General features: G+C 27.1%; 10 protein-coding genes and 1 pseudogene across 11 annotated transcripts; 4 read left to right on the forward strand and 7 right to left on the reverse strand.

Annotated features, from left to right (window-relative positions):
• The first annotated feature begins 999 nt into the window (after nucleotides 1-999).
• Nucleotides 1,000-7,772, forward strand: LOC112688367 (MATH and LRR domain-containing protein PFE0570w-like). Its single transcript, XM_025561533.1, has 4 exons — nucleotides 1,000-1,054; nucleotides 3,364-3,523; nucleotides 3,767-5,351; nucleotides 5,433-7,772. Exons 1-4 carry the CDS (start codon nucleotides 1,030-1,032, stop codon nucleotides 7,770-7,772), a joined length of 4,110 nt encoding a protein of 1,369 aa, XP_025417318.1. The 5' UTR covers nucleotides 1,000-1,029.
• A 407-nt stretch (nucleotides 7,773-8,179) lies between these two features.
• On the reverse strand, nucleotides 8,180-10,118 carry LOC112688462 (the record flags this gene model as incomplete). Its single annotated transcript, XM_025561649.1, has 4 exons — nucleotides 9,204-10,118; nucleotides 8,861-8,929; nucleotides 8,708-8,797; nucleotides 8,180-8,212 (listed from the first exon to the last, which is right to left on the reverse strand). Coding segments are annotated over exons 1-4 (1,107 nt in total), but the record flags the coding sequence as incomplete, so codon positions are not given.
• Nucleotides 10,119-13,470: 3,352 nt separating this feature from the next.
• On the reverse strand, nucleotides 13,471-14,543 carry LOC112688369. Its single transcript, XM_025561534.1, has 4 exons — nucleotides 14,313-14,543; nucleotides 14,050-14,118; nucleotides 13,896-13,985; nucleotides 13,471-13,606 (listed from the first exon to the last, which is right to left on the reverse strand). Exons 1-4 carry the CDS (start codon nucleotides 14,541-14,543, stop codon nucleotides 13,556-13,558), a joined length of 441 nt encoding a protein of 146 aa, XP_025417319.1. The 3' UTR covers nucleotides 13,471-13,555.
• A 4,231-nt stretch (nucleotides 14,544-18,774) lies between these two features.
• Nucleotides 18,775-21,842, reverse strand: LOC112688438. The gene is made up of 4 exons (XM_025561610.1): nucleotides 20,745-21,842; nucleotides 20,016-20,084; nucleotides 19,851-19,940; nucleotides 18,775-18,858 (listed from the first exon to the last, which is right to left on the reverse strand). Exons 1-4 carry the CDS (start codon nucleotides 21,702-21,704, stop codon nucleotides 18,796-18,798), a joined length of 1,182 nt encoding a protein of 393 aa, XP_025417395.1. The 5' UTR covers nucleotides 21,705-21,842; the 3' UTR covers nucleotides 18,775-18,795.
• Nucleotides 21,843-24,293: 2,451 nt separating this feature from the next.
• Nucleotides 24,294-30,599, reverse strand: LOC112688431 (putative gustatory receptor 28b). The gene is made up of 5 exons (XM_025561601.1): nucleotides 29,696-30,599; nucleotides 25,117-25,185; nucleotides 24,954-25,043; nucleotides 24,732-24,832; nucleotides 24,294-24,329 (listed from the first exon to the last, which is right to left on the reverse strand). Exons 1-4 carry the CDS (start codon nucleotides 30,593-30,595, stop codon nucleotides 24,779-24,781), a joined length of 1,113 nt encoding a protein of 370 aa, XP_025417386.1. The 5' UTR covers nucleotides 30,596-30,599; the 3' UTR covers nucleotides 24,294-24,329; nucleotides 24,732-24,778.
• A 2,585-nt stretch (nucleotides 30,600-33,184) lies between these two features.
• Nucleotides 33,185-37,400, reverse strand: LOC112688415. Of its 2 annotated transcripts, XM_025561581.1 has the most exons (4): nucleotides 36,163-37,400; nucleotides 34,669-34,737; nucleotides 34,491-34,580; nucleotides 33,185-33,433 (listed from the first exon to the last, which is right to left on the reverse strand). In XM_025561581.1, the coding sequence occupies exons 1-4, from the start codon at nucleotides 37,363-37,365 to the stop codon at nucleotides 33,371-33,373; spliced, it is 1,425 nt and encodes a 474-aa protein (XP_025417366.1). In that variant the 5' UTR covers nucleotides 37,366-37,400; the 3' UTR covers nucleotides 33,185-33,370. The 2 variants fall into 2 exon arrangements, with proteins under 2 accessions (XP_025417366.1, XP_025417367.1); XM_025561582.1 differs by lacking the exon at nucleotides 33,185-33,433 and having other exon boundaries at nucleotides 36,206-37,400.
• A 1,917-nt stretch (nucleotides 37,401-39,317) lies between these two features.
• LOC112688310 (coatomer subunit gamma-2) lies at nucleotides 39,318-46,930 on the reverse strand. The gene is made up of 17 exons (XM_025561449.1): nucleotides 46,710-46,930; nucleotides 46,223-46,350; nucleotides 46,050-46,157; nucleotides 45,865-45,984; nucleotides 45,628-45,800; nucleotides 45,432-45,561; nucleotides 45,112-45,357; nucleotides 44,849-45,052; nucleotides 44,624-44,783; nucleotides 42,608-42,716; nucleotides 42,302-42,545; nucleotides 42,064-42,226; nucleotides 40,575-40,741; nucleotides 40,338-40,512; nucleotides 40,165-40,256; nucleotides 39,563-39,809; nucleotides 39,318-39,502 (listed from the first exon to the last, which is right to left on the reverse strand). The coding sequence occupies exons 1-17, from the start codon at nucleotides 46,744-46,746 to the stop codon at nucleotides 39,369-39,371; spliced, it is 2,637 nt and encodes an 878-aa protein (XP_025417234.1). The 5' UTR covers nucleotides 46,747-46,930; the 3' UTR covers nucleotides 39,318-39,368.
• A 135-nt stretch (nucleotides 46,931-47,065) lies between these two features.
• On the forward strand, nucleotides 47,066-49,443 carry LOC112688311 (high mobility group protein B1-like). The gene is made up of 4 exons (XM_025561450.1): nucleotides 47,066-47,274; nucleotides 48,878-48,940; nucleotides 49,055-49,204; nucleotides 49,263-49,443. Exons 2-4 carry the CDS (start codon nucleotides 48,878-48,880, stop codon nucleotides 49,371-49,373), a joined length of 324 nt encoding a protein of 107 aa, XP_025417235.1. The 5' UTR covers nucleotides 47,066-47,274; the 3' UTR covers nucleotides 49,374-49,443.
• A 4,273-nt stretch (nucleotides 49,444-53,716) lies between these two features.
• On the reverse strand, nucleotides 53,717-56,551 carry LOC112688327 (protein BCCIP homolog). Its single transcript, XM_025561481.1, has 6 exons — nucleotides 56,310-56,551; nucleotides 55,789-55,944; nucleotides 55,533-55,634; nucleotides 55,263-55,450; nucleotides 53,980-54,142; nucleotides 53,717-53,917 (listed from the first exon to the last, which is right to left on the reverse strand). The coding sequence occupies exons 1-6, from the start codon at nucleotides 56,397-56,399 to the stop codon at nucleotides 53,744-53,746; spliced, it is 873 nt and encodes a 290-aa protein (XP_025417266.1). The 5' UTR covers nucleotides 56,400-56,551; the 3' UTR covers nucleotides 53,717-53,743.
• A 4,576-nt stretch (nucleotides 56,552-61,127) lies between these two features.
• The window catches only part of LOC112688370, a 27,572-nt pseudogene continuing 16,784 nt past the window's right edge, over nucleotides 61,128-71,915 (forward strand).
• Nucleotides 65,949-68,616, forward strand: LOC112688289. The gene is made up of 4 exons (XM_025561412.1): nucleotides 65,949-66,963; nucleotides 67,308-67,376; nucleotides 67,457-67,546; nucleotides 68,321-68,616. Exons 1-4 carry the CDS (start codon nucleotides 65,974-65,976, stop codon nucleotides 68,390-68,392), a joined length of 1,221 nt encoding a protein of 406 aa, XP_025417197.1. The 5' UTR covers nucleotides 65,949-65,973; the 3' UTR covers nucleotides 68,393-68,616.

Below are 71,915 nucleotides of genomic sequence, written 5' to 3' on the forward strand. Positions count from 1 at the left end.
ACTATAAATTGCAAAACCCCATGGAAAATAATTCAAATAACATTTTATGCTACTTTGGGAACGGATTTACACTTTTGGAGGTTCATGGGCAAACAATAATTCAAGGCTAATGTTTTATATAATATTCAGATTATACTTTTTGAACAAGTCTTTCAGCATCTATAGAAAATACATTTAATTTATCTACATTTTTTTATGATACTCTTTTAAAATAATAATAAAGTAGGTAAAGCATTACCTTTTTTTAACTTTCCCTTTTTTATTTTTATTTAATTTAAAATATATTATGTATATTTATAATACAAATCAAAATAATATGATAGCCACAACGATATTTAAAATTAAAATAAAGATATTATACATTTATTATTTAAATTGTTTTTTTCTGAATTTCTTCTTAGCAAAGTAATTTATTATATTTTTAAATGATATATCATCTAAAACATTGCATACAGTGTTTAAAATTGACAAGTGATTCAGACGATTTTTATTAATTTTAGTCCTCAATCTATTTTTTATAATTTGCAATCGTGAATATTTTCGTCCATCGCTACAATTCATTATCATTAAGACTAAATACATTCTTAAAGCAATTTTTTAAGTGTCCTTAATGTTTCACGCTTAAATTCGGTTTTGATACTACTGCTTATTTAGTAAAAAAGCCATTTTCAGTTCATGTGATGGTAAATTTGGCTTAATTGTCTACAACACATAAATATAATAAGTATATATATATATATATATATATTCAACTTCTATCTGAATACGCACGAAATGATTATCTTTACTGGCAACAATAAAATGTTTATTAAACAATAAAACATTATGTGAAAATGGTGTCAGAAGATGAAAGAAAATACTATGTACTTTAATATTATGTTTACATTATCTCAATCAGATGTCACATCGTAACTTCTTGTTGTGTACACCATGAACAATCGTTATGATATCACAATAACAAGTAGTCGATGGAATTCAGTTACACGTTTTTTCAGCAGTTAAACGTCTCGGCTGAACTGCGTTGTGTGAATGTTTCGAGGATTTATAACACGTGGTAAGATTATATTTTATAAATTATAAATAATGTAAGACAAATGTTCAGAATTTTTCGCATTTGTTAGTTATGCGTAAGACAGTCATAATTTTTTAATTATATAGGCATATTAAGAGTAGGTAGTTGTATTTGTTTAGTTCTTTAACTATATGTATTTTAAAAATGCGAATCGAAAAATATTATTATTTAAAATGTATTTAAAATTCATAGATTATTATTATAATGACACACTCAATTTTGTTTCATAATGCATTTTATTTTTTACTTGTTTGGTAATTATAATACCCTAAATACAAAAGTTTTATTAATAAATATAAATATAATAATATATAGATTGACGTATGCAAAAAATGTTATTATTAAGCAATATTACTGAATAATGTTTCTTGCTATTATGGTTTTTTTAAAACAATTATTCAAAATGTTAAATTTTTAAACATATGTACGGAATTTCATTGGATTGGTCATTAAACTTAGAAAGTATGTAAGATCCTTTTTCGATCTTCTTAACAGTTTATGTTAGTATAAAAGCAAATTTATAAATAAATTCAAAATAAAATAAATACGAATTTGTATATTACTTTTAAGTCAAGAAATTATAGATTGTATAATTTTAAAGAAACGTACACATAAAATGTAGTAAAACATATTAGGTTTTGTTCTAAATTATTTAAAAATTCTGTCCAAGAAGGAAAATGGAGGACGAGATATAAGGGTCGGATAATTTTCAGTAGCTGGATGAGATATAAGAAGAGTGACTGATATAAATAAATTGTTCTCATGAATTTGAAATCGATATACAATAAATGTTTCTGAGTGAATGAGAACGGGTGAATCAGCCTTTTATTAAAAATATTTATACCATATATACTTATGAAACACATTGGGGTACCTAATAATTTTGTTATCAAGTTGGTTAAACAAATGTTTATAAAGTTATATAGGAATAATCATTAGACTGATTTTATCAAATAAGTTAATAATAACAGTTAACATTATTGTTATGTAATTATAATATAAGTTTAGGTAAATAAGTTCTTGTTTAATTCCCTATGGACTAGGGCAAATATTTTTAAATAATACAATTATAATTTTATCTCATATAATTGAAATTTATATATATCGATAGTTAAAAGCATTTTTTCCTTTCATTTTGTTCTTTTTTATTTCTCATTTATAATTAAAATAATGGCATTATGCAAGATAAAAAAATAATAACAATAAATCCACTGTTTATATATTTATTGCTTAGAGCTAATATAGCTTCAAGTTTTAGTAAAACTAAGTAAACTAACTAACTAGTAAATTAAAAATATTTTTATATTAAGTATAACATTATCTTTTGTAAAAATTCACTTTTTAGAATACGTGATATTAAATATTTATTGTGCTCAATCAGAATAATTAAGGGTTTAGATATTAGTGTTTGTTATATTTTTTGTATTGTCTAATGTGTGTTTTTGTTTGTATTTAATAAAAACTTCCTTAATTCATTGTTTTGTTATTTAGTTATTAAGTAACACATGCTCTGTCCGGTTGTCACGAACAAGTTTAATGACACAAGAATGTATGCAATCATCATAATATTGTTATTTTTTTGTATTTGTACATGTATTTTTAAATTCAACATCGAAAGATTGTTTTGATTATTTTTAAGAATCATACTATTCATAATAGGTCGCTGCTTATGTACAAAATTATAAATTGAATTATTCTCGAAGAATTCCAAGAATACCTATCGCTTCTAATATTAGTAAATTATTTATTAATGCCCTTAGTTATTTTTTCTGTAAATTAAATTTTAGTAGTCACTTATTTAAATATATGTATATTTTAAATTTAAGTATTCATTTATTATTTAAAATGATTCACGAGTTCTGGGTTTTAGGCCGTATCCCGAACAACACTCCCACTTTTTTTAAATGTGTGGCGCTATTTAATGGGAGTCTTGAAAATGATTTAGTTACCTATCTTATATAGAAAATTAATAATAAATTAAGTATTTAATTGATTTTTAGAACCAACATTTTTTTCTAAAAATAAGAAATAGTTTTGGTTTATTTTAATTTTAAAAGTGTAAATTATGATTATATATTAAAATGGTGTGATAATTTACAATTTTAATGAAATAAGTCTTGACTATATTTTTTAACTATAGAGTTTTGCTTTTTTTTTAGCTTTATATAGCATTTTACGTAAATATATATTCGAATAAACTATAATATTTTGTCCATGACTAATAAAAAGCTATATTTTGAGTGAAAGTAAATTAAAAATGTAATTTAATTACTTTGTTTTAATTTATTTAGGTGAAACAATGCATCAGCGATTTTCAGTTCTAGGATTAATTTTTTTCATTTTAGTGTCGGCTGAAAATCAATTAACATTATTGAACAATGTACATTATAAATTGATTGATACGAATAGCAATAAATCGACTGTAAGATTGAAAGAAATATTTCTGAATAAGTAAGCATGCATATTTATTTTTAATACATATTTTATTTTACTATGATATGTTAATACTAAAATAAAATTTTAAGTATGTTATAAATTGTATGTATATATGTCCCGAATACTGTTCTGTGTTAAGCTGAATAATTCAGTTGGTTACTTATAATGCCCAATAATATAAATAAATATTTTATTTATTTCATACTTATATACATTTCATTATTTTTAATCATGAAAAAATACAATTTTTTTCCCCAGGAAATTTGTTGACAATGATTCAATCCTTTACAACTACAACATGACGAAAGTTGAGCGTAATGATTCACGGATGATCCATTATCCACGTATTGCTAGACCGTTAAAAGATTCAGCATCAGTAATTTGTACGCAAAAAAATCGAATCCAAAGACATATTCCAAGAAAACATAATGAAAAAGATACTCCCAAACAGTATATTAAAGTTATATTAGATTTAAAATCTGGAAACGAACAAGATACGATGTTTAACAATGATAGTGTAAATTATTATAATTATAAAGAAAAAAACACTAATGGCTTAATAGATAATTGTAATATAAATACTGAAATAGAAAGTAATTCTAATCCAGTAACCAATAATGTAAGCAAATCACATGAAAGAAAAAGATGCATACAGAAAAAATTAGGTTCAATAAAGCGTCAACAATCAGAAGAACTATTGACAGAAAGTATAGAGGATGAGAAAATATCGGAACACAGATGTAGAGATTGTAAATTTTTAAAACAAAATACAAATCCTGAAGAACCTAATAATATTCATAATAATTGTAGTTCACAATTGAAACAAACTTATGACGATTATTTCATTGATATTTTAAAACAATTAATTGAAAAATTAGATAAAGCAAAACAATCAAAATCTCTCTCCCGCAAAGATTTTTTAGTACAGAAAAGTAATGAACTACTTTCATTAAAAAATAAATCAGCTGAAAAGACAAACAGTTCTTCCGAAGGAGAATTAAAACTTACATTTGAAAAAATGAAAGGAAATTGTATTATGGATAAACTTGATTTCAGTCCTGAAAATATATCTGTAAATGGAAAGTGGGTAAAAAATAAAATTAAAGGAAACAAAACTCATGAATTTTATCCTGTGATAATTAATCTCACAAATGAATTAATATATAAAAATAAAACTACTTCAAGAGGTGATATGAACACATTTGATGATTTAATAAATTCAAACGATCAAATAATAGAAACTAATCAAGATATTTCTGATAACTTAAATAATTTGAAAGTAACTGGAACACAAGAAAATAAAGAAATTTCAATATCTCCAATTTTAGAAAATAATGAACATTTTTTAGTTACTAGAGAAACCCCAAGACCTCTTTATTTGTCATTCGAATCAAAAGATAAATTAGGTTCTACTATAATAGATGATAGTAATAATTGTAAATTTACAACTGCAGATCTTACAGACCCATTTGAAAAAAAAAAAAATTCAAATCACAAAGCGCATAGAAATCAAGATAAGTCATTAGAATCAATCACAGGTAACTTTAAAACTACGTCAAATGTTGAGTTAATCAAAGATCAAAAATTTGATATAAATGATAAATTAAAAACTAAAACTTCAGATGAAATTGTTGAGTCTAGTCTTGATGAAAACGATAACCCAGAGGAATTAAATTCAATTTCAGTTAAGATAGATAATTTAAATTGTAGCTGCAATAAGAAAACTATTAAGAATATGAGTTCAACAATAATGAAAAATATCACAGAAATAAAAACTGATACATACACATCACCAAAGAATTTTAAAGTTAAAGGTCAAAAACGATCAAATAAATCACAAAAAACAAACGATGAAAATATTAAGGAAAATAATAGAAATGAAACAATTTTAATAAAAAATAAAAATGGACTGAATTTTAATTTATTTGAAAAAAATCAAATACCTTTTATTGCGAGCATTAAAGTTGATGTACCGAAAAATAAAAAAATTCAAAAGTCAGTGCTCACTGTTAAAGATAACAATTCACAGATTAAAAGGGGTCATAAAGTAAATACAAACTTACAAAATATTTTATCTGAAAATTCCGATTTGAAATTTGAGGACCAAAAAAAAATAAATAACAATGAAAAAACCTATAATGTCGATGAAATAAAAAATAAAAGAATACCATCCATTCACAAGATTTTATCTCAGAAGTATCCTAGAAATTATATTATACAACTTAAACAAAATGTTTTAAGAAAACCTCAGACTGACATGAAAAATAGTTTTGAAACATTTAATAATAAAAACAAAACTAACACAAATACAGATATGACGAATAGTACTTCCAAGATATTAGACCGACCACAAAATAAAATTTCTAGTCAAATTTTACCACAAAGTATAGAAAAAAAATCAAGAAAAAGCGAAAATCTTGATAAAAATAATGCAGATATATCTTTAAAAAACGTTGTAACAAAATTTAAATTTGATGCTCCAATTAGTTCAAAAATACACACAGAAAGAAACTATGGTAGATATAATGCTTTTTCTATACCGGTGGACAAAAAAAAAAATTCTATGATTGTATCACCTGTATCAATGCAAAGTATAACTAAGCCTTTATTTAAAACTATGTCAAAAAAATCAAATATTGGATTGGATTATAATGACGTTAATATTACTGAAAATAATACAAGAAAACTCATTACAGGATCTTACATGGATAAAACTATCAAAGAGAATATCGATAATATGAAAAAAACAGTAAATTCTCGAAATTCCCAATTAGGTTTAGTAAAAAAAATTGATAACACTAAAATATATACAGGACCAAAAAATACATCGAGAATTATTGAAAATGATCCAACAGATGAAAAACGTATTATTGTAAATAAAACTGCTTTACAATTAAACAAATCTAAGCCTATTCAGCTTATTCAAACATTAAATCCTTTAAGCATAACATCACAAAAAAAAAATAATAATATAATATCAAAACGTAAATTAAAAAACTCTCTAAATGATAGGAATATAACAGATATTTTAGTGTCTTCAATTTCAAACCAAAAATTACCGATAGAAAAATATGATATCTTCGATAAATCAGGGTTAGTTTTAAGAAATAAAAATACTTTAAACGATGATAAAACAACAGACTCGTTAGTTTTTACTAAAAAAAATGGATCAAGTCCAAACTTAAAAAAATTGAAATATGAATCTAATTTGAATAAATTACCACAAGCTAAACTTCTAAAAGTACCCCCAACAGGAGATCATTTTGATCATGAACATGCACCTTATAAATATGATGATTTGAAGCCAATAATATTTAATGAAGCAACGGAAAAGCCTAAATTGTCAAACCGAAATTCTAGATTATTTTTCCAACATCCAAGTCAGCAACCTTTGTATGGAAACAAATTCCATAATACACCAGATTTTAATTTTTTACAGTCAGTACCAATCATTCGACCTGAGAATGATGATTATTCTATGTGGACGAAGAACAACGGCGAAGAAATAAACATTGAAAAACAACAATATTTACCAGAGTCAAATTTATCTAGTTATGATTTGAATGAAGATAATATAAGTACTTCGGATTTTATAAAATACGATATAAAGATTCTCGATAGAAAATATTTTAATCAGAGTAGATTTGAAAAACTTCTTCAATTGAAAGTGAATAATAGTATATTTAAAATACCACTTTTAGGTTATACCGATTATGATAATAATAATGGCTCTGAGTATATTTCTGATATTCTTATACCGATTAAGAAATCAAATGGACAGCACATGACAATATCGTTAACAAATTTATTAACTGGCAATTTTCATCTGCTTAATAGAGATAATGAAAATTCTTTAGCTATAAATCATTCTTCAGATATGGATTCACAACTGAGTGCATCACAAACATCAATAAAAAACGACGGCAGCAATTCTGATAAAACTGGAAAACTTTGTGATTTAGTTACTTTAAAGACTTTTCATGCAAACGAAGAAGATAATAAACAGATGGTTCCTATACATATAATACAAATAATTAATAATGGAATATGTTCAAATAACGACACTAAAATTGAAAAAAAATATAATCGTAATAAGAATTTACAAAATTTTCGGAATCAAGGTAAAAGGGTTTCGTCTGTAAGACCTAAAAATTTATCTAATAACCTTCGTAAAACTAATAAAAAGCTTGAAAATGCGTATAATCATTTTGATTCGGAAATTCTAGATAGGTTTCTACAAGTGTATACTCCATTCACACTTTGATATAACATGTTTAAATATTGTAATTTTTTAATTATAATTAATTTTAATTGTCATATAATCTACTTTGAAATGACTGATTCCCAGAAACATATATTTCTTTTTGATAGTTGCTATACTTATTAGTATAACAGTGATGTACATAATACCTATAAAAAGACAATAAATGTTAATTGTCATAAAAACAAACTCTTAGATACTCAATACAATTTATTATATTTTTTTGTACAAACATTTATATTTTTATACCAACAGTAAAATTATTATTTATTTTTATTTAAAATGTTTACATACCTTGTTTAATTTATATGAGCACATAAATATAATTATTTATTCTACCACTTAATTTGTCATATCATTATTAATGATAATTATGTGATTTTTTCCTTATTTGTAGATATATGTAATAAAATAATTAAATAAGTTGTTCCTGCAACAATTGCCTGAAAAATAAAAAATGAGTAGATAAGTATAGTAGAAAAAAAAATTATAATGTGTTTTTAGTTATTTTAGTTATGTATAGTTAATTTTTTTTAAATTCCCATATTTAAAAATACATAATAAATATACAATTTACTTAAAACTAAATTTATAATGTCTGGAGGTGTTTTGAAAAATTTGAATTTAGCATAAATCGATTAATTATTTGCCATTTTTGGTAGCAATAAAATAAAAGATAATATAATACGAGTATATTGAAAAGTATTGCCAATCTACATAAACTAGAATAAAATATATGTCTAATCCCATAAAAAAAATACTTAAAAATACTTAAAATGTATAATTAATATTAAGTACTTATATCTTATCATTATATAGTTGTAGTCCTTTAATTATTTAAATTATAATATAATACAAATACAAGCAATCAACAAAAATTATATTATAAATTGTATTTAAAAATTAAAAAGTATTCATATATATTAATATTAACTTACAGAAGTAATAAGATGAGTATTTAGAGTAAAAAAATCACAAGGAGTAAATTCAACTGAACGACCAGACAATTGGTTTAAAAATAACTGTAGCTAGAACATTTTTACATAATTTATAACTTAATATAATAATTAGGAGTATCAATTTATACTTACTTCTTCTTTTGAGTTATTATCTATGTAACGATTATTTATGTCAGTTATTATCACTTTTGGTTTATTTGCCTGTTATCAAATAAAAAATTATAAATGTAAAATACATATTGAACTAAGCATTTAATATATCTTAAGTATTCAATTATTCAAATATTCATTAGAAAAATAAATAACAAAACCGTTTTACGGCTGCTACATTCACCATTTAAATCAGTATTAGGTAAACCGTATTATACACAATTTTATAAAAATAAATTGAAAAATTGACTAACTTTGAATGCAAGTTAGACATATCTAATTTGAACTTAATATTAGACAACTATATAAGACTATATATAGGTACCTGTTTGGTGGTTACGTGTGTGGTCAGAATTATTATACAAAATCTGAATGAGTATTGAAACAGCCATCCGTAGAAGAGTATTTGTGTTTTGGTTATTTTGTCCTTATTGGTCACTTGTGCATAGATATCGAATAATGTCATTACAAATAAGACGCATACGGACAATACTATTTGAATGCTATATAAATTACTAAGTTCAATAACAGCACATCTGACGAACTGATGTCTCATTCTGAGTTGTTCAATAGAGTTAGCCAAATGATGAACACTGGAATTCGACGAAATAAACCCATCAGTAGATCCCGGATCAGTTAAACGATTGCTACGTCTTTCGGTTTGTAACACGACCGGAAATTTATTTGCTTTTATACTTTCTGCCTTTAACTCAGCCATTTCGTAATTGATTGTTTGAAATTTCAGGTATAACCCCATACAATTTACAATAAAGCATATTTCTGTCCAACAAATACTGATGTTCTGCAAGTACATCATCATATAAAACAGCACCAATATCATATTCCGATAGTTATGATAAATTAAATAAATTCTATATATATTTAAAGGGAATATAATAGCTATGTATGCCAACAAAATACTTGTATTGAAGATACGTTGAATTTTTTTTTTCAGCAATTCCATTGGATAATATAATTCATAATATTCGATTTTTTTCTTGTACACAAAAAAATCACTTGTGCTTTTATATAAAATTGTAATCCTAGATATGAGACATACTATTGCAACAGATCGTGAAAACATAGATAATATATCTAATACCGCTGAATTAGAGCCTGAAGAAAGTAAGTAAATAACAACGGGAGCTTTTAAATACGTATAGACACACGAAATCACCAATAATACAGAATACATTATTTCTACGAAAATTTTTAGCTTATTTAAATAGAACTTATACATTTTACGAAATTATGTTTTATAATATTTCAAAATATTGTAATGTAAACCAGAAAAAATGGAATTTAAATAATTATATGGTTAGTTTTAATACTACGTAAAAATTGATCGAATTACACTAAAATGGAAAGATCAATTTGTTTACTCATAATTACAATAAGTGATCATTATATCCATCTTTTACATAGGTACTTGAAAAAGTCAACTTCTAGCTCTTGAAATTGTTTTTAAATATTTAATATGATACTTTAAAAGCCTTCTTATAACTTAGGTTCCTGTTTAAAACCATTATATAATATGTTATTTGTAATAATATAATACACTTGTACATAGCAATTTAGTTTCATCCAATATGATGCATATAAAGAGCATTGCTATAAAATACAAAATAACATTTTTGTTAACTTGCTAACATCTTTAAATACCTTGTAATACCTTTGTGTTAAATATTTTATTTTTATAATTATTAAATAAAATTCAATAGGTTTAGATTTAATACTGATACATACAATTATAGATGCATATGTACGGTGAAATAGTTTCACTGAAACTTAAGAGTCATCAGTGTTGATCAAATTTATCCACTCATTTGTGTAAAAATTATAGTCATTCAAACAATCAAACTCCATAATGAAAACAAGGCCCTAATAGCTGTTAGCATTAAATAAAATACCAATTTTTATTTGAGCTAATATACTTAAAAGTCGAATTGAATATGACATCAAAGGCAAAGGAGTAAACTTGACACTGAGTATAAATAATTGGTATTATTATCAATATGATATTTCATTGTCGAATGTCGTTGCAATATACAACAGTGAGGGGAATAAATGCATAGTATTCATGATAAACCGACATAAGAAGTGAAATACTCATCTAAACAATGTGATGTCATAATATTTATATATATTTTTTTTTAAAGGGGCTATTTAATTTTTAACTTTATATCATTGCTGTAGTTGAAATTTAAAACAAAAATAAATACGACGGTCATATAAAGTTTAAAAATCCCGATACGTGGTGTTTTGACAAGCCGAACGTTATGTACGGTCATTGTTCCGGTGTAATACTATTTACTATAGCAAACACATTATGATTTTATTTAGAAATTATTGTGACTGTAACTATCGACTATCGATTATCAATGCTAACATATTAACGTAAATGGTAAGAATAAGCGAGGAGCTTAAGAGATATTGGCTATGCTGATCATAACTGAAATTCAGAATAACTACGTATACAATCATCAGTGGTAAAATATTTGCACAAGATAATCTCCATTTATCATCACTTAAACAGATTGCTTAAATTTTTATCGTTAGTAAGAAAGCAATCACAACTCATAAGGTTTACAGATTTATCGACTGCTCTATATTGAGCCTCTAATTTTTCGAAGAACAATACAATTTGGTCTCAGTTTCTTTCTAGGCAGAACATTTTTGGCTTTCAAAACTACTTGGTTACCGGATATCCAAATAAAATTGTTTTTAATTACTATTTAATTACTATGTTTTATTTTATATAAATGTTACTACAGATTAATCAATAACAAAGTAGAAACAAAAACAAACCCAACCATAGATGATTTTGAAAATTTTCTTCCATCTTTTTTTTAATTTAAAAATTCTTTTTGCAATTTTTTATCCAATGTTTTCCCCTCTTAAACGTTTTTCAAAACTTTTCCATGCAAATACGTTAGATTTATGTTCAAATGTGTTTTCATAATCAGGAATTTTCGGATTAAATTTTCTCCAATCATTAAATCCTTTTTTTGGTTCTATCATAAATGCCTTACTTATTTTTCATAAAGGAAATATCAGACATTAAAACAATATATGGGTTTTATATCATCACTATACATTAACCAATTACGTTCAATTTTATTATCATTTGGGACTATTTAAAAACCAATCTTTTGAAAATTTTCTTTGTACGAGGACAAGAAAGATATTGAATTGATGAATTCCGAATTATTATCTTGATTTGTTGATGTTTATTTGGACAAATCATTTTTTAAATGAATGGAAAAATCTACATGATCTTCACATAGTCTAGAGAATTAATATCTGGTAAATCACTAAATAATTCTGTTTTACTAGTACACGGGTAAGTTAAAGAATTTGTAATAATAGAGTAATTATTACCTTTAACTGATTTCGACAAAAATATATTAATTTGCCTAGACAAATTATCCTTATCTTATAATTTTCGTTTTTTAATTCTCCTATTTAAGGCTTCGGATTTTTTTGGGGGGGGCCATCTACATAAATTTGTTTATTCTAATTATCTTATGTATTAAATATTTATTATATAATTTTAATTACTACTGGTTTAGTATTACATCTATCTACTATCATCTTGGATTTTTATTATAGTTTTTATTTTAACTACAGTACTTATTTTGTATTAATTAAATTAATATAAGAATAATCAACAGCTAAAGAACAATATAAGTAATATAACTTAAACTGTTTAGGTAGAACAAAACATGTAGATAATAACCTATCATACTAAACCCACATAATTTATTTATTTATTTTTTTTTTTAAATAATTTGACATTATTTGAAAAATTACGATCTATACAGTATGTACAATAAGTAATATAAATAATTTACGACAGTTGACCATGAATGGAAACATGAGGAGGAAATCACACATTTGTGACACCTCTTACATTTATAAGCTTTAACTTAAGTTATCAAATCACATAATTTATTTAAAAATCAAATTTATTCTATTGCACAAAAATTAACTTATATTTAAATAATTGATTTTGAAAAATAAAATATAATGAGGCAACTATATAATTTTTGCGTTCTTGATATTTGATGTGAACACTATCATAGATAGGTTTAGAATAATTCATACAACTCGTTCAAGTCAACATTCGTTTATGTTATTAATGTTATTTAATTAATTATAAAAATAATAAAAAATTTTGGGGCCCCAGTGGTCATTGCGTCTGGTGCATACGTACTATTCACACCCCCATCGACATGGGCCTGAACAAAGTTTATTATATATTACACAATTAAACATAATTAAAATTAAACATTAAAAATTAAACATAATATAATGTATTATAGACAATAGTATTTTATTTCAAATTATTTTAGCCACTAGTAAAAAAAATATATTACGTATTATTTGATTATAGTATTAATACTATAAATTATTTAATTCATGTCTGTATGTATACAATTATATATATGAAATTATATTATAAAAGGTAATATTAAAAGTATTTGATCTTTTTTTAAACATATTTTTGTATTTACATTTCATGGTTAAAATTAATAGCCATCAAGTGAACTAATTATTATTAATTCAATTTATTTACATAAATAGTTTAGGTTATACATTTAAGAGTTAAATGTAAATAATTATTTATTTTTATTCATAACGTTTAATATTTGTGTTATTCGCCTTTTTCTTGATTCAACGGAACTGTAACAAAATAACGAGATAGGTTGTTCCTGCAATTATAGCCTGAAAATAAAAGTGATATAAATGTAATTAAAAATTTAGTTGTTATGAAAATAAATTGATAAATTTAAATACACTGTTTAAAAAAAAAAAAAAAAAATAATAAAAGTACTTATAAACTGATTTAGAAACACACAAATTGTTTAAGCTTTATTATATACATAGTTTAGTGTCACATAATAAACTTATTATTAAATTGAACATTGAATTGTAAAATTTCACAATGGAATAATAATAAATTATTTAGCATGAAATTTATAAAAAAAAAAAAAATAGTGTATCATTAACTTACAGAAGTAATAAGGTGCGCATCCAGCGTGAAAAAATCAAAAGTTGTAAACTCCACCGGATGACTTGATACTTGACTAAGAAACAATCGTAGCTGAAAACAAAAAAATAGTACAAATATTTATTTAAGTCAATCTGTATAGTATTATTATAATTACCTCTTCTTTTGTATTATTATTTAAATATCTATTATCTATATCAGTTAATAGTGTTTTTGATTTGTTAGCCTAAAAATAAAAATATTTCACTGATGAATATCAAATATTCTACAAAAGTATGTTTAAAGATTTTTGAAAATTCAATTATAATTATTTTATTATTCTTATTTTCGTATTTTAAACACCATCTACAGTACTAAACATGTTTATAGCTTATTAAATTATAATTTTTAAGAATAATTTTTATTAGTCAATCATTGTACCTGTTTAGAAGTGGCTTGTGTTGTAAGAACAATGAAAGAAAATCTTAGTAAATACTGTGCCATCCATCCGTAGAAAAGTAAATATGTTTTTGTAGTCGTATTTTCTTTGGATACGGTGTCATAAATATCTAACAATGACATGATAAATAAAACAGATAGAGATAATCCCAGTTGGAAATTATATAATTCATTCAGGTCGCTGACTAAGTCAGATATAAACTGGTGTCTCATTTTGAGTACATCAATACTATTGTCCGCCGGGTATTTTTTGATTTTCGGAGAATAAAAAATGGAATCGGCTCCTACTTGATTATTATTATGTTTATTCCATATTAATACTAGCGGATATCGATTTGTGGAAATCGTTTTTGACTTCAAAATATACATTTCTTCATTAATTGATTGAAATTTTTGATATAACCCGAAACAATGTGCAATAAATTCTATTTCTGTCATACACATACTGAAATTTTGTACATAAAATATTACAAAAAATAAAATCATTGTATTATCTCGGCAATAATAATGAAGCAAAACAATTTTGTATGAATTAAATGAAAATATTACGAGTACAAAAATTAATATGATAAAAATAATAAAAAAATTTCCCTTTTTTTTTTTTTTTGACTCAACTGGAAAATTAGCTTCGTACTCTTTGACTTTTTTCTTGTACTTAAAATACGCACTTATATTTGTATACATATTCATGATTTTAGATAATGCACTAGCAATAGTTATAATTCGAGGAACCATAGCCATCATAACAAGATTAGACTTTGAAGACTCACAATTATGTAATGCTTTCATGACTTCTGGAGATTTTACATAACAATAAACACCAGAAAGTAATAATATTAAAGAAAAAAATATTCCAATATTGTTTCGCATTTTATTGAAAACTAATATAAACATAATTTCTAAAATAATAGTCTAGGTAAACGCGTAGAGTAAAAGAATAATATCTTCGATATGAAATATAGAAAACTGACTTATTATAGTCTAATAATTGAATAAACAGCTATAGCTTGAATTTTTAACCATTAAAAATGTGAAGTATCGCTTGTTTATAGGAATCACTTATTAATTCATTATTCATTAGTAGACTTTGTTTTTTCTTCGAAAGGTACTCTTTAAAATAATTTCTAGTATTTTACTACATGATGTTAGGTAGAAGAATATTGAATAAAATTAAATTGCAATAATATTATGATATGTGTCGAACGTGCAGTAACAGTCTGCAACTAATAAAAATAGTTTATTGTAAAATGAACCAATTCAGAAATAATTGATTAAAATAAAATTAATTAAGTTAATTAAATAATATAAAAGACTAAATAACAGTGTAAATAATAGTTTCAGACTTAATAATTTAGATTTCATTATTCAAAATAATGTATAGAATATTTAAATGTTTAAAAATGATATTTTCAAATATTTATAAAATAAATACAATTTTTTTTTATGATAAACTTTAGAATACGTTATGTATTACTAATTAATATTTCCCTAACTGTCGAGATTATATGTAACACAAAATCTATTAAAAAAAAAATAACTAATATTATTTTTATTCCGATGAAAATTAAAACGAGGAATTTATTTAATTTATAATGATTTGTTTTTTTTGTACCTGAGTGAATAATTTTGATCAGAATGTTGCTTTTATTTTCACCAAATAAAAAATAAAAGTTAAGAAATAGTTTTAATTGTTACTTTTATAGAAGTTATTTTACGAAAAATAATAAAGGAATTTTGGTTTGACCAAATGTGTTGATATTGTTCTACACATTTCTTCATATATATTTTTATTACATATTAATGAAAAAAATTGAGCGTTATTAAGTTTATTAAGTTTCAACCTCTTTAAAATATGAAAATATAATTTTATAGTTATACTATTTATGTATAACTTACAGGTGTAATAAGATGAGTATTTAAAGTGAAGAACTCACAAGCAGTAAATTCAACTACACAGTTAGAAATTTAACTAAAGAACAACTGTAACTAAAATTAAAAAGAAATTTTATTAAATTGTGTAATATTTTTAATTTTTAAACAAATTAACCTCTATTTTTGTAAATAAATGATTGTTTATATTCGTAATGAGAATCTTATATTTCATTGCTTATAACAATTTTTTTAAATAATATTAATAAACAATACAACTTGTGTTTGGGAAGGATGTATATGTACTTTATTGGATATTAAGGATCTTAAAAATAAATTTGTATTTTTTTTTTTTAGAAGAATTAAGAATATAAACGAAAGATTATAATATATTAATTATTAACAACTTTTATTTAATATTTAGTATAAGGTATGTTACGGTTACTCTATGTAAGTTCATGACTTCTTCGTGTAGGGGGAGACATATCTCAAATTATCAATGACCAATAGTTATGCGCATATCAGTTAAAATATTGAATCAAATATTGACAAAGTAAAAGTGTAAGTTATGAACATTTTACATTGTATAAATAATTTTATCATCTGATGGGAATTTTATGTAGATAGTGATTAAATTAATGTAACTTATATGAATGTTAGAAGAAAAATTCAATGAGCAAATATTTAATTATTTTTACTTAATATCTGTCAGGTGAAATAATAATATTAGTGTGAATATTGAGATTTAATTTGGAAAAATGAATGAGAAATCTTCCTTTTTCATTAAATATAATGTATGATATGGTATTATTTACATCATAAAATGTATACTTTAAATCATCTCTTTTGATTTTAAGTGGGCAATAATTGTGACAGAGCCAATTTGAACCATGTATTGTAATATCGAACCGTATATTATACTTCTATAGCTGGAAATAAACATTATTCCAAAAAAATGTAATACAGGTCATACATGGTAAACAAGTATAATGAACATATCGATAATCCTAGTTGAATTCCGAACAACTCGTTAAGATTTTTAGTTGCTTTACGAACTAATTTGTGTTTCGATTTTAATTGTTCGACGAAGTCAATCTTGGATGACCAGCAGACAGAATATGAATGGTAAAATTTCTCTGTTGTAGTTACAATTGTTGCTGTTTTTGCCGTAATTTTCTTGTGATTATATTATAAACGGGTATTTGTTTCGTACAACCGTATCTATTTTAAGTGCCATTAAATCTCTGTTGATATCTACGAATTTTTGATAGAGAATAAAACCCAACATGGTAAAATGTGTTTCTACACAATACATACTAAAGTTATGAATATACTTAAAAGCATGTGCTAGAACTGATGATTCTGATTTAAAAGATACAACCAAAATTCTGACATAATTAGAGGGTACATTTAGTAATAAAGAACTTGTTATGAGTGCAAATAATATTTTTTAAGATTTTTATTTTCCAATGAGTCACTGATGTCATTATGTGAAAATGTTCAACTTTTTTTTTTAGTACTTCACCAATTCAGTTTTTCCTTTTTGCATAGCCATTATTTTTTATATCAAACAACTAACAGCTTCTGTTCTCGGAAACAGTCCTTTCATTTCAGTAGATAAAAAATCATCGCAGATTAACCTTCTAGTTCACATATAGTTTTAGGTGTGATATAAATATTGAAAAAACACGATATAACTAATAGTACCTACAGAAATTATGACATGCCATTTTTTGTAGTATGAATCGATAGAAGTAACACTAGTCATATTCCAAAATACATTACACCTCTTGGGAATTAAATGAGATATAGAGCAACTTTTTCATAAAAAATAAACAATAAAATAATTTTAAAGAAAAAAAATATTATGTGCTTGATTTAAACAAATATGCTTTTAATAAATTAAGGGTAAAAATATATAAAAAAAACAATAATGTTATGGATCGATAAGTTAACTTCAACTGTCTATCATTTTATGCATTGAAAATATAAAACAAATAAGTAAATAATTTTTTATCAATAATAATTATAATAACATACCATCTTTGACAGAATTATAGGACATTCATTTTATATTATATTCTATAAAACTAAAAGTTATATAATGAATAAAAATTTGTGATTTTATATTTATTTATATTTATTTTTACCAAAAAATTGTTTCAGAAACGGGTGATTGTTTTTATAAACGTAAAACCAATGATTTTAGAAATAATTCTGAACGAATGAGGAATCTAACATAAAATACTTATATATTATAATATATTGTAAATAACATTTATTGAAGTTTTTTAATTAGTCTATATACGTTTATAAAATTAAAAAATAACTTCACTTGAACAACTGTTTTTATTCTTTTACTGGCATACATTTCAATTATATGTGATGTCATTATTTCGTAATGTTATTATAGTTAGTTTTTATTATAAATTATAATTTTTGTCTAAAAACTATTAATCTATCACATTTTATTTATAAGGCATCAATAAGTATACTGATTATAACAATAAATTATATAAATACTTATATTATAATTCTTATGTACTAGTGATAGTTCTACAATTTAAATGGTGTACGCAAAAGAAATTTTTAACAATTATTGTTTTATGTAATGAAGTTGTAATAGTATAATAAGGTATGAAGTGCCTGCTGCAACTGTCTACAAAAAATAAAAATAAATACAAATTAGTAAACAAATTATTAATAGTAAAATTATAAAATAAATATTTATATAAATATACATTTTATTTATTAATTGTAAGATATAAGCTATTTATATTTCACGAAGAATATTACTCCAAAGATCTATATAAAATTCCTCTATTTTTAATTGTAAGCATGCAGTCATTTTAAATCAACCTAATTTTCTAATTTACAGTTTCTTTAGAAATCAAGATAAATAATTATGGGTATCAAACAAATATGAACTCTAAACTGATATTTTATGGAACCTAGATTTAATTGTTCAGATTAAATTAATTGAAACTTATCAAAGTATATTTTATTGGTGGTAATGATTTTAATTATTGTTTTAAACATTTTGATGTACAGTAGAAACTCGATTAACCGTCGCTCTCTGTTATCCGTCATCGCTATTATTAATGAGACAATCGCGATAAATTCGTTGTGACGATTATCAAGTGTATACAAATTTTTTTTAATATCCAACATATGCGAAAAACGTAACGTGAACGAACAAAATGAATTATTTTTAATTTAAATTATAAGTGACTGACGAGTAACCTGGTCTTACGACTACATAAAATATGAAATATTGCAGCTAAAAGAACTCGAGAGACAAAAAATAAAATAAAATAATATTTTCTTACAATTTTTAGTTTTATTTTAGTAGTGTTTAGTATGGTATGTAATGGTATGTAATATGTAGCATATATGTGCATTATTTTTTTTTGATAATACGCACGTAAAATATATACGTTTATTGTAAAATTTTTGTTAATCGCTTTTACGATTAACAATCATATTATACTATATAGTTCTGGTCCCGGCAGTAACGGTTAATCGAATTTCTACAATCTATATTTATATATATTATTTGTATAGGTTTTCAAACCTATTATAATAATTGTTTTATGATAATTTTAAATAATTCTATACTTTAAAATTATATAATTTATAATAGGAACTTACAGATGTTATTAGACGACTATTTAAACTGAAGAAATCACAAGCTGTAAATTCAAATTCACTATTGCACATTTGATCAAAGAATAGTAGTAACTATAAAATCAAATAGATGTATATTCAATAATAAATGAAGATTTTACAGGATAAAGATATTTTTGATTTTTTTACCTCATCTTTTATATTATAATCTAAATACCGATTGTTTATATCCGTAATGAGTATTTTAGATTTGTTTGCCTGCAACAAACATTTAAAATCGCTACCTATAATAAATAAATTTACTTGTGAGATTATATTTTTTTAAAAATCTTTTCTCGTTTGATAATTGGAGTTATTTTACCATAGAAATTAATACTTAAAAGATAGAATTAAGTGGCGAGAGAGAGAGATAGATGACGGGGAAGTACTTTTATCTTTTAATAAGACTTGTTTGACCAGAAGTTATTGTTAATAAGATTTGTTTGACCAGAAGTTATTGTATAACTTTCAATTGGAAATAATATTTATTTACTTAATATTTAAGATTATAATTAGGGTGTAAGGAGGAAAGACACAATGGTTCAATGAGGGAGAATGCATGAGGATTTCGAAAACACCTCGTTGTTATCGGTCGTAATATAAATCAACCATGAGCCGAACATTCTTGCAAAGTTGTAATACCTAATCAAAATAATTCAATTATATATATTGAAAAAACCATATTTTATTATATTTGAACCATTATAATATGAATGTAATTGTATGATGGAGATTTTTCTTTATGACAGAATTTGAACTAGTAATGATTTTTATGTGACATTATAAACAGATTCATTGATAAATTATTGTTTTTAATCAAATAATACTATAAAATACTATAAAATACTATTTTTAATGTTTAAAAAGTATTTAAATTACCTGTTTCGTTGTTAAGTGTGATATAATCGTAATAGATCCAAATCGAACGGTGTATTGTAAGATCCAGAGATAGAATATTCTTTTATAATTGGATAAAGACAGTATTCCTATAATAAAATAATAAATATCGAACATGGTGCATAGGCATAACACACATATGGATAATCCCATGTGGACACCGAACAAATCGTTAAGAGTTCTAACTGCATCACGCACTAATTTGTGTTTTGATTTCAATTGCTCGACAATGTCAGTCATTGGATGACCAGTAGCCAGCGAATGCAAAATGTCTTTATTGTAATCCAAAGTGTTGTTTATTTTACCGTACTTTTCTTGAGTTTGTGTCATGAACGGATAATTGTTTCGTATAACCGTGTCAATTTTAAGTGCCATTAAATCTTTGTTAATGCCAACCAATTTTTGATAGAGAATGAAACACAATGTGACGAAATGAGTTTCTACAAAGTACATACTTAAGTTCTGAATATACATGAAAATGTATACAAACATTGTAAAATCTGACCTAAAAGACAGATCCCATACTCTTAGGCTATTGGGTGGTATTGTTAGTAATATACAACATATAATGAGAAGTGTTGATATTTTTTTCAAAATTTGAATTTCAGAATTAGTCATTGGCGTTATTACGTGCATTTTTTCAACATATTTTTCATACTGTATTAGTTGGGTTTTACCTTTTATAAATATCATCAATCTTGATATCAAACAAGATATAGCAACTATTCTGATAAAGATCCCTTTTATTTCTGTGGATAAAGAATGATCGCAATTCCCTTCTAACACACATACAGTTTTAGGTGTAATATAGAAATTATAAATACATGATGTCATAAGTAAAATTGAATAAATTACTTGCCACTTGTTGTAATATGTATCGTTAGAATTAATGCTGGTTATGTTCCAAAACAGAATTGGCCACTTTAAAAATGAATGAAACATTATACAGCTTTTTCAGAACTATACGCAACTGCTTTTGAATAATTTCATAGAATTGCATAAAGTGTATTGTTTGGTTTAGATTAACGTGGTTATAGATGTTATGGTAAGACGTACGCAAATAACATTTTGTTTATCATTATTATAACGTACATTTTTAATTTCATGTTCTCTAACGCTGTTATTTCAGAACCCTGAGTAACTTTTAACTTTTTTTACTATAAGTTTTAAAAGTATATAAGTTGAAACATTTTTAGCGACCATAATTTCCAACCATTAATATTACATATACTTAGATGTATTATTAGGTTTTTCATAAATATTTTCATAAGTACAAATTTAATTTAAAATATTACATTTTTAGTTATGATTTTATAATCTAAAGTGATTTTTATATTTTTTAAGCTTTTTATTAGAATCCTCTCGTTTTAAATCAAATTAAATAATCATATACATTTTTAATCTTAATTTCATATACAGTCAATTATATATTCTTGAAATATGCTTGACCAGAAACAATGTAAATACTCATAACTGATTTATTTTTACAAATTATTTTTTTTTCGGAATAATTACGTTATATATTTTAATAAATATGATAATTAAAATGTATTAGTTTTATTTTTTATTTAATTGTGTAAATACAATGAACTTTATCAACTATAGATGAATTGAAATTTAACTCTCAAAGAATTTTTGTTAATAATCATTAACAAAACATTGTTAATAACCATTATTTGTTCATCATGTACCTTGACATCAACACAATTAAACTGAATAATTAATGTTATTTTGTTTAATGGAATTGTAACAACATAAAAATATATGCTGTTCCCGTAACGATAGCCTAGAAAAAAAAACCTCAGAATTTAATTAATTTTTCATATAACATCAGTACGTTATTATTTAAATTATCTGTATAACATTTATAATTTTTTTATACTTACAGAAGTAATCAAGTGAGCATTTAATGTAAAAATATCATAGGTAGTAAATTCCACTGAACGTCAAAATATTTGATTGAAAAATAAATTAAGCTGGTATGAAAAAAAAAATATATTATGTAGATAGATCAATTATTTTACTTTTTAGTGAGGTATTATTAATTTTACCTTTTCCTTTGCATCGTTGTCTAAATATCGATTATTTATATCAGATATGAGTGTTTTCGTTATGATTAAAAGAAAAAATAAGATGAATACTAAAAACATAGAATTAATTTTTTTAAATAAAATAATTTATCATTATATTATGGCATCAGTCGTTTCTGCCAAATATATTTCTACACAACTCTCTAAATTATAGTTAGAGAACCATTTAGAGTTACCCAGGGGTCACCACGGAGAAGTGGTTCTTATTGACCCCCCAAAAAATTGTATGACTGTTTCGGATTCATATTTTTGAACTTCAATTGAATTTTATAATTAATTTTGTATATATATAAAGTCAAATATTTCATATAATTCTTTTAATTATTTATTATTTCAAATAATTGTTGCATACAAACGTCATTCTTAAAAAATTTTTATTTTTATATTCTTCTATTACGTTTGTTGTATTTATAAATCGTTTTTTTTTTTATATTACGTCTTACAGAATAATTTATAAAATATATAAACGAATATATCTATATATATATATATATATATATATATATATAAATCTCGTGTCACAGTGTTTGTAACCATACTCCTCCGAAACGACTTAACCGATTTTAATGAAATTTTGTAGGTCTGCGAATAGGTTTTTATCTATTTTTTAAACTCCTAAGTGCTATCGTTTAATACATTGTAGTCAGTGTCGTATTTAGTAATTTTGCGCCCCTCTAAGAGGGTTAGGTTAGGTTCTGTCTTAGGTCTGTTTTGTTGATTACCACCGCACGTTCAAACATTGAAAGTTTGCGTGCCCATAATTTTTTATGAACTATTAATCCACCACCACTGCAATGGTACTAGGCTTTTAGTGAAAAAGTTGATATACGACATTATCGAAGCTATAATTTTCAACGGATAACTTAAAGGTGAAGTTGTCTAATAGCTACGCATCCTGATGATTTCAACAGATATGCCGTTCAAATACAAACTAACTTGTAGTTTCCGATGCGACTCACTTATGCAATGATCATCAATAAAGCACAAGGATAATTACAACAAATTTTGTCTACATTTTGAAAATGCATGCTTCTTACATATGTGACTTGCTCACCCATCAGAAAACCTGATTTATTTGTGTGCGTACTAGAAAATGATAAACAAAAAATTTTGTTTAATCCAAATGCACTTCAATAAATAGCATTTATAACTGAAAACTTGAACTGTCAGACTTTTCTAGATAAAACGAATAAAAAATAAAAATAAAATAATGATCCAAAATAAATTGAACATTATAGTAAAGATATAAGTATTTCTTTAAATTTAGTAAACGGCACAGCAAAACATAATAAGCATGGCTTCATTTAATATTTACCTAAGTATTAAAATACATAACAAATTATTCTTTCAGTCGTTATCTCGGATGATTTATACTGAGGAAGGCACAGCTTCTACGATGAATTACACCCAAAAAAAATTGAACATTCACAATTTTCTTAACAGTTAACATCGGGTACCATTCACTCATTGCCCATCGCTACATAATTAATTACATTTATATATTTGTTATTTATCAAAACATTATTTTTATGACATTTTTTTTATTGAAATAAGTATAAAGTGTAACATTATATAACAGTTAATCATGTATGAGTGCCTACCCTTAATAATGAAAACATACAATTTTAGTACATATATTAGTATCTTACAATATTGACAGTTAATCCAAATATAGCAAATTCACACAAACTTATAATTTAATATGTAACTATTATATTTTTAAGTTTTTAAGTTAAAGGATTCAAAAATGTATTTAATGTGAATGAATCCTAGTTAAATTAAACTAAATAATTTATTAATTGCAAAACATGAAAATAATTATGTAGTTTTATGTTAAAACTAAAATCAATAGTAGTTTTTAAATAATTAGAAGACTTACTTAGGAAAGGTCCTCCTATTAGTTACTTTTTATTACTTATCTACTGGTTATGTATTGAACTGTAATAAAATTATGAGATATGTTGTTCCGGCAGCAATTGCCTGAAAGTAATAAAAAAAACTTAAATATCAATATATATATATATATATATTATATAGTTGCATAAAAACTTTTTCTTCAAGAATATTTTTAAATATAAATTTACAGGTTAAATAAACTTACAGAAGTAATCATGTGATTGTTTAAAGTAAAGAAATCGCAAGCAGTAAATTTAATCGTACAACTGGAAATTTGATTCAGAAACATTTGTAACTATAAGATGTAAAAAAAAAAATTTTAATTATTTTAAAAATATAACTTTATTTCTAATAATAAACATATTTACTTCTTCTTTTGTAGCATTATCTAAATAACGGTTGTTAATATCCGTTAAAAGCATCTTTGATTTAAGGGCCTACAACAAACATATATAATAATTATATAGTAAAATATAAGAGGAAGTTTATTTTATTTACAATAATTAACTACTAATGGTGTAATCCTGGTAGGTAAATGGATAAAATTTGGTCGTCGCATACATTTAAAATTATTATAACATAAATATAAAAATTTTTTATATGTTACATATATTTTAAAGCTTAACCATCCCATATTTCGTAAGGAGACAGCATAGTCTCATGCATACGCCGCGTGTGTGCGTCTCGACGTTACGGAGCACTAATGATGTACGCGATTGAGATTGTCGTATAATCTGTTGTTATCAATAGAGATCACGGTAAACAATTCACCCGTGTAATCTGACAGTTATGATTTGAAGATTGTCAAGATAGCGTGGCGGTCATCGTGGTTTACGACCCGCATGTTATTCCTACCGTACTGTATAATATTTACGGATAATACTATGCTCAGGTACTTACTATTTTTTTTTTTTTTTTATAGTACCTGAGCATAGATCAATTCTGTATATAAGATCACCAAAACAAATCAGTGATCAACTTCCCCCAATAACTGTTTGAATTATCTGCTGAATATACGAATATGGTTGGTTTACGTAACCCATATTACACGTATAATCTAATGTACAGTCATCAAATCATTTTCCCCTGCTGCTCAATAGTCGCCGTACGAATCAACGTCCGCTTCAGTAGTATCCGAGGAGTTAAGGAACCGCGCCACTACTGGTTAAGTGAGCCGTCGCCGTCCGAGTTTGTACGAGCCACCACCAGGAGGAATGCCCGCTCGACATCCATACCCGGAGTAGCAGTTTCCTGACGTAATTTTCCTATCGGTATTGTACGACATTCAACGGAGCATTGCCGTGGTCTGCAGTGCTGTTATTTCCCTACATACTGTGTGTCAGTGCGTACTAGAAAGTCTTTCGACGTTACCATAGGGTGCGCTGTATATTAGCGTAGCATACTGTGAGTAACACGTTGGTAATTGTGTAAATCTCCTAGTACGTCCACAGACATAACATCATTGTGAGTAGCCCTAACTATTATCTGAATGTTGTGAGTCTTTGTGAACTCGGTAACGAATAATTTTTATTGTAAATGTATAATCATACATACCTGTACGATTCTTATATATCTCCTTCTTATTATGTTGTGAGATGAACATTTTTTATTATAAATTATTAAAATTTTAAACATTTTTATTATATAAAGTTAGCAAAATTAAGAGAACGTATATCGACTTCAAGTTTTGTTACAATTTGTTATCTACGTATTACAAACGTATGGCATAGATAATCTGCTTTGATTAGATCCATTTTGTATTATTTATGAAAAGAAACTAACCTACTGTCAACCCTAAAGAATAAATTATAAACTATATTTATAATATTTTAATTTTCAAGCGAGCAACGAGTTTTTTAAATTTTAATATTTTACATAATTTACATATTTAAAAATTAAAATAACGAAAGAAACTGACATATAAACATAAATATTACTACTACAACTCATAAGTGCTACAGGCCAAAGTGGCCCTTGGCTTTCAAAACATTTACTCTCCACTCATCCCTATCTTAAGCAATACTTCTCCAGTTCCTTATACCCATCTGTTGTAGGTTTTTCTTTACTTTGTCTATCCATCTACTCCTTGGTCGTCCTTGTCTTCTAGTTCCTTCCATTCTTGACAACATTATGCGTTTAGGTATTTTTTCCTCGTCTATTCTTTCCACATGACCCAACCATCTGATCCTGCCTGATTTTATAAATTTTACTATATTTTCGTCTTCAAAAATCCGCTTTATTTCATTGTTGCTCTGTATCCTCCATTTTCCCTCTTCATTCACTGTTCCATGTATTTTTATTATTATTTTTCTTTCGAATATCTTTAACCTGTTGGAATCTGATTTTGACAATGTCCAAGTTTCAACTTCATAGCAGACTACAGGTTAAATAAGTGTTTTATATATCATCTTAGTAGTTTTCGACAGAAGTTTTGATTTGAGAAGTTTAATATTCATAAAGTATGCTCAGTTGCAGCCATAATTCTTCTTTTATTCTTTTCCTACATGCTGTTACTGTTATTAAGGTAGGATCCAAGATACACGAACTTTTTTACACCCTCAAAATTATATTGACCGATTGTACTTGGTTTTCTTTTATATAAACATAAATAATGTTTGATAACCTTGATCGAATAGTTCTTACAAGTTTTTTCTTGTTTATTAAAGCTAACAACATATTTTAGTAATTACTGAGCTCAATTTGCTATGTTTTACGTTTGTAAAATGAAGACAACATATGAGAGTGTGACATCCTTCCTCTGAGTATGTAATTTAGGGACAACATATAAAAAATATAATTTTATATTTTATTAACTACGTGAAACATAAAAATATAATAATACTATAACAGTATTTTTTATAGAAAAATTATAATCATAAAAATGACAAGAATGTGAAATGTTTTATAAAATTTCTTATTATCCCTTCATTTAAAAATTCTAATTCGTTACTGAAAGTTTGTTCAACAAATATTTACAGAAATATTATACAATGATATAGAAGACAAATATTTAACTGTTATTAATATATAAAAATGCCTATTCTAGAGTTATTATGAATAAAATAAAATTTAAATCAGCGGTTCTCACTACACGGCCCTTTAACAAATTTAGTGCGAACTGCACTAAAATTAAATTGTACATTCTAAAATCCAAAATTCTATACACAGAGAATAAAATTAACGTTGCTTTTTATCTTATTATTTTTATTTATTTTATCTTTCTACTTTAAACTTGTATTGAATTACTAGTTGGACAAATAAGCAGGCGGTGATATAAGATTACGTACGAAAATGAGTGCAACGTTGCCAACATGTACTATTAAATTAAATTTAATTAAAAATAATAATAATATAATTTAAAAAAATCATTATTGTAATATTATAGTCAATTGAAAACAATATAAGATATTTAGATATAAAAAGTACAATAAAAATACACATTATAAGTTATAAATTAAAACCTTGGTACCGATAACCAGTCCCTGATAAAAAATTGAATACATTACCATCTATTTTAAATTAGTTGAAATAGTTTTATTACATGGTTAATTTTTTGCATATCTTTGGATAGAATACCTTTGGATATATTTTTTTGTATAGTGGATATTTTTATATTGATTTCAGCCTGCATTTCTTTCAATGCCTCAAGCACAAAGTATATTGGTGGATGTGCGGTATAGAATTGAGCGTTAAAAGTTCTGTGAAAACTCTCTGGATCATTTGTTGTTCTGACATTAAAATATGTAAAAATTACGGAATTAATAATGATCTAAATATTTTATGACACTTTATTTTTATGTATCAGAACATAAACTTTAAAGTTATATTGTACAAGAATACTTCCAAATTTTTTTTATAATTTATAAAACTATGATACCTTTTATTTATTGAAGGTTCTTCAGCCCATATATTAGTTAGAAATATACAATTTGTTTATATATAATTTTTATATAAAAATTTATAAATTATATTGTTTATATTGTATATATTGTTTATAAAAGTCTTATAAAATATAAGCAATCGTTTCCTAAAATAATTTCCTAATAATTATATTACAATTTTTCACGATTTTGAACAACGGCAACATTGCACTAAATATTGGTATGTAGAATGTACGCAATCGTAACGCACCCTAAGCAGGTACCTACAATTATGAGTTTATTCATTCCACCGCGTAGTCTTGTATGAACAATTTATCCATTATCGATTATTGTCCGTTTGTATTTTATCACGTAAAGTTTTATTCTCTATCATGGCGAAATATAAAATCGAAGATGAACGCAGAATATTTCAAGACAATTGGGAGGTTGAATTTTTCTGTATTTTTGGTAAGAAACACGATGCATTATGTTTAATTTTTCGTAAAACCATTAATATTTCAAAACGTTATGATATTAATCGTTATTACACAACTCACCATATTGAATTTTCTAAAAATTATTCCCACACATCTAATATAAGAGAGTTTGAATTAGTAGAGAGTTAGTTGAATTAAAAAAAAAGGAATTTTTTCTGAAAAACAATTAATGTTACGGTTATTATTATTAAAAATGTATGCGGCTCTCAAGTAATTTTCAAAAATTACATTTGGCCCTTTCTAAAATCCTAGTAAAGACCACTGATTTAAATAATACAAGTATAAAAATATGTAGACCTTCTAGTAGTATACAAAGCATAGACATTGTTTTTCATTTGTTCGAACTCCAAGTTAAATAAAACATCAAGACTAATTGTATCATGTGATCGATTATTTATTTATTTGTAAATCCCTATTTATTTGAATATGATAGATACGTGGTTCATGTACATATTGTCTTATGAAATATTTTTGTGAATAGGTATATGATATATTTTCTCATACTTAATTAATAATTTCTTTCATTGGGTTCTTAAATCTATAAAATAATTTTAAAAATAACACAAGTTAAATTTATAATATTTATTTACCTGTTTCGTTGTTGCGTGTGGGAAGACTGTAACAGTTGCAAATCTTACGGAGTATTGTAAAATCCAACCATAGATTAGATTATTCGAATTAGAGTGATCCAATATACCAACCAAATGATAATACAAGTCAAACATGGTGTATAAACATAATGCACATAAAGATAATCCCAGTTGAATTCCAAATAAGTTATTTAAATATATTATGGCTTCACAACATAATTTATGTTTGATCTTAAGATTTTCAATAATGTCAGACATTGGATAACCGGCGGCCAAAGAGTATTCAATTTCTTTGTTACAGTAAATTGTACTTTTATTCTTTAAATACTTTTCTCCCGTTTTTGACATAAACGGATATTTGTTTCGCATAACTGTATTGATTTTAAGTGTCAATAGATCTTTATTGATGCCGGCAAACTTTTGATATAGAATAAAACACAAGACTATAAAATGAGTTTCTATGCAGTACATACTGAAGTTTTGAATGTAAGATAAAGCCACAAATACAACTGTATTTTGAATTAAATCCCATAAGATCCATAGTCTTGCAAAATTAACTGGTACAGTTAGTAATATACAGCACAGTATAACTCTACACGAAAATCTGTTCAAACCGTCAATATCAGAGGAAGTCATCGGTGTAAATGCATGAAAAGCATCCATGTTTTCCTTGTACTTTACTAAATTGATTTTACCCTTGAAAAGAAGAACGACTCTTGAAAAAAAACCGGTGATAGCCACTATTCTAACAAACATTCCTTTTATTAATGTGGATACTGAGTTATCACAATATTTGTCCAGTACGCATATAATTTCAGGCGTGTAATAAAAATTCAAAATACAAGATATTATCAACAGCGTAGAGTAAATTACTTGCCATTTATTGTGATCAATACCCATAATACTAAAAATTTTCCAGAAAAAAACTACCCATTTCGGTATTTGATGAAACATTATTAAACGTTTTTAAGGATTACTGTAGTTATCTGTTCCTGGTTTTAAAATACAATAAAACACATTAATATTTTTCGATTAAAAAGAAAATACATGAGATATGAAAAAGTAATGGTGTAATAAAAAAACATAAACAAAGATTTTATTGACGTATCATATCATGATAACATAACTAGTGTTACCCTTTTAAATATTATATTACTTTAAGAAAAATATTTACTAAAGATAAAATAACAAAAAACATGTATTTAAGAAACAAAAATATGTTTTATAATTTATATACAGAGTTGAACATTATTTAAAAAATAATTATTAACAACATATTTTTTCAAGTTTTCCACAGGTTTTGAAGTGCACAAAATCGATTTATATGTACAAGATTAAAATACCATCCACTCACCAACTGATCAGTCAACAGCTAAAACTACCATAACAATATGGTATTTGAAATTTTAAGAGAATGTATAGGTGTTCTTTGAAAATTTCGAAAATTGCATTTTTGAGTGTGGAAATAGTTTTAAGCTTTGAACTGAATGTTTACATAATTTTATTTTTTGGTTATTCTGGAAATATTTTATTTTTTTTAAATATTGATTTTAATAACCATTAATTGGTGTATATGTAACTTAATAGTTAATACATTATTAATAAACAAAAATAAATATCATTAGAATATATGAAGATTGTGCGCTTTTTCAACCTAATTTTTTTATAAATTAAAATAATAATTGCTCTGATTTAAAAAAGTAAAATATCTCTCAGGTTTAGAAGGATAATTTAGCTATTTCATACATATATATTGAGTTTGATGCCTTAATTTTCTTGGTATACAATTTTATTTGTTGTCTTTTCATTTTCAGATTCTAAGTGAAATAAAAAATGTATAATTTTAAAATTATGTGTTTTTTTTATTTTTTTAAATTTACTTATATTTATGTACCTGCACAATTTCGACCAAAAGGATTGTTTCTACTATCACAATCATAAGAAATTTTTGATAGAAAAAGTTGTCTAGTTAGAAAATTTTAGTTAGTTCTTTGAAAGGGGTCATATAATATATTTACTAATATTTTCTAAATAATTGAGAATAACTGAAGAAAAGTTAAAAAAAAAAGCATTATTCATGGTATAACAGTTTCCGATGAAATCTAATTTTTTCTATCGTTATTAAAAAAAAAAAAAAAAAAAAAAAAAAAAATATAATAATAGACTTTAATAACTTTCATGTTTTCTTAGTTTTTATTTGAAAATGTTGATAAAATAAATTGGGTTTGATAAAATATTCTGAAAATTTAATTTAATGTTCTTTAGGCCCACACATATATGTAACTTAGTATTGAAAAAAAATACGAGTGTTGAATAATTTTTTTTTTTTAAATCACAAAAATTCGCCACATTTTTTTATGTGAAAACATTTTATATGGCGTTTCGAATTTTCCGCTTCGGCAGTGAACATTTTCGAACGTTACCATTTTCGCGTAACACTAGATACTTATTATATTAAAAATTGATCTGTGGTCACTTTGATGGGCATCAAACATTTTTACTTGTAATGAAATTATCTTAAGTAGTTCTTAGTACTCAGTTTTCAGGGTTTATTCTATTTCTTTTATATTATATAGCTTTTCATATGTATATTTGACTCGGTAACCTTTGTATCACCTTGAATTTATCTTTCTTTTATACATTTAGCTATCCCTTATGCACATCATTCACTTATAAATAACTGCAAATAACAGACCCGACATTGTTGTTCATGTATTTCATGCAAAAATTGAACACTTATTAAAAATAATAAGAACAAAATAAATATTTGGTGAAGTAAAAACTTACATATAAACAATAACATTTTAAAAAAGAGAATTATCTCACGTTCATTTATTGGTAGCCCTTCAGGATATTATAAGTTTAGAGATGTTCAGGATATTGATAGAGTTGGGTTCACATAAATTCTTGATTCAAATTATAATAGTACATTGTGTAATTAAGTGAAAAATCATATGATACATGGATATTGTTGAAATCTAAATTTATAGTGTATGCATGGAGAAATTACTAGTATAAAAAATAATTCCCTAAATCGTTTTCAAGTGCTACAAAAATTACAATGGATATTCTATATATATGAGAAGAGTAATGGCCTAAGAATAAGTAAAACGATTAACAGAAAATGTATTGATATTTATAATAGATATGTTGTGACGTATAATCCCTTTTTATTAAAGTATTTATGTAGCCTATATTAATGTTTACGTTACAATTGTCCACAGAATTAATTATTTACATAAATATATATATATATATATATATATATATAAAGGTCATGTCTGTACTAATCTCCAGGTTATTGTCGACCAAAATTCAGTAAATTATAATAAAGTCTCAACTTATTAAATACTAGATACGTTGGATCATGTGAAGCAACTTATAGAATATTATCATTTAATATGTATTAAAAGTATGATTATTGTTCAATCATACTTTATTACAACTAGCAGTACATTTACTCGATTAACAACAATTTTTCACCAATGATAATGCAGTAGAAGCTTTAATGCATGCAGAGTTGAAAAGTACTTTATTAATAGGATAATTAAAAGTCCATATAGTTATCCCAAGACTTCAATGCATTATGTTTGTTACAAATAAGCTTATCACAAGCTTAGCTTATCACAAACAATGTGTATTAAACATTATTGGTAACTTTTTATTTCCTGCGGATTAGGAGATATCTTCATGAAATTGTATTAAAACAAAGAGATATGTGGTTCCAACAGCGATGGCCTAGAATAAGACAAATTTTGTTAAAGAATAATTATTTTAATTATAAATATATAAATATGCCGACACTAATATATTGATTACACATGAGAAGACATTTAATTTATCGATTTTAATGAATAATCCAGCAAGTTAACTATCAAGATTGATATCGAGTAATATATTTTTAATTGTTCTTTAAGGTGCATTTGAATAATTTATAAACGCAATTTATCTGAAAGACAAAATATTAAATATCAACCCCCAAAAGCTTAACCATTTCATAGTATTGTAAACGATTACTGAAAATCATTTAAAATGAGTTCCTAGTTTTTTTCGGCATTTTGTTATTTTCAAAATATCATGGAAAAAATCATATAAATGACCATATTAAAATATTACTTTTGTTTTTTAATTCAAAGAAATATTTTAATGTAATTTAAATATTTCAGGACATTTAGCGAAAAATTAGTTATTAAAAGTTTGATATTAGAAAAAAAAATATTTTTGTGAATTTTTTTATTAGCTCAGAATACAATATTTTTTATCTATTTTATAAAAATATATTTGCTAATCATGAGGGACGATGCTCATAATCAAGCGCATCTTCGAGGAATGCAGAATGTACGAAATACAAAGAAGAACTCAAAATAAGCTAATTATTGGAACAATACTAGGCCCAAATATAAACAAAAAAAAAACACAATACTATTTTTTAAATTAATTAAAATACCACTAAATAAGTACCTAATATGGCCAACAATTTTAATGTATACATTCAACTAAATAATTAATTTAAACTCTATTATTTTATCTGTTTTTTTTTTTTTTTTTTACAAATGTAATGCTAGTGGCCAAATATTCGAAGCAAAAATGACTACAATTTCAAGATCAATAAACAAAAAAATAAAAATAAATCATATACGATTAAAGCGAAACTTTTTTTTTTAATATTTTATTCTATAAAATAAACAATTAATAAATAATAAATATTTTATTTCTATAAAAAAAAATCATTGGACGAAAAATGTTTTTAAATATATATACTAATAAATGCGTACTATTTGATATTTTAACTTACCGAAGCTACGAGGTGACTGTTTAATGTAAAACAGTCACACGCAGTTATGTCAATGGAGTGATGATTCATTTGCTTCAAAAACAGCTGTAACTGTAAAATAAAATATGCATTGATATAAATTATCTCGTTTTAGAAATATTATGATTTAACTTTAAAGTTAACCCAATACCAAACAAACCTCATATTTTGTGTTGCTGTTCAGATACCGGTTATTTATTTCTGTCACAAGTGTCTTACTTTTATAACCCTGAAAATATTTACATAAATCTGTAATCACGAATTAAGTTGCATATTTTTCACCATATCATCCAACCAAGATAAATTATGGCTAACACATACTGCACAAATTAAATTTAAATTGAAAAATTTACTAATTAATAACTTATAATCCGAAAAATCTGTGCAATTCTTTGGAAATATATCTACGTTTAATACATTTGTTGTATTTAAAAAAAAACCAAAAATTACTGCAATTCGACACCATTATAAAAATGAGCTGAGGTGTTACCAGAAATAAATGAAATAAATAACTTATACTTTCGCACAGGAACAACCGGTATAGATAATATTACAAATACATTATTTTTTCCGAGTGATCTGGTACTAATCAATGGTCATCCGTTTATTAAGATGAAACCCTGTGAATTATCACTTTTTCCGCGAGAAGTCACAACCTCCAGCGGATCAGGAAGTATATACTAGTAATGGTCCCCATACACTGCCGCGGTGGCGGTGGTGTTAAATTTGTACACACGTATTATAATGGGAGTCCGCACACTGCAGCGATAATTCGGCCGCGGTAAAATTCGACGCGCGGTTTTTATAAAAACCGCAGCATGCTAGATTTTAATGCCACCGCGCTGCGGTATTTTCAATTGACATTCTTATTTTTCCCCCAAAATCAATATTAGTACTTCAAATAAATTTTTATTATTAATTATTATTTTGAATTATTAAATATTATACTCTAAGATTCTGAAAATATGTATAATTATACGAAATTAAAAATTACTATTTTTTATTCATTATTAACTAATTAACTAACTATTAACTAATTCGTTTTTGTATACTTGTAAGTGGACACCATATAATTAAAATGAAGGTACTGTAGGTGCATTAAATATTATTTATAAAACACAATGAAATGTTAAAAATAAAAACGCTTGTGTTTAGTCATAACTGATTTGTGATTAGTGTTGTGATCAACGTGTACAACGATAGTGTACAGTGTATTACAGCAAAACGTTATAAACATAATAAATTATTATGTCTCTCTCAAAAAAAGATAATATAGAAAAATATAGAAATAATTAGCTTATTGAAAACAATTCATATAAAATAATCTATACAATATATATATTATGTATAATAGTATAAGTACTTAATATAGTACCTACTAACGTACTATGTAGATAAATCGTCAATTTATCAAATAATATATTGTATAACATAAGAATTAATTAATTAACTATAAAATTATTGTAAGAAATATATAAATATATTATGTTTATATTGGATAAAAATCGCCACCGTCACCGCGGCAGTGTGTGGGGACCTTAATACAAATGTGCGAACGTTTTTATAAAAAAAAAAAAGAAGAAAAATGCGACGTGTATGTGCGTGTGTGTTAATTTTTTTATTGAAACTAATGCGATCCCGTAACCGTCCTAACCTCTTGGGTGGTGCTATGTGCGGTCATGATGATAACGAAGAACCTGAACATGTACTGTAGCACCCAGAAATATATGAACCTGGACGGCGAGCCGATGCCGCCCGTACTGCCACCCGCGTGGAAAGCTTCGTTGTAGATGTCGAACAGCATCATCACGCACAGGGCGACCAGTGACAGCGTGAGCTGGCAGCCGAATATGTTGTTCAAATAGTCGATGGACTCGCGCATCAGTCCGTGCCTAACTCTGAGCATCTCGATGGTGGTCTCCAGCGGACAGCCCAGAGGGTCCTGCAGAAACGACAGGTTGGCGACCGCGCCGCGTTTGACGCTGTTAGCGACCGGTTCACCACCACGGCGGCCGCCAACATCGCAGTGGTCGTCACCACCTGCCCGGTGGTGTTGGTGATGGTAGTCGTGGTGCTGATGGCGGCGGTGATGGTAGTGGTCCTCGTCGGCGGCGAAACGGCGACGACGCCACGACCGCCGGCACCGGGACATCGCGGATGGCCGCATCGAACGGAGTGCAACCGGATACCTGTTGCTGACCATGATGTCCGTGCGGACGGCCAGCAGCTCGTCGTTGATGCTCCGCAAGTGCAGGTACACCCTGAAGCACAGCAGTGCAAAGTGTGTCTCCATGCAGCACATGCTCCAGTTCTGCAGGTACATGTTGAAGAAGAACAACAGCAGCATGTTGTCATTGTTCACCTCGTACATGTAGAACAGGTACAACCGTAGCATGTTGATGGGTATCATGAGCATCAGACACGTGGTGACGACGAACGTTGCGTACGCGAGGTTTTGGCGCCAGCACACGCCGGACAGTGGCCATTTACGCTCGTAACCCTCCTGCCGCCACCGGTACTCGGCCATGTGTCGGTACACCTTGTACATGATGGACGCGCGCGACATGAGACTGGTGAACGCCACCAATCGGGTGTACAGCTGCCGGTACGTGGTGGACATGACGTCCTCGCACCAGCCGTCCAGCGCGCACAAGCTCCACGGCGTGATGACGATGTTCAGCACGCCGGAGGCCAGCAGCACGGCCGAGAACCACGGGCTGAACCGGTTGTACGACAGGTCGGCCAGGAACACGCCGCACGCGTTCCAGAACGCCGTGACGGGCCACGTCAGCGCCCCGGTACCTGCGGCCGCGGTCGACGCGCCCGTCGTCGTCGAATCCACCGCCGCATCCGCCATCGGCGCGGTTCATAACGCGCGACCGCCGACCCGGTCGTTCTGCAGGTTCGCGGAAACGTCCGACAACGGCGTCGATCCGATACGCGGTGCGCAGGGGTGCCGGCGCGTACGTTTTTATAACATTTGAACATTGTATGCGGTCCGCATAATGCGGACGTGATGTCCGTTAACGATGACGCACGTCAACACCGTACGTTGCAATGTGACGGATGGGTCACTCGAGAATTTAACAATACCAATCATCGCGTTGCCGTCACAATTAGTACCTGTAATTGTTGTGCGTCGCACTCTCTTCGGCACGTGTTGTGGTCAACGCGTTTTTTCTTCGACCTTATGCGAACAACTAGGTCAAGTACCGCTACTCATGTACGGCTCGTTTCAGCACGCTCAAATTGGAAAGAAGATTAAAAATTCTCAATAGCCCTTCGAATAATTGATTGACAGCACAATGAGGTTACGTGGAAATACAAACCTTCTCGTGTATTACTACAAACACTTGCGCAGGTACACGGACGAGCGTCGTTTGTAGTACAGATTATGGTCTACAACGTATTAATTTCGTTCAATCGCATAAGAAAACGAAAAATAGTAATTACACGCAGAATATATCAAAATACATTTTGAAGTTATTAGGATTTTTTGCCTACACATTGTTCGAAACTATTTTTTTATACAGTATTCCGATATCAGAGCATTAAACACCTAATTTCATTGTTTTTTTTTTTGTCGTCGAATTTGTTGTTCATTTAATTTTTTTAAAATTATTGTGATCTGTAGTCGACGAACTTACTGGAATTCCAAATATGTTGTTTTTTATTTTTACCTTTTTTGATCATTTTAATCAAATTTACTTTTTATTTGATTTATAATTTTGTCAATTTTCTTTTTTTAGTCATACCAACGTGTAATGATATTGTCTCACGATTAAACGAACAAACGGCACAGCACTAAAACCAAAATATTTATAGGGTATTTTTAAAAGAACGCGGGATTTAAATCGGCTATAAATTAAATTAATTTTTTTAAAAAAAACAACAAATATATCATTATCTTCAGAAGTTAAGGTTAAAAGTAAAAAACGATCATACATCGTCCCATCAAGTTCTTTGAGGACACGACGAATTTCTTGCTTAAGTTCAAAGACATTTCAAACTTTGTTCTGGTAAACTCGTGACTTAGTATATCCCTATAAAAAAAAATCACACGGAGTCAAGTCGCAAGATTGAGGGGGTAGCTTTAGCCACGCAGCGAGATTAGTCTGTCCGGGAACTTCTCACGCAGCAGAGGGATTATTTTTCTTGAAGCGCATTTACCTGAATTGCCTACACAAAGCATCGTTCATTATTCTTGCTTTATTATATTTTTGTTGGGACATCCAATTTATATTTATATCCTGAAAAGAACTATTTTAATTTAGGCATTTATTAAATTAGAAAGAATGGCCTACATTTTATGTAGTTGGTAAAAATAATTAATATATAATAATCTTCAATGCTAAAAACAAATTCAGCTAATAAATGACCTGTACTTTTTTTACATACATGGGAGCTACCCATTTTTTTTTTTTAATTTTTCCTAAAACTAATTGTCCATTTACATTTTTCTAGAATATGGAAACTTATAATATCAGTGAATATATATTAAACTGTGGACTTTAAAAATAATATTCCAATAGAGTCCAGTAGAATCCAGTAGAGTATGACAAGATCAAGTATTAATAATTTTAAACTTGTAATGATATATTCAATAATTCAGTAATGTAAAATAAATAATAAATAATTCAATAATATTAATTTAATAAGTGTAAAATGTAATCAACCAAATAATAATTATCAATGACTTAAACAAATAATATTTATATAATATACATTAATGTATACATTTATATAAATATATCATATTAATTAATATATTTGTAAAACAATATATATATATATACCAAATAAAAAAAATCATAAAATGGAAATGTTATTCAGCTTCCAAATAATATTATTCATAAAAATTTAATCAAAAGTAGACACAACAAGTTCAGCTATTCTTTCATCCGTTGAACGTACTGTTAGTTGAATAGTAACACTATTTTCTGATAAAGCTAGTTTTGCTTGAGCTAAAACCTTACAGTTTCCTCGCATCATACCTAATAAAATATAAAAGAAATTTAAGTACATAATCAAACTCCTTTATGCAAATCAATTACCTGCTAAATTCACGATGTGCGATGATTTATTAGATGGGTTTACATTATCAGAATTATTGGCAGCAGCCATTCCAAGGAATGATATAATTCGACTGACAGTATCTGATAAACCTTCTTCTGTTAAAGGTAATGCAAATGTTTCTTGCACTTCATAACAAACACTTTTTGCCTCCTCCCACAAAGTCTCCCAATTTCCTACTTTGACTTTTAACATTTGATCTTTTAAAGTAATTTCTACATCTTCTAGCTGAAATTAAAATAAAAACAAGCAATAAAAATAAATCCAATACCATTAATATTACTATTAATAATAATTATTAGTGACAAGTTGAATTTAAATTAATGATATCAAACCAATTTTTTTTATTGATAACCTAAACACATAAAGAACTTATAATTTTAATATCAAATCAAACTGGACTATTATTTGAATGTCAAGCTGAATCTAAAATTAACTGTCATTTAAAAAAAATACAGGATCGAATAAAATATATAATAGTATACTTAAAAAACTGATACACGCCAGAACTTTTTTTTTTTACTTAATCATTGATTAAACTTCATGTAATTAATAATACATTTATTTTATTTATAAAACATACCCTATAATCTTCTTGATATCCATCATCTTGTACTTCACCAGTTATAGGATCACAGTCTTTAACAATAAATTTCATTTTAGCAGTGAAACTTGCTGAAATTAATTAAAACAAAAATTAATAAAATATAAATAATTTAAACATCATTTTAAAATACTTAATGTGTATGAATTTACCTATAGTATCAACTGAATCATCTGGAAATTTTAAAAAAACATAAACATTTCCTGTTTCTTGATATTTTATTGAAGGACTTTTAAACTCATCTATATATTGGAATCCTTCGCTTATATCAAGTACAACAGAAATATCTTCTAGAATTTGGTCATCTAATGTATTTGTTATTTCAAACTAAAATTTTTAAAAGACAAGATTTTAATGATTACTAAAATACAGAATTCAATAAGACGTACTTGTAGAATCAAATGTTGATTGAATACATGTTTAATACAACGTACAACATATTCTGTTTCAGGTTCAGTTAACATGGAAGGTTCAGATGAACAGAATAGTTTACCAGCATCTAACCCAATTAAACTTGGTAATTTTTGACCATCCACATTTTCAGCAGTTGGTTCAACTACATTGCAACAATAAAAAAAAACAATGAAAATAAAAATTGTAAATAAGTTTAATAAAACCAGTAATGTGTATCGTAACTAGGGGTCGGAAATTGATGACCTTAAAAACATTAAAAAATATCCTAAAAAAGATGCAAATATGATATAAAAATGACAAAACATTTCTTTACAAAATGACCCCAAAAAATTACAAATATTTGTTTTAAATTAATAAAAATATATATTTTTTAAATATTTTATTCAATTTTACTATAACTGTCTATATAATTTTTATCAAAACTTACAAATTACTTAAAATATTGACATAAAAATGACAAATGTCCATAAAATATAAAATAAAAAAATGACAAATATTTTTTTATATAAATTTATCAAAACTTATAAATTACTCAAAAATCAAAATCATTGCATTGTACGATTTGATATTTGATGTTATCAAAAGTAAATGAACAACAATTATCTGTTTATAATTATTTATATTTGGAAAAAATTCTCTCCACGTCCATTGAATGATTGGGAGACGCAGATGAGTGCTAACTGACGTTTTAATTTTTACCATTTCGAAAATATTACGAAAAAATAATAAAATTTAGATATAATTATTCACTATAACATGACAATGAAGGGAGGACTGTAATCGACAAGATAAAATCATATACTAATCGAATATTATGAAAAAATAATAAAATTTAGGTATAATAATATTCACTACAACACAACAACGACGAATGTAATTGGCGAAATAAAATTGGACAAGTCTTAAGTTATCGGCATAATGATTAATAAGAAGTGAACTAGTGTGAAATCAGTAAAAATGACTAAATATGTGGGAAAATTATTAAAAAAGGTAAAAAAAAAAAAACTTAAAGTAACAAATACCAAAAAATATAAAATAAAAATTAGTTATTCGGATTCAAATGCCAATGTAAACACATTTGTGGCCAGAAGAGCATCGCTTAAAAAGTTTGAAAAAAAAAAAAATTCAAAATGCATCAATTTCTGATTTCTTACCATTACATTCAATCAATATTTTAAATAATTTAGTATATGATAATTGTTTTCTATAACAATATTAGTTACATAAAATAATTTATATACATGAAAATCATGAATACATCATTATTTCCTAACATATATTTAACATAGATTTATGTTAAAATGTACATGCAGCAATAAATAATGTTTATAAATAAGCATAGAATCTTTCACTAGTTTAAAACAACTTTTATTTATATTTTCTACTTGGATCTTTCATATTAGATAATTTGATACATTTTTTCCAGATTGTATATTTAAACGCTTAAATGAAAATGTATATTACCTGGTTTGATAATATTATCAACAGTATGTTTTTTAGTAGGTTCTTTGGAAACTCCAACATTTTTAACAATTGTATCGACTGGCAATTCATTTAGATTAATATGTTCTTTAGTGGGATTTAAAATATAATCTTGACACGTTTTTTCCAAAACTGGTAATGAAACCTGAAAAGAACATTTTTATATTATGTATATGGATCAGTTATAAAAATTAGCATAACTTGATTTGTAATAAATTACATGCATAGGTTCTGATAAATAATCAGTAATTAACTGAGGATTATTGCAACTTAATAGTTGGCTGTAAAATGTTGCTCTATCTCTGACTTCATCATCGACATCTAAACAACATCTCTTCAAAAGTACTGCAATACTATCATGAAGCATTGAACAGTTAGCAGCATATTTAGCCATGGCACCAACAGCCGCAGCTCTTACAACAGCACCTTCTAATATTACTCTATTGTAAATGAACCTAATATACCTAAAATTTATCATTTCATATATTAGTTTTAAAATAAATTCAATACAATTAATAATCTATACCTTGATGGTTGTTTTGTACGAGGACCTTCTTTGCCCAATAAATGTAAAATGCGTACAGTTAAACTAGTATGCTCACAATCTTCAATAAACTCACAAAGATGAGCTAATCCTGTTAAATTACAATAATATTAATTTAAGTTAACGGTATTTTGTAGATAAATACTAATAGACAACTGAGTAGAAAATGATTTTGTTCTATATTAATAATGTTTTAAACATATAATAATTTCACTGAACAAAAATATTTATATTTATATATTTTTGTTTAAAATTATTTATATACATACATATATACTGTGAGTTCACCAATTTAGGGAGTACTGAATTTTTCGGCTGGATTATGTTTGAATAAATCAAATTTTTTTTACAAGTTTGTGGTATATAAATACACATTTTCAGATAAATTTAAAATTTTTAACCATCTTGGTACGCGCATGCCCAATGCAACTTTTTTTTAATAGCAACCGGTATTTTTAATACCAAAATCGGATAGACAGTATTTTTTAAGTCATTTTGACCAATTAACGATGGCTCTAAAATCAAAATCGACTGAAAGAGAGCCATTTAAATTTTAATAAATAATACATTTTTACAATTAATTATAAAATTCATAAAACCATGTAATCAATTTTAATTAAATAATTGTATATTCATATTATGTTAATCTTATTTATAAAACATATAAAAAAAAAAAAAAAAAATGTAAAAATATTCAAAAAGTAACCAATAATAATTATAAATAGTTTTATGCATTTTATAATGAAATAAATTAAATATTTTATGTAACTATGTATATGTATAAATAATTTTAAATAAATAAATACATTTTTTAATTATAATTTTAATTTTTATATTTCTTCCTATAAATTCCAGACATCTCCAAATAACAGACAAAATTTCAGTGACCAAAGGTGTCTGGTATTTAGAAGTTTCACTGTATATAAATATTTATTAATATTTATATTTTTAATAATATATTACAGCGGTTTTCAAACTGTGCTCCGCAGGAGAAATCTAGAGGCTCCATGGGCATATATTAATTAACTAAATTTAAATATTATTATATTTCTTAGTTATTGAGGAAAAATACTGGTATGATTACTTGAATTGTGTAACGACTTCTACATTTTAGTGACACCAATTTTATTTACAACTAAGATTTCTGATAAAATTTGGTTATTATGACTTCATAACTTGGATGATATTTTCACAGAATTAAATGAAGTAAATTTATCAATACAGCATAAAATGACCAATGTATTCACAGCAAAATACAAAATCCGAACTTAAAAAAAATTAAAATTTTGAACTGTGTATTTTTCTCAATATGAAATATTAATAATTATTGTTGTCTTGAATATAAATTCCTGATTTTCAGGGCTCTGTAAATTTTTTTGAAAACATAAGGGCTCCGTGGACAAAAAAATTTAAGAACCGCTGATATATATATATATATTCGTAATATTTACAAAGTATAAAATAATTGAAAGGTGGGCGGGAATAACATGCTATGTAATATTTTTTTCCGATATCATGTTTTTACGGAATCCCGTGCTATGAAGCAACATCGATCTATTATAAAAATAGTAATATTACTAAAATATTTTTATCATACACAATCATTGTGTAAAAAATTCACTATTCACAAGAAGTTAACACGACGCGTGATGTGCAGAAATCGCGATTGTGCAATATACATTTGAAATAATTTTGTTTAACTTTAATTCATAAATTAATACAGTTCACAAAATAATAAAATAATGGTCAAGTTATAAAAAAAAATGGTCTAATATGTAATAACGTGTTACATGCATTCCAGATAACATTTAAATAAATTTGTACATACATTTTTCGTTTTTAGTTTTACTGAACAATTTACGAATTGCTACATAGCACGTTATCCTCGCCCACCCATCAATTGTCTATAAACTAGTCTATTTAGTACTTAGGTTTTTTATATAATCTATCAATTGAATATTTTGTTATTATATAACGTAAAATGTAATAACTACCAACCAATCTCTTTAGCTTCAGGATTTTCTTCTATTATAGATATAAGTGTATCAGCTATCGAAGCTTTGTATTCAAGTCCACCTTCATCTCTCAGCATACCGGACAAAAAGTTCATTAAAATAGTGTGCTTACGGGGGAATTTTGAACACAATGTTGTAATCGCCTGAACATATAGTATTTTATATAATTAAATAATTAATCTATTATTAAAGAAATAATATTTGTTACCTGAACTACAACAATTTTGAATTCATCTGATATTTCATTGACAAATGTTGCAATTTGTTTCATTAAACGGTCAACTGATCCTTCAGCACCAGTTTTCAATAATGTTGTTATAGCCAAAGTAGCTACTGAACGATTTGAATCACTAATTAAGTTTTCAAGATCTAAGTTACAAGCAGTTACAGTACTTGGATGTTCTATTGCTACCTAAAATTTAATAATTCAATTCTTAAATAAGATTTTTTTTTAGAAATGTTTTTGTATACTTTATTTAGTGTTCGAACTGCAGCAAAACGTAAGGTAGGTTTGGATGATGAACAGAACAATTGTAATACAGATACTGCAGGAGCTAAATGCCTAGCTCCAGTTCCACTTAAATGGACAATTGCATGAGCAGCTTCGTACACAACAGTTTCTGATTTATGACGAATACAAGATTCCACAAACTCAAACAATGGAGATTCAGATCGTGGAATAGTTTCTTCTTCCAAAAGTTTACATGCCATTCTAATCTATTTAATCAAATCAAAGTTGTTCATAAATTTTGGGTGAAATAGATAAATAAAAAATTTGTAAAAATACTCACCAACATACAGACAGCAAAAGGTGACTTCATATTTATTTTTGTAAGTTTAGCCACTAACTTTGTAACAGCTAAGCGATCTGTTTTTCTTATATGAAACAACAGTCCTAATGCATGATATTGCACCATTACACTATAATAAGATAATTAAGTATTATTATTCATATATATATAATAAATTCATATGAATTTAATTTACTTGTCTGAATTTAATGCTTCTTGAATTTCATTAAGTGATCGTTTAACTATATCAGTTGCTGATGCACTCTTACACAAATGTAAACAACTCACTAAAGCAGCACTACTGATGCCAGGATTTTTATCAACAATAGCTTGTTTCATATAACGTTCTATCGTTTGCAACATAGATACCTAATTGAAAAAATATAATTGAAGTACAATAACAACGTTTGAAAATATTTTGCTGTGTACCAACATCTGTTATACTACATAGTGCTCGAATAGCCGCTGCTCTATAAGTATCTTCTTTTCCAGTCATATCTTTGGTTAAGCTTGAAGTAACAATAATTACATCTTCAGCAATTCCACTTAATTCCTGCAAAATATTTGAATAAATTATACAATTTCTTTAATAAGAAGATAATTATTTAAAAATGTAACCTTAATTCCCAGATAAACCATTCTCCTAAGTATAATATCTCGTGATTGAAACAGTTTGGTCATGGCAAAGAATGTATCAGTAGCTTCAGCGGTTCCAAGTTGTTCACCCTTTACATTTAAAAATGTAATGTCTTAATAACACAAATCCAAGAAAAATAAATTAAAGAACATACTTGGTTAATCATGTATAGAATTTTGGTAAGGATGTATGTGCACTTTTTTGGATTAACTGGAGTGTCATTAAACGTCCTCGCTTCTTGAAGAACACTGGTTTTTTCAAGATTCTGATACGGATTGCCTCCTTTAAAAACACATTTACTTTTACGTTTGAACATGTTTTGTCAATAAGGTATTAATGTAAAAAGATTGTACAGTTAAAAATTATTATGTCAAGATAGAAAAAAAAAACAATGATATCATATCAAAAAACACGATGATGGTTTGAACGATTTTGCTGCAACTGGCGTCGTAGTCTGTTTATGTGGAAAAACTCAGATGCATCGCACAGTGATGAACTTGAGCAAGAAGACGGAGCAGAAGAAAATAAGCAACGATATTAATCATAAAGCACAGGGACTAAAATCACACACACACCATAGGTGTACAGTGTAGTGTTTGTGATCGGGTGTTTTGGGCGTAGAATGGAAGCAAATCAGTTACCATCTTCTTCTTCTTTCTTATCCCGTTTGAACGCCATCGGTGTCTGGGTGGCGGCAAACGATTTTGCGATAAAACGGTGAACTAATTATTTCGATTCGGTTCGTTTTCAATAATCACAGACAGCGTCAACTTCACAAAAAAGTATCTCAGTATAATATCAAGAGGAAAAACCGAGACGATAGACAATCTCCTCCGCAGACACGTCACATCCATTATCAGTATTCACGCGTTATCAAACAGCGACAGCCGCTGTTTACTTACTGGCATGAACGTAGTGACGGTAGCTGAAAAACGGTTACGGCATCGTCAGTCGACCGGCCAATGGAACACCGCGTTTTTGTTGTCAACAGTCGACATGTTGTTTTCGAACCGTTGAACGGAGAGCATTTTTATTTATTAATTTATTTATTATTATTTCACATCAGACTGTTAGGCTGTGCGCTTGGCTTTTCCCCCGTTTTTGTTTAGTTGTATTTTTTTCGTTTATTATTTCTGTCGCGCCGTTTCCGCTGTAACTTTTCGCAGACTACCGTAGTACTAACTGACGAAGTTCCCGCACGCTAAAGTGAGTATTTAATAATTTTTTTTCCCGGTTTCAATGATAATAATAAAAAAAAAAAAAAAACTAGCGGGTGCTTGCCGTGGGTTTCATCGATTTTCTCACCGCCGTGGACCACCAATAATGGCGGGTAACTGTTCGGGTTCATCCCTGTTGCCGCCGACGCCGATAATTTTTAATTTTTATTCCACAGTAGCTTTATTATTTTATGACTGCGATTTCCGTCTCGTTATATCGCGTAAACCTAACGTTAATTATTCGCGTCCCGTTGGAACATTAACCGTTCTTTACGCAGACGCCGTCCGCTTTTTTATCGCGTCTTAATATCCGACCTCATCGTCTCCATTATCGATTTTTGATGGAGTTGAATTTATAATTATTGTTGACTATTTCCGTTGTTTCCCCCATGGATTTTTTTTTTTCCTTGAATTTTAATAATTTTTTACGGTTTTTCAGTTTACACTCACCCCCTCTCCTCCGCGTGTGTGCGAACAATAGAAACCAACAAAAAAAAAAAAAAAAACGAATTTTGAAATCTAATTGATCCGTCTAGGAGGGGGCTAACGGTTAAAATCTGGTAAGGACTCACTCCAGATTGTAGTTAATTTTGGGAATTTTGTTTTCCATTATTATAAATGAATTGTCCTTGATTTTAATATTCTCTAACTTAAATATTTTTTAATTTTTTTAATTCAAGTCGTATCATTATAACAAACACGCTTCTCTAATAATAATAATAATTCTGTCATCTTATTAAAAAAATAGTTTAATATAATATAATTATAATTTAAAAATAGTTTTTTTTTTAAATATTTGCATGAAAATCTTGTAAATACTTATATTAACTCAATTATCAGATTTGGGGTAAATGTTATTAATAAATTAAGTGTGTGTATTTAAATATAATTTATAAAACTATGTATTCTGAAAATTATTTCTTAAGCCGGGTTAAATTGATAGTATAGTAACATAACTTAGCTATTATGGGGGCAAAAAAAAAGTTTTCTTGGAGTGCAACAATTTTTTACAATTTGCATATGCTTAAAATTACTAAGTATTTGGTGTAAATGTAAATTAATTTTAATTCTATTCAACACAATATTTTGATTGTGGTAAAATATAGTTAAGTTCCCTTAAAAAAAAAAAAACCAAATAGTTTCATTTATATCTTAGTAACCAAGAATATAAATTCTGAAAGAAAAAAAATATTTTGCTATTATCGCTTTTTAGTTAATGATGTAATAAAATGATAAACATACATTCTTATTAAATTGGTTTGATTTAAAGTATAGAACTTTTTCATTTATTTTAAAATTATTTTATAAGTATTTAATTATTTTGAGTATTAATATAAATTAAAAATACACTAGTCTATAACAAATAAATTTACTGTGTTATTATATAATTAATTAATTATATTAATAAAATATAATTAAATATATAATATATTTAATTATATTAATAAAATATAATTAAATATATAATATATTTAATTTTGATAATATATTAATATTTATATTATATTTTAATTACATAAAAATGTTAGCACTTTTAATTTACATTTATGATAGTGAACTCATACTATATCAATGGTTTTTTTTTTTTTTAGATGTCTGATTCAGAAGCTGTTGTTGAGAAAAGGCGTGGGCGCCCAGCAAAAGACAAGTCTGAGGTAGTTTAAATTTATCAATGTACTGAATATTCTAAACTTAATATTTTTCTTGATTCTTAAAGAAACATTTTTGTCTTACTTATTTATTTTAACAAATAATTTGTTTTACCAAAGGATGCTGTTAAAGAATCCAAAAAGCGTTCACGTGAAGTTGAGAAGAAAGACAAAGATGTTTTGAAGAAGGATGATGAAGTCCCAGCCAAAAGAGGTAGAGGTCGTCCTCCAAAGTCTGCTTCCGGTGGAAAAAAATCAGATAAGAGCAAGGTATTTTAATAATATTTAACACTCATTTTTGTTGGATTTTAATGATTATATCTTATAGAATAAGACTGGTAAACGTGGTCGTCCAAAGAAGAGTGACAAAAAAGAAAAGGAAGAATCTGCTGAAGAAGAAGACAGCAAAGAAGAAAATGAAGATGAAGATGATGAATAAATATTAGGATTAGATTAATCTCAATAATTGTGTGTTCTGTGTGCATCATGTCCTTAATTTTAGATTGCATCAAAAAAAAAAATTTAAATTCTCGCCTAGATTAAGTACCTATTTGTACAACTGAATGCCCAGTATTTTAGTATAGAGCAACTCATTTAATTAAATTAATTACTAAGTTAGTATTGTGAAAATACTATTTTAATTTATTAATAATTATGTGCCCTTTTAATTATACTTAAGAACTTTTTTCCATAATGGTTTTTATTTTGTACCATTAATTTGTAAACAAACTTTTTTTACTAATTTATATCTGGATCATTTGTATCTTTATTAAAATATAAATGTACTTGATGTTCAATTGAATAATGATTACATTGTTGTTTATTAAGTAGAAAGGAACTCTTGAATTGCCAATATTTTCTTATTTATTTATATCTATACATAGTGCTTGACTTGGCAAAAATAAAGAAGGGGGACTATGTTTAAAGAAAATAGTGCCCTCAAAACTGGTTTAGCATTTAATTATAATGTAATAGTAGGATGACGCTAAAATTTCTGAAAATTAGTTTGTCTCCCTTAAGTCAAGCACTGTCAAAATACATATTTGTGAACAAAATGTATGCACCTGTTAACAAATGCATAATGCTAGTGATTAACTTAATTTTTTTTTTTTTTTAATTAATATTTTATTAGCTTTGTTTTTATGCCTTTCATGGTTACTTTTTTAAATATGACAGCCTAGAATTTTGTGAATCATTTCTTGGTTTATAAGGGATTGACTGAAAGTCTTAAACCCTGGTTTCTTTTTTTATATGATTTACTATTGGTTATATCAATAGTATTACTTATTAAAATAATACTATTTGGTAGGTTGAGTTTTTTGAAAAAAAAAAAAAAATTTAAATATTTGATGGTCAAATAACTCAGAATTAAATCAAGTTTTTATCATACCTGCATATTATTTGATTTTCACTAGTATATACCAATAATTAAAAATATTTTTCAAATTTTTTAACAATTAATTTTCATACTATTTAAATGAAAGTATTAACTGTATAATAAACCCAATAAACTTGCAAGATGTATTATTTTAAATAAAAAATAACAGATTACTTAACTGTCCAAATAATATATAAATGTCTGGAAAACTTAAATAATTTTCATTTTTATTATGTCCTTTTACAACTTTTTCCAGTTATAATTAAAAATTTGGTGACTAAATTCTAGTTGATTGTGCCATGATGTATAAGGTGTATTTAATAATTTAAACAACATAGTTGTTGATTTTTAAATTGTAATTAATACAAGCTTCCTGCAATATCTACCATTCGAAATATTATAAAAAGACAATTATTGAATGCAATCAATTATAAAATATGAATAAAGCTTTTGATTATAAAAAGAAAATATATGATAATATAAGTATAATGAAAAGTATTTAGTAGATCACTTCAAACAGTGGTAACGAACCTTTTTTTTATGCGCCATAAAAAAAATTATATTTAACACAATATTAAGTGTAAATATAAAACTGGTTTTTATTGAATTTTTTTCTATATCTTATATTCATAAATTAATTACTTATTAAGTCTGGAGTATAAAAAGCTTAGTGATGAGTATTAATCTTGTTTTTATTACAACAAATATCAGTTTTAAGTTTTAATTATAATCAAAATGTTAATACATTTTTGGTAACAAAATTCAAGAAGGTATTCAAAAATTTGATCTACTTAGTAATTGGACAAATGTATTACAAATTATATTCTTTTTTACTGTGATACATTATATTTTTCATTTTGACTAATCAAATGCTGTAATATTCTTATTTATAAGATTTGTGAATAATTATTTTTTTTTACCCAGTATATTTTCAGTGAAATGTTTATCAACTATTTGGCAATTATTGTGATATTTGAGATTTTCTAATTTTTTTCTAATAAATTAAACATCTATGTTTAATATTATACAGAGTGAAATAATTGAAAATAAGTTTAGGTGTTGAAATGTAATAAATTACCTAATATAAAAAAAAAAATAATAAAAAGAAAGTAATTTAATGGTTAATACAAAATATTAATTAATATATAAATAAATAAAAGCGCAACCTGGAGTAGGTATTAATATATTTGAAAAGTATGACTGTTTTAGAGTTAAAAATTCATTGTTAGACATAAGCAAAGTCAATAGGTATATCGCATTTGAATATAAAAAAATTAAGAAAGGAAAACATTGAGAAAAATTAGTCATTTTACATAAAGATAATTTATTTTAATAGAAAAGATTATGTAAAATGAGTTCTAATAAGACATAAATATTTTAAGAAATATAAATACTTTGGTAATTATTATCTAAAATATATCGATATAAGATATAATTTTTAAATTCGGTTTGTACATTTAAAATATTATTTAAAAAAAATGTGTCTATATTTTATTGTGTATGCCTAACTTTTCTAAAACTAAATTAATGGGAACTTTATTTTGGGTATTTAATATTTCTAAGTCTGTATTGTTATCTAAATGTATATTATGGTTATTTTCTAGTACATGTTTAGCAACATTTTAACTAAGGGCAATAATTTTTAATTTCATATCTTTAGATATACCTATATTATATTACAAATAATACTAATTATAGATAATATTTAATTGATATTAATAATTAGGTATATTTAATGGAATACATTCAAGTCTATAGAGTATTGAATTAAAAAATGTAATTTTTCGAGAATTTGGGTGATTAGAATCAAGTATTATAGCACCAATTTATGTAGGTTATATAAGAATGAAATTGTTAATTCACTTAAAATAATGGCGAAGAGTTATTAAATAGGTATATAAAGAATTCTTATACTCTTTATTAATGTCATCATAAATCAAAAATAATAAGGAAATAATTTCAATTTAAAAATTGTTAAAAAATCTATAAACATAGAAAAAATAAAACATAACTCGCCAAATAATTGTGTTCACTATTGTTGTATGAGTTAACAATACTTATATAATTATTATAATATAATAATCATTATATTTTTATATATTATATAAAAATCATAATTGACAGTATTTCTATACTTCGGTCGGAATAAATTTAGTCAACCCTACATACATAAGTACATAGCGTACCTACTAACATTGGTATTTTTTATTTTTTTTTAAATAAAAGTTACTTATATTTTTGTAGCAACAGTTACTAAAATGGATAAAAGGTTACCATCACTACGATAGGTACCCGTAATTCATATTATATTATCGGACAATAGTTAACGTCAAAACCTAGATAACAAATGGCGGCGTCTATGATAGTTTACGTGATATATTTAAAATCACCAATTGACTATTTGAATAGAAATCGATAAAATGCACGTCTGATGATATCGTTTGTAGTAAAAGCATTGATTATAGAATAGACTATTCTGTAATCAATGGTACCTACGAGTTTTGCTGTCATGAAATTTGTGTGAATTAATATTTTTTAATTTAATTTAGCTTTTTTTTGGGCATTGAAATCCCAGCCCTAATAATAATCAAAATATTTATATTTCTTAACATATTTATGTATATACATAATAAATTAGCACTATGTTAAATTACCAATTTTCATCAATGTATTTTTTCATATTAAGTCGCGATTATAATACCTAACCTATTATATACCTGATCAATTTTTAATTTGAAACCAATCGTACATTAAAAATATAATTCAGTCCGTACCATCTACTTGTATAACGACAATATCGGCTAATACGACTTGAAAATCGGGTCGCAACACACATATCGGTGTAATTACCTACACAGATAAGGTACCTTCACGTAGTTGTATGTAATATATAAGGTGCTTTCATGCGTTTTTAAAATAGCATGTATGCTATCAACATTAGCGAAAACGAACAACACACATACATAGTACAAATTATATGATATTATTACAAATTTACAAATATCGGTTTTGATATTTTAGTTATGTTAGTGCCGTTCAGCATGTTTCATTAAAACTTTTTAGAAATATGAGGATTAATTCAATACCTAGTTTTTTCTCGCATATTTTTATTCATTATTTAATCATTTATGACTACAATGAAAACAATTATATAAACTACAACTGACAATGGGTGTAACTATCATCGAAATACTCAAGTGTATACACAACTACCGACTGTGCTGTGTAGAAACAATAGGAAAACCGTCTAAGAATGAAACATCTAAGTCTGTGTAAATGTGAAATGGACCCAAATATGCAGTTTAACTGCAAAGACACAAAATAAAAATCACTTTTACATCATAAACAAATAAATTACATGATATAAGAAATATAATATATATTTTTAATATAGCAAATGAACATTTACTGTATTTAACAACTTTTATTATTTATTGGCTATTTAACAATAATTGTATTTTGTTAATAATGACATCAAGCTTTTGTGCAGGGAAAAGTAAAACACGTCTATAGGGAATCATCTCGGAATCTCCTTCATCCCAGCTACCAGCTAAACCAGAACCCTTTTCGTTTTGTACACAAAACTCAAACTTGAGTTCTGCTTCCTGAAATGTAAACAATTATATTTTCAAACAATCAAATATTTAATTTTATAAAATAAACATACTTCATCAAAAATTTCTTCCTCAGCATTTGACCAAATTATTTGTTCACCCTGTTTATTTTTATTCTCTTTCTTACTCTGTTTCATCTTATAAAGTTTGCATATCATGATAAGATAAGAAAAATCAATTGATGGGTTCTTAGATTTTGCTTTGGTTAATTCTTTACTAAAATATTTACAAATTTGTAAAATTACTATTTAATCATTGAAATATTGTGTAGTTAATAATTTATTTTAGAGATTTAATGTTCTACATTAGTTATAATACATATATAGTACATATAATTCAATGAGTACAACACCAAACAATACCAAAAAGGTAAATTTGAAGAAACCAAATAAGAAAAAAATTATTGTACAGTTTAAATTACACTTATTTATTTTGTTCATAAGTATTAATCGATTAGTAATTATAAAAATGGATTGATATATTGGTATAATAAATTAAACTAATAAAATTAAATTAAATGCAAAGGACACACATGAGTTATTTACGCCAGGGGTGGGCAACTGGTGGCCAGCGAGCCTTTTTTACTGGCCTGTGCTATATTTTAAAATTACATCATATAATTTTAAAGTTTATTCTCTATATTCTAACATATCGATATAATAATTGTTATCTCGTATTGAACATCATTAAATGTCTAAATGTCATATGTATGGCTATACATGTGCTATATGTAAGTATAGCTTTCAACTATAGTTGTTTGTACCGAACTATTTAACTATATCAGTTTCTTCGTATCATTCGTATCGTGCTGTCATGTGTAGAATTTATTATTTCCGTACATGATAAATTCATATACCCAATTAAAATTCTATAATTCATATTATGAATGACCTTTTTTTTTCTATGCTCTGGCCTTCTAGATTTTAATTTTCTAAAAATTGACCCTCTAGTAAATTTGAGTTTCCCATCCCTGATCTATACTTTAAGTACAAATTTAAAATGGTTATATTTCTTAAAAATGTAATGAGTATCTCATTTTCTGATCTAAGGGAATATTATTTTCTTTTAAATTACTATTAGTACAGATTTAAAATATCACATATAAGTAAGTATCTACAATTTAAAATTCAATAGTAATTACTCAAATCAGAATTTGTTTAATTTTATTTTGAAATTAAAATCACTATAATGAAATTAAAAATGAATGTATAGGAGAATTATCAGGGAATATTTTAGTTTTCAAATAATATTTAATTAGAGTGAGTTAATAAAAGTTTATAAAATAACCTAATTACTTTTTTTGTTGTTGTAATAAGTAGAACATAATAAATCTCACCTAATGGACTGTAATAACGGTACAGATATTGGAGGAGGTATGTTGACATATCGTTCATTTATTAACAGCCCAACTGGTTTTTGATTATCATTTAATAAGTTGTTAATGAAATCTGATGTATTATTTTCTCCATGTTGTTTGCTTAAATCCAACATCAACTTGTGTAATTGTTCTACACAATCAGTGTTCTATAACAAACATCAAATATAATTATTGACATAAAATACAAAATATATATATACATATATATAAAACAAATATAGGCATTACCCGATCGGCCATATTAAGAACTGAAGTAATTCCAAAAACTTGATTACTATCCACATCATCATCATCATCATCATCATCATCAACTTCATCATCAAAAACTTGCTAAATAACAGTAGTAAATGTAAATATTAGTTTTGAAAATTAATGTAAAAAATACATTATTGCAGTTGTTGGAAATTTCTCAAAATTAAATTTAAATTTAAATAAGAAACAAAAAAAAGTACTGAACTATACAAAATTAATTATTTTACTTTACCTTGATCACACTCCCAATGCTACGTTGATTGATCAATACTGAAGCCATATCAGATAGATTTACTTGAGCTTTTAAGAACAACTGTTGTAATAATTGTTTAACACTATGGAAGTCAGAACTTTCTGGATTGCGACCCTCAAATTCTACATTAATTATCTATACCAAAATAAACACAATCAGTAAAATTTAATAGCATATTAATAAACTAAATTTAAAGTGATATATTTTTGTTTCACAAATTAGTATTTTCTATTGGATGGGATTATAATTCAATAATGTTTTAATAACTGTTTACTTATAAAATTCTTTACAATTAGATTAAAATAGTATTATGTAAAATTAGAAAATACTGTTGTCCCATAGAAATGTAGTGCTCTGGTAAGTGAGCAGTTAGCTAGGTTTCACCCAACACTCAATTATCGATTAACCGTTGACGGAACTTGAGTTATCACGATTTTTCAATTTTAAAGTAAAATAAACAAAAAATTGTTTCAAACGAATATGTTAGTGAATATTACAACCATTTGGTCGACGTTGTCCTCTTGATCGTCGGAATCAATCTCTTTAGACTCGCGTGGCTGAATCGATCGTTTCTTTGCTGGAGCCGACATAATGTTATCTATCGTCTCGACTCGAAAACAGTATTTTCTATAGGACAATTCAAAAAGATCGACTCTTGCAGAATAAGAATGCCAAACACCGGGTCTAAATGCCAGGAGCCTGCGAGAACCGAAATATGAAGATGCGGTGACTGTTGTGGATTATCTACTATTATGTTGTTGATAACAAGAGTTTTATTATTTGAGGTTAATATTGATAACTATGGAACCATGGTCGGTAACACGCGCGTTGTACGGAAAGAAGTCAAAAACTATTTTACTTAGTTATATATATAATTATCTATGTTTAGTACAGTTCAGACTGTCATCAATAATTGATGTGAAAGATGTACTGTGTTTATTGGTCGTCCACCGAAGGATGAGAAGACGCAGACAAATGAGGGAAAGGAAATATTGGGTTCATTCTATTTAAAAAACAAGGCTTTCTTTTAGTCTTTATGTTAAATTATATTCTAAACTAAGAGAGCACCATGACTAAATTTTTCAATTACTTTAGAATATCCATTAAATAATTTGATGACCTATTGGAGATAATTAAAGACTCCTTAGAAGCTGATCAAAATGTTTCATATGGAATATGGCCTTTTTTTTATTTCATTAATTAACATATCTATTTCAATTTCCATATTTAAAAAAACACTTGTTTTAAAAAATTATTGATGAAAATTCGATCATTCGTATCGAAACGCGCCTGTCAATTGAACGGTCCGATAATAATACATGATATTTAAATCTTCTACGGTAATGGGTTGATTTAATATCTTTTTCATACATTTTGTTATTTTATTAAACTAGGTATTGAATTACTATAGGAAGAGTATATTTTTTTGACACTATCGTTTTCAAATATGCTCGTCTCGAGACTGAATAGTTAAAATATCCATTTGATTATTAACCAAAACATTCTCATCACGATATCTCATTGTCGATAATTTATATTTTTCAGTGTTCAGAAAAATTATTCTCTTATATCTTGCTACGAGATCGAGTATGTTTGAAAATATGTAGCTCATCAATTACAACATATGTTTTAACAACTCGGATTTAAACCAGCCAGCAGCAGCGTCGGCAGATCGGGTGGCTAGGATCAGCCAGTGGTGACAGCGAAGGGTGGACCAGTAGTACCAGCCAGATAACAATGGACTTCCTTTGTCCCAGGATCGGAAAATATATACTACTAGTTTATAATAAATATATAGTTAAATTCTACAGATGAATAAAGGATTCTCAATGAAGATTTATAATTAGATTTTTACAGATTATTCTTATCCGATATCCATCGGTAGGTGTTATTACTTCTTAAGTTATTGTAAATATTGTTAATAAGTATAGAAAAATTATCAAAATAAAATTTCACATTATATCAAACCGAAGGTTAAGTAATTCTTAAAGTAAAATTAATTTAAATTTATCTTATATAAATTCTACATCAATATCATGTAAACAAATAATTTATCTTTTTGTAGGTATTATATGTATATGAATATATTATGTGATGTAAATTAAAAAGAATTATTTCATAAATAATCGCGAATTGTGTTTAAAAAATATATATATTTATAGTTATTTTTTATTAATTATTATACTAAAAAGTTAAATATTGGTATTGGAAGACGATTACGACTTATGTGCATACATTTAAGTTTAATTATGTCTTATCGAATTTTTCATGTTAAATTGATATAAATAGTAAAATTACATTTATTACGAAGTTATTTAAAAATACCGCTAAATCTTATACCGCTAAAATTTTAGGAGAAAATATTTTGAACATTTATCGATGCAGTGGCGTAGCCAAGGGGGGGCTAAGGGGGCTATAGTCCCCCATGGGCCGTGTTTATATGTATAATGTATCTTGATTATTTAATAGAATCAATGTATGCTCGTTTTAATCAAAGGCTTATTGATGTTATGCCACTCGAAGGACTTATTCCGGCCAATTTAAATATGTATGACGATAAAAATATTATAAAAACTGCTAAAATATATGTCCAAGATCTCCATGATGATACCTCATCTACAATCAGAGCTAACCTGTTCATATGGAGGCAACAATGGAGTCAAAATACTATTCCAAAACCGAATTCTGCTCTTAATTCACTCTCTCATCACACCAATCTTCGACATTAAAATATTTTTACAATTATTCGCCACGTTACCAGTTACCTCTTTCACTCTGGAAAGAACGTTTTCAGCACTTAATCGCTTAAAAATTTTTTTAAGAAGCACCATGTTGGAAAACAGACTGAATGGGTTAGCTATGGCTAATATAAATAAAAAAGAGCAATTCGATGAAAGTGAAATAATAACTGAATTTGCCAGAAATTCGCCTAAGATGATGCAGCTGTCAGAGTGGAGCAATTGACTGAACACTGAAACTATAATTATTATTATTATTATTATTATAAATTATATATTAATAAATATTTTTAAAACTATACTAAAATGCTTGAATTACGTTTAGAAACTTGGTGGTAGATGGTGAGGGGGGGGGTAAGGCTGAATTCTCATATCCTCTCTTACCTTACTTATCCAAAAAAGTAGTTAGCCCCCCCCCCCCATTTAAAAATCCTGGCTACGCCACTGTATCGATGTAATGAACTTTTTAATTTTATTTGTATGGTATTTAAGAAAATTTAATTTTAAGTATGAGAACAGATTTAGGACAGTAGTCCGTAACTTTTTTGGACCTTTGGCCACTTTCACTAATTAAAAAGGGTTCACGGGCCAGATAATATAAAAATTAATATGATATACAATGAAATTTCATGGTTTTGGAATTTCATGCCGTATAAAAGAGGCGTGTAAGCCGGATGCTGCCTGCGGGCCGCCGGTTGTCCATCGCTGATTTAAAGTATGCTTTGTGATACATTTAAATTGATTTCAGTTTTTCTTGCTACATTTTGAAGTTTGGTCGGCACATTTGAAGACAAATGGCTAATAAATTAGTCACGCCTCGTAATATTATGCTGGCTAGTGAATGTGTATATGAGTATATTAATACACCAATAATCAATAATTACATTTCAGGAAAACGCACAAACACATTACGCGTAAAAAATAATACAAATTGTCTACCCATATACTAGTAACACTTGATTGCTTCCGATTCCCCATGATGAGTGTTCTACAAATCAAATTTTATTTCACAATAATACAATAATGTTTAATAGTTGTTTTTTAATGACTGCAATGAAAACAATGGGCTCAATAATGAATAATTTTTGAATTTCACAAAATATTTTCAATACATTTATAAGATGATGTATTTGAAAACATTTAATTTAAAATATTACAGTTATCTAAAAAAAGCTTGTTTAAAGTTATTTTCAAATTTGTTAAGCAGATCAAAAATGTATTTAAAAAAACTTTAATTTCGTTAATATAATCAGTTATTAAAATTATTAATTATAACAATTAATGAAAAATAACAAATATCATAATTTTATTGACATTGTCAATCCAACTAAGTAATAATTGATGTGTTTATCAAATATTCAAATATTCAAATATTCAAATATTCAAATATATATATATATATATATACACGGAAAATCTATAACAATAATATGTAACGATTTAAAATACTCATATTTTTTCATATGACAAACTTGTTAATTACACAGGCACTAAACTACTGTAATTAGTTATATTATAGTCTATTGAAAATAATCTGACGTAACTAGCCTAAAATTTTAATTGTAACTTGTAGTAAGACATAATAATATTTTATGACATAATTAATATGCACTAAACAATAAAGTATGCTTAGGAAACTCATGAAAATAATTACTTTAAATTATTTATGCCTTGTATTGTAACTTAACAAAAGCAAGTTTTAACATTAATTTCTTAGAAACAATGAAGAATTTCCTAAAAGTCCCTAAAGTAGCGTCTAAATAATAATAGTATATATCATTTATCTAACCCAACTTATTCGATCGATAGTGAAATAAGTGTCATAAATAAATAAAATAAAATAAATATAATAATAATACTTTACAAATCAGTTTTGAATAATTATATATTAGAGTATTAAAATTCTTAAATTGCTTAATACTTGGTAATGTAGTTTTTAGTTTGGTAAAATTAAAAATATTTAAGTTATGTGATCGACAAATAAATCATCCATTAATTAAAACATTTTTAATTTACCCGATATTAACTTTATTTTCCATTGCTAAATGGTAAATACTCGCATTTAAGCAGTTAATTATTTTTCCTACGAAACTATACACGACATAATTTTTTTTGCTTTTAAAATTAGATATTTTGAATCTTGGACATGAATGAATGTCTTCTAAAAATATTTAAGCTTCAAGTAAATATTATATTTTATGAGCGAGAACCTCGATGATTTTCGAATCTTCTCACACATCATTTTTAGTTTGTACATACATATTCTTATATAGAAAATGTATTGTAGTATACGAAACAGATTCATATTGTTATTCGGATGGTATAATGTTGTCATCATGGGCGCTCGCAGGAAATTTATCAGGGGGCGGGCATAATAAAATCTAACACCAAAACGTATGTTAAAAATGTATTTTTAGCAAACAATAAAATAGGTATGTCAGAATTATACACACTTTAGTCATTATTAAATAAAAACCAAAGACTTCGCAGTTGTTCAATTGCAAACTTTGTTATTAACTGTTCAATTAATTTTTTCCAGGGTGGGGCAAATGCCCCGTCTTGCCCCCCCTCTGGGCGCCCATGGTTGTCATTATCATTGCAGCGACGTTAGGTGCGATCGTTAATGGCACAATATTTGGATAGTCATCATCAGCGCAGGACATGTTCAAAAACGACCACGAGTTTCCATTCCTGGTGATCAGCAAGGACATGCAGACGTTCATCTCAGTGGTGTTGGTCGTTGGCGCGCTGGTGGGCGTGTTGCCTGTCGGATACGTATCCAGCCTGTGTGGACGTCGGGGTAGTATGATTCTGTTTGAGGAATTCGTGTTGGGGGGTTGGATAATGCTGGTGCTGCCCACATCCTTATGGATGCTGTCCGTGGAACGGGTGATGTAGGGCATGGGCGTGGGCACCCTATGCGTCGTCATACCATAGTACATAAGCGAAATAGCTGAGTCCCATTTCAGAGATAAATCTGAGCTCATTGGGAGATCCGAGGTAATCGAAGGTTATGAAACGCCTCATCCTTTTAGGTCGAAACAATGTACGGTTATCGTTGTGAGGTCACCACGTGTGCAATGTATGTCCAAAGACAAAAAGTTGACGGGGGGGTGTTTAACCTTTTGGGAAGACCGGGCCACATTAAGCGAGTAAAAGTTGTCGTATATCGTATTCATTTTTGTAATTATAATTTATAAGTTTGATTTATAATCGCATTAATGTATGTATGCAATTTCGTTTTGAAAATAGAATATTTTATTTCTAATGAAATTAAAAAAAATACGTAGGTACATTTATAATTTATAGAAGAGAAAAATTTAAGATAGGAATTAAAACTAATGCTATATTTTAAATTGGTTTCTTACTAAAAGTAATGAAATTATGAAATTTAAGTAGAGGCCACATTGCAATATACCGCGGTCCGTATATTGGACACCCTCATGTTATACATAACGAAGCACTTACGATGAGTGTATTATTGACAAAAAAAACACTCATCGCACGTGTTAGGGATGGACATGAAATCTGAAGATCTTAATTTTCCGAATATCAGGATATTTAAATCTAGATTTGAGTCAAATTCTTATCAAGATTCACTGAAGTATCCAGATAATCCGGATTTATGGATTTGCTTTTTATATGAATTATAATTATTTTTAATTTATCGTAAAATAATAGTTGAAATTATGATAAGTATATTGTATCATAATATATAAAACATAATATTAATTTGTTGTTAAATTTTAATTACAATTAAATAAAACGATTTATTTTAAAAAATAAAATAAAGAATTTTTATAATTAATAATATTTTACATTTTACTAACATTTTTATAATGTATCAAATTGATGAGTTTATTTTGTATCTTTATGACATACAGTGATATCATGACAGAATACTAAATTAACTTATCTTTACTAAATGACCTTAATTAAGTTTATTTTGTAAAGCAAAATTGAATTTAATAATCTGGATAATTCATAAAATCCGGATATGATTAATAATTATTGTTTGCTTAGTCGTTAGTGAATGATATTAAGTTAATATTATACACGCATTTGTGTTTTGATAAATATGTTCTATGCAATTGTTTGCATTGTTTTATTTTAACGATAGTTTGTTATTGGTATGTAGTATATACTAATAACATCTCAAACGGTATGTACACGAACCCCAGTGAAATAATGTGAATTACTACTGTAGTAGCTAATATAGTTACTACGAGAAATAACATATCTTTGTAAGTAGATATTATAACTCATAGTTTATTTTGTATAATAATTAAACAAAAAACTTGACAAGATGAAATTAATAAGATTTGTAATATTATTAAATTAACTGCGGTACTGTCGTTAATCTTTGTTACAAAGGTATACACTTTTAAGTGTCAGCTTGTAGCTGTTAAGATCTAACTATGTAGATAGTTCAGGTATCTATTTTATACTATAGTACTACGTGTTAAAAAGTAGCGTTATTTATATAATAACAAGTTAGTCATTTTTTGAAGAACGCAAATAGAGTGTGTTGATTCAAAATACGTAATGGTCAGCATCACATGATAGATTAATGAGTTGACCATTACATTACAGACTGATCTCTCATTTCTATTCAAGGTGTACCATAGCGTGTAAATATTTCCTTCGTCATATTTGCTTATTGTACATGTGCTACAGATTGTACATTTTCATCAGTTTATCACTTGCCGGAATCAACGGAAAAATCAAAGCGAATCACTAATTTGAATACAATTTTTATGTTTGTTAAAATTTACTTTTCTGTACATTTATTATATATATATCCGGTATACACTTAATATTGTATCTACTTTGTTTTCGTTGGAATGTGAAATTATTTTTTCTTATAGGTCGTCTGAAAACCATATTCCAATTTTTTATTGTTATCGGAATATTATGTTCTTTCACTTTGGGTGCAAACGTGACGTATCCATCGTTTGTATTGCATGTGCCATTTTGGTAGTATTACATATTCTGGGCACTCTATGTATCCCCGAATCGCTGTATTATTTGATAAGCAAAAACAATATCGATCGGGCTGCAGCGTTTTTGAAAATTCTCTTAGATTTTTCTAATAATACGAAAAAGGAATTGGATGACATTAAAGTAAGATACCATTTTTTTTGTAAAAAAAAATCGAGCATTTGTCGCAAGTTCTACCAACTTCAAATTAGTTGATGGATTTCTCGCTGTAATTAAGTTATAATAGTGATAAATACTTTGAGATAATGCTTATGTATACAATACGTAATAGGTTTTTTTTTACCATTTTATTTGCAGTTTTTTTATGAACTAAATTAATACAAATTTAGTATTACCATACTATAATATTGGTTATTTTTTTGTTTCTGAACTTATAATCGACATTATATTGTTTTAATTGTTATTTTTTAAACCGAGAGTCAAATAAACTCGCGTGCGTGTTCCTTAATAGACGGTACCGTACAAGTAAACTATAAAACAAAAAAACCACGGCGGTTACAATTACAATGATAATAATAATGAAAATAATAATAATAGTTATTTTTAGTAATTTCTACTGGTGCCCTTGGTTTTTATAATACTATATTAAATGTCTAATTGTAAACTATTAATACAATCCAATTTTTTTTTCAATGATTTACTCGTAGCTGTCTCGAAACAAGATGAGTACATGTAAAAGTATGAAAAAAAACTATTTACAGTGGTAAATCTAACTATTGAAGATAAATAAAGATCAAGACTATTTTCCCACTGAGGCAGATTTCTGGCTTATGAATAAGGAATAAACCACTATTTTTACTGGATAAATGAAAAATTGTTAATCAATGCAAATATTATAGTTGTTATTATTTTGTTATGTAAAATTAATGTAATGATTAAAACCAATAACCAATGTTTTTCAAGGGCAATAGTAATTGCTCTAGGAAAAACGGTTCTGAGGGAAAGAAGTTTCTGAATATATATATATATTTGAATTATGTGTCGATATAAATAGCTCATAGTTGAAAAACTTATAATAATAATTAATGAATTATAATAAATGAATAAATTACATATAATTGATACGACTCACAAATACACACTAATTTTTTTTTCATAAGAAGCCTATGATAAATTATAAAGTGGTATAAATATACTGACATTTGGAATTTCGATAAAATCCTAATCTTAATTGAAAAAAGTTATATGTACACATATATTATACAATATGAGTATACAGTATATACAATATTTACGGTAGATATACTTAACTATCATAAGAATAAGTTATATTATATATATATATAAATATATATATTTATTTTTCATAAAAATAAGATAGATAAAATATTTACGGGAGATAGCATATTGGACGAATATCTTTATATAAATTGATTTCAATCTAAAAGTGCAACAAGATCTAGAGAGGCTGGAAGTAATAGATTGGGAGGAAAGGATACAGAATCGTGATTATTGGAGATCAGTGACGGTGGCAGATAAAACTTTCATAGAGTTGTGAAGGCACATAAGAAGAACAGTTTTTGTATAATTGATTATGAAACATATAAATTTATAAATACCTGTAACGTCGTATACCTACGTATTTTACACGAACGAATTACAACGAGATATCAATAAACGTCCAAGAAAACTATGGTTACTTGATTAGAAACATATTTTTGAACTTTAGGGGCTGGGGGGCATGGATTAAACTTAATCAGTCGGCATGCAATTTTGTATACTTAATTTGTATGTATATTGGAAACGATTTTTAGGGGGTGATACTGGAAAAAATCCAATGTCGAAAAATAGCCATCCTAACGCTCATATTATGACGCTCTTCATTCTGTTCACATGTAGTTTAAACAGTATGACGATCACGACCACTGTTTATCAAGCAATAATTGAAAATAGCTTCCTAATCATGGCTCATTTACTTCATCTTAGTTAGTAATTCATAAAAATTCTAGTTTTTTTTCTTAAAAATAAAATTTGAGTATCAGGCTCCTGAGAAACTTTAATAAAAAAAATAAAAATATTTTACGACGTGAATGATTGATTTTTTTTTTTCCCCTGTCCAACAATATTACTTGAAATAATGTTTAAGAACGACTTGCAATTATTTTTGTTTTAACTTATCCAATATTAGTTTGATATTATAATATGCAGTGGTTGTAATCAATATTTTCACACCAGAACGTGTTGTTTTTTTGCTCAGGGGGAGAGGGGGAAGAAATACTAAAACAACATCGTTATAATAATAACGGTTCGGAGTGGTTTCACGTCAGCCGGCAGCAGGTCTTTTTGACACGGTATTACCAATATAGTGTACGAAACGAACAAGAGTGCTGTACCGGTATTACAAGTACCACGGTGCACCCGAAAGCGTGCACACCCATCGGTACACGTACGTAGCCGGGTGGTTACCACGTGTTCGTCGACAGCGATGGGGGAAAAAATCATCGACGGCGGCCAACGGCGGCCATTTGGATGCCCGTCCACGTGGTCGACGTTGAAATGCCTGGGACAGACGGTGATCTTGGTGTCGTGCGTTTTCAACTACGTGATGACGCCGCACTTCGAGTGCGTACTGGAAGGCGGCTACGGGACCACGATGGCCGTGAACCCGATGGCGTGGGTGTACTCGCGTTCGGTGAGCGTCGCGTGCTTCATGGCGTACGCGGTGATGTCGGTCAAGTACCGCGGCGGCGTGGCCGAGTACCGGGCGCGGATCGCGCTGCACGACGCGTACTCGCCGACCACGGACGCGGAACGCCGCGCGTTCGCGACGTTCAACGCGGCCGTCGCGTCCGCGTGCGCGCTGCTCATACTTCCGGTGAACGGCATGCGGCTGTTCAGGTTCGTCGAGGACCGGCGCCCGATCGAGGTGATCGTGTACTTCGGGCTCATATACTCGCAGAACGCGCTCACGTGCCTGATGGAGACGCGGTTCGTGCTGCTGTGCTACGTGCTGTACACGAAGTTCGTCCGGATCAACCGGGACATGGAGACCATCGGCGACCAGCTGGCCGCGGACCGCGGTTGCCCGTCCGTGCGGCGGTCGCGTTTGGTCGCGGCGCCCGTTCGCCGTCGTCACGCGAACCGCCGCGGTCACTATTGGGTCCGCGACGACGGCGACATGTACCGTTTGCGGGCCACGGGTCAGCGGCTGGTGGACGCCATCGAGCGGCTGAAGATCAGGCACCGGTTGATGCGCGAGGCCGTGGACGAGCTGCAGTACGTGTTCGCCGTGCCCGTGGGCTTCTCGTTGTGCAACCTGTGCGTGATGGGCCTGTTCGACATCTACTACCAGCTGCTGAACATGTACATCCAGCAGAGGAGCAACCGGTCGAGCGCGTACATCTACCTGTGGCTCATGCAGTACATGCTGAGATTCTTCATCATAGTCATAACGGTCCACGCCGCGACCAATCAGGCGAGTTGTCGCGTTTTCCGCACGTTCCGGTGCGAGCAACGTTTGGGCAACCAGCGTACCCCCCGCCCCCTGCTCGCGGAACTTTGATTTTTCCATTTCCCCTTTCTGGTGCTTTTACCCCGGCCTACCCTAACACGGTATTTCGTTTAATATCCGCCCCGAACGTACAATACCGTTTTTAGTATGCGATAAAATTATTTCAAGTCTACCATAAACTATAGGGGTTTCTCGCAAAAATGATATCACCTCGATTGCAGTTTTTTAGAGTTTATTTTTCCAAACATTTTGACCATTTTTATTTCCGATAACCTCGTGATTACTGTTGTTTTTTTCTTTTACTGTAGGCGCTTCGATCGAAATATTTAATCACGCACGTAAGCAGAAACTGTTTGGACGTTAGCACAAAGGAAGAGGTTACTGAGTGTTTTTAATTTATCGGACCGTGCCATAATTAAAAATATCTTACGCTATATAATTACATTTACTTTTGTAGCTGCAAATATTTTCGAACCAAATAAGCAGCACTACAATGGAATTTACAATATGTGATCTCTTCACTCTGAACACAAAACTCTTCGCTTCCGTAAGTTAATAAAACACAACTGGTACTTAATGGATACAGTTGCATTGATTTTTATAATGGGTTAGGCCTGTTTGATTATAAATATACTTACGTATGTATGATTCAATGGTGTAGATGTGTAGATAAGACTTTTGAATAGTTAAAGTTGAATATTATGAAAATATTATCTCATTCCTATTTTTATAGATTTTAGTATTAAATGTAAAATTATTATTAATATTTTTTTTAAACTTGTTATAATTGCATCTTTAACTAAACTGGACTTTTGATCAAACTATTTGCTTCTAAAAAATAGAAAATAGAAGCATACCTTCAGTCTTTTATTTCGGGTTATTTTGGTAGAACAAATAAAATGTTTGTCTTAACGATTTGTGTTATTTTTATGAAATTATTAATAGGATTGAATCGCTTAAACTAACAGATCATAATAATAATTTTTAATGTAACCAACTATCAATTTTATTTAAATAAAACATATGATTTTCAGTTGATTATTTAAGTATATGTGTATAGTAGTGAGTGTACAGCAAGGAAAAGTCAATCTTCGGTTTGAAGTAGCGTTTTGTGCAAATCTCTAAATACTTCATTGTTTTAAAAAATTATACAATCGTAATAAAATAAAATTTTTTCAAAGTTAGAACTACAAGACTGTTACTTTTTTTTCTGAATATTTTGATTAGAAAAATATTTTTAATTATAAACAGCTAGTTACAGATTTTTTTTTTTCATCGTGATAATTACTCATTTTATTTATTTTAATACTTTTTTTCATAGGCAATGGCTGCAAGTATTACATACCTAATTATATTACTTCAGATGAAAACGGAAGCGAATGATATTTATTAAAAACTATTAGATTCTCATACCTACACAGAAGTATATTAAAATGATGTTCACCGATGTAACTGTAGGTATAGGGATTAAGTTTTTACTGTAGTGTAAATTAGGGTCAGCTCCCATTTAGCCGCCTTACCATTTATCCAAATTTATTTTTTGAGTAACTTAGTTAACTAAGAATTACATACCAGTTAACTATACATATAACTATATACATGTATATGTATTTATATATGTATATACAACATAACTATAAATATGTATTTATGTATTATATATTTATATACAATTACATATTCATATAAACAAATAACCATATAAAATTGTATAAAAATGTTTTTAAATTAATTTAAATTATTCATTGTGTTCAATTAAATAACTACTATTGTCCAAATAATCAATAATAATTATTATATCTGTGAAAGGTCGCTCTATCAGTATCTCTAACCTAAAGACAGCAAATTCTTTGTTTCAACTTAACGTAGCTATTGTAAATTTTTTTATTTTCTTTCCACTATGTTGTTGACATTGCAGTTATCACTGCCACGACACTAGTTATTATATTTTATTTATATAACTATCGAGGATTTATTAATTGATACTTTTAATTCAAATAGTATAGTACTATATAAAATCGTTTCAAATTATCATTTTTCAAATTACAAATTCACATCCATGTTTCAAAACAAAAGTAATTTGAAAATTATGCAGCGAAATGGATCGGCGGCGAAACGGGGTACGACCTAAATTAGTTTGATCGTGATCTGTGTTATTATAAGAACGGTTTTTTAAGATAGTTGACTAAAATACGTGTAGTTACTAATGTTTTTTAAAACGTGTATATTGTTTTTTAACAGTTATATATGGTTTATATGTTATGCCGAATTCGTGAAGTTTTTAAATTCACGTATTTGACAATTGTAAGAACATAAAACAGCGTATATAAAATGTATTAAAAAATCACTTCTGTACCATAAAATGCCCTTGTATAAAAATGTTTGCTCAGTAGTGTCTAATTATTTTTTCATTGAAGTTAAGTTTATTTATAGTCATATTGTTTATGAAGGATTTATTCTAGATTTTATTCTTGAAAAACCATCATTTCTATTTCTAAAAATTGTTTAGTATTTTAAAAAACGTAAAAAAAACATTCGATGGTACTGTTAGGTTTGATGTTGAGACGATTATTTGAATAAAAATTTCAATATTTTTGTATAAATCTTAATCCTGATAACTGTCTAGTACTTTAAAAACGCGAAAAGAACATTCGATGGTACTGTTAGGCTTAATGTTGAGACGATTATTAGAAATTTCAATATTTTTGTATGATTTTTCATATATCACTTTTTTAAAATGCCTACATTAGTAAGAATTTGGTTTGATTTTATTTTCATTAAAACATATGATTTGATGGGAATAAAAATGTAATAGTTCATTTATAAATTAATTTTACCCATAGGCTATAATGAATTTGTGTAGTCCAAAATGAATATAAACATAAGAAAAAAAGTGAAATGGCAGAAGAGGAAGTGTTCATAATTCGAAAATTTTACTAATTTGGCGTAACATGTATAAATCATATGGATTTACAGCTTAATAGTAATATTTTCATTAAATTATTTTAATGTTATTTCTTACATACTATTATTAAATGTGCAAAATCATATTTCTAAAAAACATTTTATAATGCCTCGTTTACTTCTTCTAAATTACGTTATTTATTATGTATACAATTTATTATCGGATATCAATTTAAAGTAGTTATTTTGGATAACATTATTGCAAATATTTTATTTAATGCACAAATATATTTGTTATTAAATATAATTAGGTCTATGCGCAGGGATTGTAGGGAGGTTATAACCCCCCTTATTAAGGATCTTTTTATATACTTTCTTATTAAGAATATAGTCTTTATTCTATAAGAGTTAAATATACTTGAATATTCATACAAAGTTGTCTATTTTTGTTTTAACAGTGTCAATTTTTTCGATCAGACGCACTTTTATACAACATTTTTTTTTGTACCTCATAGAATTAATTTATTGAATGGTAATAACTGAATATATCACATTATAGTATTATAAAATATTTTTCGAAAAAAAGTTTTTTGAATTTTTTTAATGACTTCATAACCTAAGATAGTATATCATTTTCAACTCCTTTCCCCTTGGACGATTCCAGCGCATGGGTCTGAATAGAATATTGAAATTTAAGTTCACATATATCATACTACATTAGTAATAGATTATACTTATATTTATATCTATATTTAGGTTTTATTAATCAATATTTATTAGTTTCAAATAATTCATTTAAAACAAATAGGCTAAAAAAACAAATATGGAGTTTATGTATTATATATTTACTATTTTTATATGTCAATATAAAAGTATAAAATTTTAATGATCAACCTGAATAAAATAAGGAATTAGGTTATGTTTGAGTTGTTCGAAGTACAATATGTATTTGATGATTATTATACGATTTATTATGTATTTAATGACATTATTTTTTTTTTCTCAGTTTTATGGCTGACAATAATTTAAATATACTTATCTATTATAATATACGAATACGGCGATTGTCATATATTATTATAAGTATAATTATCACTCTTTACTATCATATACATCCATTTAAATATAAAGTATTAGTTGAAAAATATTTAAGTTTAATGAACACATAATGCATGTTATTTTGTTTTAAATAAAATATTGGAGCGATAATAAAAATTTACATCAACATTTATTTTGAAGAATAACAAAGGTTTTTTTAAAGTTACACGGTTCATAATTGTTGAAAGGAGTCCTTAATTATATTTAAAATAGCTTATAAATAATTCTACTTATTTCTTTGAAACATGTAAAATTTGTAACGTCTTAAGTCTACCAAGAAATTATATACCAAAAAATATATATACTAAAAAAAGTATATGATTAATAGTGATATTTTTAATAGAAATGTATCGTTCTATACAATTGCATTCAAAATAAATAATAATTCAATGGATTTTTTTCGAAATTCATTCCGAGACTAAAAATTTCATATAGGTACCTAAAATTGTAATATTCACTTATAACTTACTATACATTATATTACCTACTTGTTATAATATCCGTTATTATAATATGACTCTACATACTATATAATGAATAATTTTTATGTAATAGGATACAACTCTATAATAATACTTTCTCATTTAGTTTTATTGTTTGATTTGTTTAAAGTGGAAATCTTTTCGTTTAATAGATAAGAATAAAAACTATTATTCGACAGTGAATGAAATATTTATTACTTACCATGGTTAATTAAAACACCTAAAATATACATTTGTGCATATTGTTTTTTCATCGAATAATTAAAACAACATTTTAATTTTATTATAGGTAAACATTAAGTTTTTACTGTCTATTATGTTATAAATAAATATGTTGATTGTTATATTTTTGATTAGTTTTTAGTTTTATCTTTTAACATCTTCAAAAATAACTGATTTTAAAACATTTTGTGTAAATATTGGTTATTAAGA

The sequence above is a fragment of the Sipha flava genome, unplaced genomic scaffold (assembly GCF_003268045.1).
Source record: "Sipha flava isolate LNK unplaced genomic scaffold, YSA_version1 38_pilon_pilon, whole genome shotgun sequence".
Lineage (NCBI taxonomy): Eukaryota > Metazoa > Arthropoda > Insecta > Hemiptera > Aphididae > Sipha > Sipha flava.

Excerpts from the sequence above, each read along its gene's own strand:
- LOC112688367 (XM_025561533.1), top strand. The coding sequence starts at position 1,030 with ATGTTTCGAGGATTTATAACACGTG. Across the intron at positions 3,524-3,766 it reads AAAGAAATATTTCTGAATAA|GAAATTTGTTGACAATGATT; the intron begins GTAAGCATGCAT and ends TTTTTTCCCCAG. Across the intron at positions 5,352-5,432 it reads GATCAAATAAATCACAAAAA|TTTGAAAAAAATCAAATACC; the intron begins ACAAACGATGAA and ends AATTTTAATTTA.
- LOC112688369 (XM_025561534.1), bottom strand. The coding sequence starts at position 14,543 with ATGAGACACCAGTTTATATCTGACTTAGTCAGCGACCTGAATGAATTA. Across the intron at positions 14,119-14,312 it reads CACAAGCCACTTCTAAACAG|GCTAACAAATCAAAAACACT; the intron begins GTACAATGATTG and ends TTTTATTTTTAG. Across the intron at positions 13,986-14,049 it reads ATAATAATACAAAAGAAGAG|CTACGATTGTTTCTTAGTCA; the intron begins GTAATTATAATA and ends TTTTGTTTTCAG.
- LOC112688438 (XM_025561610.1), bottom strand. The coding sequence starts at position 21,704 with ATGTTTCATTCATTTTTAAAGTGGCCAATTCTGTTTTGGAACATAACC. Across the intron at positions 20,085-20,744 it reads CACACTTAACAACGAAACAG|GCAAACAAATCTAAAATACT; the intron begins GTAATTTAAATA and ends TGTTTGTTGCAG. Across the intron at positions 18,859-19,850 it reads ATAGTCGTCTAATAACATCT|ACAGTTGCAGCAGGCACTTC; the intron begins GTAAGTTCCTAT and ends TATTTTTTGTAG.
- LOC112688431 (XM_025561601.1), bottom strand. The coding sequence starts at position 30,595 with ATGGGTATTGATCACAATAAATGGCAAGTAATTTACTCTACGCTGTTG. Across the intron at positions 25,186-29,695 it reads CACACGCAACAACGAAACAG|GCCCTTAAATCAAAGATGCT; the intron begins GTAAATAAATAT and ends TGTTTGTTGTAG. Across the intron at positions 24,833-24,953 it reads ACAATCACATGATTACTTCT|GCAATTGCTGCCGGAACAAC; the intron begins GTAAGTTTATTT and ends TATTACTTTCAG.
- LOC112688415 (XM_025561581.1), bottom strand. The coding sequence starts at position 37,365 with ATGGCGGATGCGGCGGTGGATTCGACGACGACGGGCGCGTCGACCGCG. Across the intron at positions 34,738-36,162 it reads CACATAGCACCACCCAAGAG|GGTTATAAAAGTAAGACACT; the intron begins GTTAGGACGGTT and ends AAATATTTTCAG. Across the intron at positions 33,434-34,490 it reads ACAGTCACCTCGTAGCTTCG|GCCATCGCTGTTGGAACCAC; the intron begins GTAAGTTAAAAT and ends GTCTTATTCTAG.
- LOC112688310 (XM_025561449.1), bottom strand. The coding sequence starts at position 46,746 with ATGGCGTTCAAACGGGATAAGAAAGAAGAAGAAGATG. Across the intron at positions 40,742-42,063 it reads TGATAATATTATCAAACCAG|TTGAACCAACTGCTGAAAAT; the intron begins GTAATATACATT and ends GTTGCAATGTAG. Across the intron at positions 40,257-40,337 it reads TGATTCAGTTGATACTATAG|CAAGTTTCACTGCTAAAATG; the intron begins GTAAATTCATAC and ends AATTAATTTCAG.
- LOC112688311 (XM_025561450.1), top strand. The coding sequence starts at position 48,878 with ATGTCTGATTCAGAAGCTGTTGTTGAGAAAAGGCGTGGGCGCCCAGCA. Across the intron at positions 48,941-49,054 it reads CAGCAAAAGACAAGTCTGAG|GATGCTGTTAAAGAATCCAA; the intron begins GTAGTTTAAATT and ends GTTTTACCAAAG. Across the intron at positions 49,205-49,262 it reads AAAAATCAGATAAGAGCAAG|AATAAGACTGGTAAACGTGG; the intron begins GTATTTTAATAA and ends TATATCTTATAG.
- LOC112688327 (XM_025561481.1), bottom strand. The coding sequence starts at position 56,399 with ATGTCGGCTCCAGCAAAGAAACGATCGATTCAGCCACGCGAGTCTAAA. Across the intron at positions 55,945-56,309 it reads AGGACAACGTCGACCAAATG|ATAATTAATGTAGAATTTGA; the intron begins GTTGTAATATTC and ends ATTTTGGTATAG. Across the intron at positions 53,918-53,979 it reads AGGAAGAAATTTTTGATGAA|GAAGCAGAACTCAAGTTTGA; the intron begins GTATGTTTATTT and ends TTTACATTTCAG.
- LOC112688289 (XM_025561412.1), top strand. The coding sequence starts at position 65,974 with ATGGGGGAAAAAATCATCGACGGCGGCCAACGGCGGCCATTTGGATGC. Across the intron at positions 66,964-67,307 it reads TCCACGCCGCGACCAATCAG|GCGCTTCGATCGAAATATTT; the intron begins GCGAGTTGTCGC and ends CTTTTACTGTAG. Across the intron at positions 67,377-67,456 it reads ACGTTAGCACAAAGGAAGAG|CTGCAAATATTTTCGAACCA; the intron begins GTTACTGAGTGT and ends TTACTTTTGTAG.